Source organism: Lactuca serriola, chromosome 9 (assembly GCF_051521515.1).
Source record: "Lactuca serriola cultivar US96UC23 chromosome 9, Lser_US96UC23_V15, whole genome shotgun sequence".
Classification (NCBI taxonomy): Eukaryota; Viridiplantae; Streptophyta; class Magnoliopsida; order Asterales; family Asteraceae; genus Lactuca; species Lactuca serriola.
The window spans coordinates 124399230-124471318 of NC_136416.1; the positions used below are offsets into that span (position 1 = coordinate 124399230).

At 37.0% G+C, this 72089-nt stretch overlaps 1 protein-coding gene across 3 annotated transcripts; it reads left to right on the forward strand.

The window, feature by feature from the left end:
* The first annotated feature begins 34250 nt into the window (after positions 1-34250).
* LOC145077274 (putative xyloglucan glycosyltransferase 12) lies at positions 34251-41382 on the forward strand. Of its 3 annotated transcripts, none has more exons than XR_013693061.1 (6): positions 34251-35406; positions 35656-35964; positions 36801-37091; positions 37503-37616; positions 37700-38413; positions 41293-41382. XR_013693061.1 is itself a non-coding variant. In XM_079023009.1 (5 exons), the coding sequence occupies exons 1-5, from the start codon at positions 34657-34659 to the stop codon at positions 38330-38332; spliced, it is 2097 nt and encodes a 698-aa protein (XP_078879135.1). In that variant the 5' UTR covers positions 34251-34656; the 3' UTR covers positions 38333-38512. The 3 variants fall into 3 exon arrangements, 1 of the variants encoding a protein (XP_078879135.1); XR_013693060.1 differs by lacking the exon at positions 41293-41382 and adding an exon at positions 38841-39704; XM_079023009.1 differs by lacking the exon at positions 41293-41382 and having other exon boundaries at positions 37700-38512.
* The last annotated feature ends 30707 nt before the right edge of the window (positions 41383-72089 follow it).

A 72089-nucleotide genomic window follows, 5' to 3' on the forward strand; every position in this document is an offset into this window, starting at 1 on the left:
AGTTGCAATCTATAAGCCACTAGACAGATTCAGGCAAGAATCTCGAAGGGCCCAATGTATCGAGGGTTCGGTTTTCCCTGCTTCCCAAAACGAATCACTCCTTTCCAAAGAGAGACTTTTAGTAACACCCTATCTCCGACTTCGAATTCCAAGGGCTATCGTCGTTTATCGGCGTAGCTCTTCTGTCTGTCTCGTGACGATTGTAGTCGTGCTCTGATCTGAATTATCTTCTCGGTCGTCTCGCATATGATTTCCGGTCCCCTTAAGGCGTTGTTTGGAGTTTTCCCTCTCGCTAGCTGGGTGTCTCCTACCTCAGCCCAGCACAACGGTGATCTACACTTGCGCCCGTATAATGCTTCGAAAGGAGCAACTTTGATACTCGAGTGATAATTGTTGTTATACGAGAACTCGATCAAAGGCAAGTGGGTATACCATGATCTTCCAAAGTCTATTACACACGCTCGGAGCATATCTTCCAGTGTTAGAATGGTTCGCTCGCTTTGACCATCTGTTTGTGGGTGGTAGGCAGTGCTCATATCGAGTTGTGTTCCCATAGCTTTCTGAAGCGATTGCCAAAAGCGTGAAGTAAATCTACTATCCCTATCTGAGATGATTGATACTGGTACTCCATGGAGTCTCACGATTTCCTTGATGTAGATTCTTGTCAGGCGCTCCATCTTGTATGCTTCTTTTATAGGCAGGAAATGGGCGGATTTTGTTAGTCTATCAACTATTACCCAGATCGTGTCCAAACCGTCCGGCGACTTGCATAGTTTGGTCACGAAATCCATGGTAATCCTTTCCCATTTCCACTCGGGAATTACTGGCTGATGTAGTAATCCAGAGGGCTTCTGATATTCAACCTTTATTTTAGCACAAGTGAGGCACTCGCTCACGTAACTGGCAATCTCTGCCTTCATATTTGGCCACCAATAATGTTGCTTAACATCCAAGTACATCTTGTCTGAACCCAGATGGATGGAGTATCGCGTCTTGTGAGCCTCGTTCATGACTACCTCTCTGAATCCCCCAAGTTTAGGGACCCATATGCGGTTCATGAAGTAGTATGCTCCATCTTTCTTCACCTCCAAGTTCTTCTCCATTCCACGCAGCGCTTCACTTGTTTTGTTTTCCGTCTTCATGGCATCTAACTGAGTCGTTCTGATTTGCGAGGTCATGTGGGATTGGATGGTTATCGAGAGAGTTTTCACACGACGACTTGAGTATTCCTTCCGACTCAAGGCATCGGCTACTATGTTAGCCTTTCCTGGATGATACTTGATTTCGCACTCGTAGTCGTTTAGCAGTTCGACCCATCTTCGTTGCCTCATGTTTAGCTCCTTTTGATTCAAGATGTAGTGAAGACTCTTGTGGTCAGTGAAGATAGTGCACTTGGTACCGTACAGGTAGTGTCTCCAAATCTTCAGGGCAAAGACCACTGCTCCCAGTTCCAGGTCGTGGGTTGTATAATTCACTTCGTGTGTCTTTAGCTGTCGGGACGCATAAGCTATCACCTTTCCACGCTGCATGAGTACACAACCTAAACCGTGATTTGACACGTCGCAGTAGACTATAAAGTCTTCTGTTCCTTCGGGTAGTGATAGCACCGGCGCACTGCAAAGTGCTTGCTTCAGAGATCGGAACGTGACTTCCTGCTTGTCCGTCCATAAGAAGGGTACACCTTTTTGTGTAAGCGAGGTAAGTAGCTTGGCGGTCTTAGAGAAGTTCTGGATGAATCTTCTATAATAGCCTGTGAGATCCAGAAATTGGCGAATTTTTGTGGGTGTTCTTGGGATTTCCCATCCTTCGATGGCTTTGACCTTAGAAGGATCCTCATGTATTCCTTCCTGACTAATAACATGACCCAAAAAGTTCACGCTTCGGAGCCAAAACTCGCACTTGGAGAGTTTTGCATACAACTTTTCGGTTCGCAGGGTTTCTAGGATTTGTCGAAGATGTTGGTCGTGTTCTCCTTCGCTTCGGGAATATACTAGGATATCATCGATGAAAACGATTATGAAATTATCAAGAAAAGGTCGGCAGATTCGATTCATTAGGTCCATGAATGTGGCAGGAGAATTCGTTAGACCGAAGGGCATTACGACGAATTCATAATGTCCGTAACGAGTTCGGAAGGTGGTTTTTGGAATATCCTCCTCCCGGACCTTGAGTTGGTGGTATCCGGATCGCAGATCTATCTTTGAGAAGTAACTAGCTCCTTGGAGCAAGTCGAATAGGTCGTCGATTCGTGGAAGTGGATATCGGTTTTTGACAATAAGTTTGCTAAGTTCTCTGTAGTCGATACACATCCTGAATGTATCGTCTTTCTTCTTGACAAAGAGAACTGGATCTTCCCAAGGTGAGAAACTGGGTCGAATGAATCCTTTATCCAAAAGCTCACTGAGTTGACTGGACAACTCTTGCATCTCCGCAGGAGTCAATCTGTAGAGCGATTTGGCGATAGGGGTAGCTCCTGGGACAAGGTCAATTCGAAACTCAACTTGTCTTTCTGGGGGTATCCCCGGAAGATCATCAGGAAAGATATCTGGGAATTCACGAGTTACTGGAATGTCTTGAATTTTGACCTCTTTCTTGGATTTGTCTACTATGTGAGCTAGGAACGTCAAGTCCTTCTTTCGTAGGTGCTTCTGCGCCTTAATGCATGAGATAAGACGAAGGTTCGTGCTGGGTTTGTCCCCGTAAACAACTCGGGTTTCATGATTTGGGAGACGAAGGCGAACGGTCTTCTCGTGACACATAATTTCAACATGGTGGGGGCTTAACCAATCCATGCCAATAATCACATCAAAACTCCTAATGGAAACAGGCATTAAGTTTATTTGAAAGACGTGGTGATTTAAGGTTAGGGTACATCCAATATAGATTTCCCCAGTGGATTCTGTCTTCCCATTATCCATTTCCACCGTAAAGGTTTCATTAAGGTTCTGGGTTTGTTGATTTAACAGGTTTTTGAATTTATTGCTCACAAAACTCCGTTCTGCCCCGATATCAAATAGGATGCATGCATAGGTGTGGTTTAGGGGAAACGTACCAGTAACAACAATGGGATCCTGAACTGCTTCTCCCTGACCCATAGCTAGCACCCTTCCTGTTCCTGCGTTCCCAGAGTTGTTGGCGTTGGGGCAATTCTGACGGATATGCCCTGTCTTTCCACATCCGTAGCATGTGGGGCTTGACCCCGCGTTATTGCTGATGTTGGTGGTGTTATTGTTGTTGTTGTTTCGGTTGCTGTTGTTGTTGTTGTTTTCTTGCGGTTGATTCTGGGGAGGATAGGTCCTCCAATACTTTGTAGTGTGACCCTTCCGATTGCAGCTGGTGCAATGCATTTCCCTACATTCGCCGTTGTGGTGGTAGTTGCACTTGTTGCACTTTGGGAGATTCCCAGAATACTACCTAGGAGCACTTGGATTAGCTGAGGCTGGAGCATGTGGTGTGAAGGGTACTTGAGTGGTTGCAGCATTGACCGCCACCGTTTGTTGCCTCTTTGCTGATTCCGAGCCTTGTCGCCCTTTCCTCTTATTGTTCTTCCCTTTCTTATTGTCATTCTCTTTCTTGCCCTCTATTTCCGCTGGCTTCTCTCCCTTTTTGTTGTTGTGGTCGTACAACTTCTTGGCCAATCTCTTAGCACTGTCGAACGTTTCAGGTTTTGCAGCGATCACATTTCCTTGAATTGGGGAGGTCATTCCCCAGATGTATCATTCGATTTTCTTTCCTTCAGACGAAATCATGCGAGGGCACAATAATGACAGCTCGCTAAACTTTGATATGTATGCGTCTATATCAGAGTTTCGGACGGTGAGATCCCACAGCTCTTGCTCCATCTTCTGAATTTCACCGCGAGGGCAGTACTCAGCCATCCGCATTTCCTTCAGCTCCGTCCATGGCATCGAGTTGGCTACAGGGAGAGTCATGGCCTCTATATGCCCATTCCACTAGGTGAGAGCCTGGTCGACAAAGGTGCACGCGGCAAACTTCACTTTCAATTCCTTGGGGCATTCGCATATTTCGAACACTGATTCCACCTTCTCTATCCACCTTTTCAGGGCTATGACACCACCTGTGCCATTAAAGGTCTGCCATTTGGCATTGGTGAAATCCTTGTAGGAGCATGTTTTGGTTGGTCCTTGATTTATCCCGTTGTTTGAACTTCCGGCCCCTTGTCCGTTGACTCCTCCATTGTTCCGTTGGTGAATTTGTGCCATAGCTGCGGTGACCGCAGCAGACACAGCTGCTTGGAATGCAGCTGATTCAACCTCTAGAGGGGTTGGTCTAGGGTTACCGCGAGTTGGTCATCGAGGCATCTTTCTGTCATGGAACAGAAAGATGTTGAGTGTTTGTGCTTTTATGAGATTGTGATCCTATAAACTAGGTGTGTGGCGCGAACTTAAGTAATTTCACAATTTAGCATACAATCATGGATATATAACACATAGCAGATTACAACATCACAGTGGAACACATAAAACCTTTCATTACTATTATCCGCATTTTTCGATACATGAAAATTTTGCTCGAAAGAGAAATACATAAGTGGTGCAGATTCGGCAGCATAACAGCTCTATGAGTAGTGTAATCACTTAAACATAGAGTCGGGGGTACATAGCATAGATCCTAGTGACATAGTACTAAAGACGGGTATGACTAGTCCTAGTCGTGGTGAGTTCTATATAGCAGGTAGTAGAGCAGGTCCTATTAGTAAGGATGACGATGACGCTCAATCATCGAGGTGACGCACCAGAAGTTCAGCCAATTCATCCGCCTCTTGGGTGATTACCTCTACTTTTCGCTCGGCTCGCGCAGCCCTTGCCTTGGCCATGATGAGTTGAAGCTTCAGGATGATAACTGCCTCCTCGAGAGCGCGTAAGTAGTCTGTGTCCACCCCTTGAAACTGTAACGACCGAAAAATTCCAACCAATTTAAACTTTTCAAAAATAACCCGATTTCATTAATTTATTACAAAAAGGTTTTCAATACAATTTATTTAGAGTATTCCCAGAATCACATCACAACATAAACATGAGGAGCGGTACGATCACGCCTTCGCCTTGCCACGGTCTCCTGAAGAACCTGAAAAACATTAAACCACAACTGTAAGCCCGAAAGCTTAGTGAGATATCTCCAAAATACCAACCACATATACCATAGACGCATATCATGTCATATCATATCCGATCACAGAACAGCCATGCATTTCGGGTCTACTGTGTGACTGGTCCGCCGCACCGGCCAACAGTCCACCTGGTCCACCCTCCGAGTCTAGCCATATACATCGAGTCTGCAGTGTGATTGGTCCGCCCGCACCGGGCCTTCAATCCACCTGGTCCACTCTCTGAGTCTACAGTATGACTGGTCCGCCCGCACCGGGCCTTCAGTCGGCCTGGTCCACTCTCCGAGCCTCGGCACGTCTGGTCCGCCCTCTTGGGGCCTATAGCCTATCCGGACCGCTCGCTGGGCCTTCGGGACAACCGGTTTGCCCTGGGTATCTTGGCCTACAGCATAAAGCAGGACCCGCCTCAACCCAACTCCAGTCCAATCAACCATGTGCACATAAACATACAATCATATAACAATTCACAGTCAATAAGCCAATCAAACAGATCACATAACATATCATCATCCTAACCAGGATACCGACCTAACTGGTCACTAGCATAGCATCACCCTACATATCAAGATACCGACCTTAACCAGGTCTCTAACATACACCATCCTAACTACCAGGATGAAAACATATCAAAGCAATAACATAACAACAATACCCGGATCTCAATCCGATAAAGGGTCGACCTTGGTGCCTTAGACCCTGTTAATATAGTGAGGATAACTCACCTCACACTGCCGAAACTCTGAACTGAAGAAGCAGATTCTCGAATCACCGACTCACCGAAAATCCCGAACTAGCCAACATAGCACAAATAAACATTAGGCCAAGCACAATACTCTTCTAAGGGTAAATTGACCATTTTACCCCTAACTCAATCCGACCCAACACTAGGTAAGCTCCCAAGCCCACCAATGGCCCAAAGTCCAGAAGTCCAAAACAAAGCCCATTATTGGCCCAATTTACTAAATTGGGCCCACCTCACCAAACAGGCCTAAACTCATGATCCTTAACAACCAATGGGCCCAAAATACTCTAACCATAATATCCAATCACGGCCCAAAATCTAGCAGCCCAAATAACAGCCCAATCCCTAAGGCCCAAAATGAAAAGCCCAATAGAGGGAGTACGCTGGGCGTACCCTCCTTGGTACACTGGGCGTCCCTGCTGATTCGCAACAGGGGATCGGGGCACTGACTCGTTACGCGGGGCGTACTCGCATGTTACGCGGGGCGTAACTTCGCTACTCATTAAGTCCCCATAACTTCTTAATGACTTAAGCTCTTAAGCCCAAACTTCAGATCCCTAGGCCAAACATGCCTAAGATTCATAAAGTCTCAAACTTTATCACTTGGGACGTCCATAAAGCTCTTAATCCAAGGTCTTAATCCGTTAAGACCCACATATCTCACACAAGGAACAACCACAGCCCTTGGGACCTTTTTTTCTCACTCAAGACCTCTCCAAAGGTCTGAAAGGACAGATAATCTTGACCAACTCAAAACATGCATCAAAATGAGGGCTTTTGGGACAAGAATGGTGTCAAAGCTTCACAACACATAGATCTACACAATATGAATGTCAAGCAAGAAGCTTTATACCTCAAATAGGCTCCAAAGGATGATGTCTTCCCAGATCTATAAGCTCCATCCGTTTCTCTCCTTCCTTGACAACTTCTCCTTTCTTCCTTTATGCTCTCCTTTGCTAATCCAAGCTTTCCAAGACCAAACACACCCAAACAAGGAGGTGGGACGGCTATCTTAGGGTTTCTGAGGTTAAGGGAGAGATTATGGAGGCTAGGGTATGCACCAACATGTTCCTTATATAGTGGCTAACCCTAAATTTAGGGTTTTAGAACTCTGAGAGTACGTTGGGCGTACCTCTAGTACGCTGGGCTTACTCAACCTTGCACCCGCGTCACTTACTCCATTACGTTGGGCGTAATCCCAGCTTACGCTGGGCTTACTCGGCGAGTCCCCAAACTTCATACTTGGCCCTCATTATTCCACTTTTCCCACAAGAAGATCAAAATACCACTTCTCTTAAATCCCGGGGACTCACAATTAGGTACTCTTAGGAACGGGGCGTTACAGAAACATGCAGAAATTTGACGGGACCTACAACTGGTGAGGTTTACTACATGCCTCCTCTACGCCCTTTTCCTCGTTTGGCTCCTGGTCCAATTCATCATAATCGAAATCAACTATCACGTATTCGTCCTGTTCCTCTTCAGGTTCAATGTCATGTGCCCTTTTTTGATCTACCTTTGGCTCATCCTTGATCCTCCCGTGTGCTACTAGGACTTGATGAAACTAAAGGCCCTGGTGTTCTCCTTCCATGTCGACTGAGAAGAGGCATGCGAATAAATATCGTTACTCCTATGACGCTTCTATTATTGTATAGATTAAGTTGTTGTTCTCTTTTTGGTGCTAAAGGGTAGGCTTTTAGGTTCCCTAGCCATCACGATTTCCTCGAGACATGTGGTAGTTGTACCTTGGAGGAATGTAGTTGATCAGGCTACATCCACTCCTTGATACGACTATGAACAGTCCTGGCTTAACCGAGATGCTAGCATTATCTTGTTTCGTTCGGTTTTATGTTCTGTTTCCTAATTCAGACAAGCATAGATGTTTTATAGTTGTGTTTTTATTTGTTTTGTTTTGTTTAGAGCTGGGTTAGTCCCCTTTTTGGTTTATAGCTGCATATCAATGTGTGGTTAGATATGCTAGTTCACTATAAACCAAGCTCTGATACCAACCTGTCACACCCTCGAACCAGACGGCGGAAACATCCGAGGGCTCGCGTGACTTTAATTGAGTACCATCACAATGAATATACATGAATCATAACATAAACGTCACCATGCATCAATATATTACAACTGGAATTGTTCACATCAAGTACATTGTTTTAACATTACACATTCATAACATAAAAAGTTTGAGTGTTTTTAACAACATAACATCTAACATTACTTCATAATACTCTTCCTCTTACCTGTTACCTGAGAATACAAGTTATTTTGGAAAAACGTCAACATATGAAATGTTGGTGAGTTCATAAGAAATGTTGTGATAAAATGGTTTGTGCAGTTTTGTAAAAACCCAGAAAATCCGATATTTTCTGAAAAGACTTTTGTTTATCAAAGCGTGAGATTCATAAGTTGATGCATGAATGATTTCAAATATATATATATATATATATATATATATATATATATGAAGGGTATTTTATATCATAGTTATTAAGTTTCGTACGAGTAGTATTGAATTCCCCGGAAAACCCGATGTTTTCCGATGTTGAAATGTATTCGTGATTACTTATTTTTGTATTGTCTTAACGAATGAATATTGAATTAATCAATATTGTATATCGTCCTAATTTTATCTACTTTGATTTCTCGTAAGCCTTAACAAATGAAGAGAAGGGGAGTATTATGTCCCGTTACTATCGTAAGTTCGTTAGGCTGTCGTGGATGCGAAAGACACGATGGTCCAACTCGCATTCGATTACTGTGACCTTACTAGCTTTTCTAGCGGGACACTTTGGCCCACCAGCACACAAAGCTATTCAAAGTCCTTTTATAAAATATTGGGTCATTGAAGGCCCAATAACATATAAGTGTTATCCCTTTGGGCCCAAAGATCATGTTGGTGGGTTTGCAAGGCCCAACAAGCATAATTTGAAACTCATAAGTTTGTAGATTTACTCATTGTAGTCATCACATATCTATTGAAGTGTTTTGATTTAACGTTTGTTGTCTTGTATTGATTCGAGACCGAATCAATTTGTTTATAACGATATTTGGTATTGAAGGTGTATTTGTTTTTCGTTTTGTCGCTAGCCGGATATCTTGTATTTTGTCTTAATGAATTAATTTGTTTAGAAGTATGACTTTGACCCTTTTCACTACCTTTCTTTTATAAAAATAACACTTTTAATCCTTTATATAAAACAATTTCATTTTTAGTCCTTAAAAACGTTTTCTTGATACTTTTGTATCATAAACTTGTTGAAAAGATATTTTTAACCCAAATTATATTTAGTAAACAGTTTTAGCCCTTCCATAATGGTATTTCTCGGTTAGAACCCCAAATTTCACAATTTTTACAGTTTTGGCCCAAAATACAAAAAGTTTACATTTTTTATCCTTTTTGGAGTTTAAAAGCATTTTTGACCTTAGAAATAGTTTTATTTCACTTCATGTCCCCTGTTTTACAGAATATTACAATTCAGCCCCTTAAAAACTTCCATTTTTGCAATTTTGGGCTTGTTGGGCCGAAAAGCCCATATTTAGCCCAATAACTCAAATTTTTGCATTTTAAGTCCTTTGAAAATTCTAATATTCAGAAAAAGGATTATAAAAACTGTTTCGACTCTTTTGACCCTCAAGAAACCGTGACTTGGCAGTTTTTACCCCAAGTTTTGTATTTTTAACATTTTAAGTCCTAAAATGGGTTTTATGTTAAAGTACGTTCCTCATAACCTTATAAGCTATTTTTCTTAACTAGTTTAGTGTATAAGAACTTAGTTTTTGTTTGTTTCCTTTCTCATGTCATAGATCTCGAATAACACCCCTTTTTGTTACATATTTATCACAAAAACACATAACATCACACACATACATGCATAAAATCACACATAGCATACACATACACATAGATCTACACATTTTCTTGTATTCTCCCCCATAAAACATATGAAAACCGAAAATAGAGGGGTATGAAGCTCACCTTGAGTTGTGTTTTCGGTTTTGAAGAGAGAAAAGAAGAAGATTTCGATCCTAGCAAGGCCTCTTGGTAGATCTCGAGTTTTGTGACTTCTAAGGTGCAAGATCACAAGATTGAGTGGATTTAGAAGAGATTTTTGGATGAAATGAAGTAACTAGATCATGGACTAGTGATCAACTTACCTTAGATGATGAATTACTTGATGAAAACTTCTTGAAACACAAGCAAATTTCGAGATTTTGAAAGAAGAAGAATGGATGATTCTTGAGTGTTTTAGAGAGAGTTTTGTGAGGTGTGTGTGTTAATTCTCTTGCTCTCGGTCAAAGATAAAATAGAGAGAGAAGGGAGAGTTTTGAAGTAACCATGCATGGGAACATGGGAAGTCTGCTCTGTTACCCCATGAACAATTATGAGGTTGCATCAAAAGTCAACTTCTCTTCTCGGGTTTGGGCTTGGGCCGAGAATGAAGAGGGAAAAGAAAAGATTTTGGGTTTTTTGCCCTTAAGCCCATATTATAGCTAAGTTAGATGATGCTTGGCCCAAATAAATCAAAGTATAATTTTTATGACCTAATAGGGCTAAATTAATTTGGTTGTGACCCATTAAGGCCCAAAATATTATGTTTCATGTATATGGGTCCATTTAGGGCCCATTAGAGAGTTCTAGATTCAAGATGGATAATTTGGAAGTTTATTAGTCCATTAGGCCCAATAAGGAATCCTAGTCCAAAATGAATTTAAATTAGGATTTCAAAGGTTTCCAATTCTTTGTTGACCATTTGTAGGGCTAGAATGTAGTATTTGATGGAGTTTTGTTGTCATAGAATGAGCATCATGCATGCTTTCATGTTATTGATTTATAATTGTTACAAGTGTTGTAGTTACAAGGCACCAAAATTCCTAGTTGTGACATCATCCCCCAGTTAGAGGGAATTTCGTCCCGAAATTCTTTTGAAAGCTAGATTTTATAATGCAAGAATAGATGAGGGTACTTCTACTTCATTTGATCTTCGCATTCCCATGTAAATTCTGGTCCGCGTCTTACGTTCCATCGAACTTTCACGATCGGAATGCAGCTCTGCTTGGTACGCTTTACCTTTCGGTCCATGATTTCAACCGGCTCTTTGATGAACAGAAGGTTCTCATTGATCTCGATTTCCTCTAATGGAATGACGAGAGTCTCGTCAGATAAGCACTTTTTCAAGTTGGAGATGTGGAACACAGGGTGTACACTGCTGAGCTCAGCGGGTAGTTGCAATCTATAAGCCACTAGACAGATTCAGGCAAGAATCTCGAAGGGCCCAATGTATCGAGGGTTCGGTTTTCCCTGCTTCCCAAAACGAATCACTCCTTTCCAAAGAGAGACTTTTAGTAACACCCTATCTCCGACTTCGAATTCCAAGGGCTATCGTCGTTTATCGGCGTAGCTCTTCTGTCTGTCTCGTGACGATTGTAGTCGTGCTCTGATCTGAATTATCTTCTCGGTCGTCTCGCATATGATTTCCGGTCCCCTTAAGGCGTTGTTTGGAGTTTTCCCTCTCGCTAGCTGGGTGTCTCCTACCTCAGCCCAGCACAACGGTGATCTACACTTGCGCCCGTATAATGCTTCGAAAGGAGCAACTTTGATACTCGAGTGATAATTGTTGTTATACGAGAACTCGATCAAAGGCAAGTGGGTATACCATGATCTTCCAAAGTCTATTACACACGCTCGGAGCATATCTTCCAGTGTTAGAATGGTTCGCTCGCTTTGACCATCTGTTTGTGGGTGGTAGGCAGTGCTCATATCGAGTTGTGTTCCCATAGCTTTCTGAAGCGATTGCCAAAAGCGTGAAGTAAATCTACTATCCCTATCTGAGATGATTGATACTGGTACTCCATGGAGTCTCACGATTTCCTTGATGTAGATTCTTGTCAGGCGCTCCATCTTGTATGCTTCTTTTATAGGCAGGAAATGGGCGGATTTTGTTAGTCTATCAACTATTACCCAGATCGTGTCCAAACCATCCGGCGACTTGCGTAGTTTGGTCACGAAATCCATGGTAATCCTTTCCCATTTCCACTCGGGAATTACTGGCTGATGTAGTAATCCAGAGGGCTTCTGATATTCAACCTTTATTTTAGCACAAGTGAGGCACTCGCTCACGTAACTGGCAATCTCTGCCTTCATATTTGGCCACCAATAATGTTGCTTAACATCCAAGTACATCTTGTCTGAACCCAGATGGATGGAGTATCGCGTCTTGTGAGCCTCGTTCATGACTACCTCTCTGAATCCCCCAAGTTTAGGGACCCATATGCGGTTCATGAAGTAGTATGCTCCATCTTTCTTCACCTCCAAGTTCTTCTCCATTCCACGCAGCGCTTCACTTGTTTTGTTTTCCGTCTTCATGGCATCTAACTGAGTCGTTCTGATTTGCGAGGTCATGTGGGATTGGATGGTTATCGAGAGAGTTTTCACACGACGACTTGAGTATTCCTTCCGACTCAAGGCATCGGCTACTATGTTAGCCTTTCCTGGATGATACTTGATTTCGCACTCGTAGTCGTTTAGCAGTTCGACCCATCTTCGTTGCCTCATGTTTAGCTCCTTTTGATTCAAGATGTAGTGAAGACTCTTGTGGTCAGTGAAGATAGTGCACTTGGTACCGTACAGGTAGTGTCTCCAAATCTTCAGGGCAAAGACCACTGCTCCCAGTTCCAGGTCGTGGGTTGTATAATTCACTTCGTGTGTCTTTAGCTGTCGGGACGCATAAGCTATCACCTTTCCACGCTGCATGAGTACACAACCTAAACCGTGATTTGACACGTCGCAGTAGACTATAAAGTCTTCTGTTCCTTCGGGTAGTGATAGCACCGGCGCACTGCAAAGTGCTTGCTTCAGAGATCGGAACGTGACTTCCTGCTTGTCCGTCCATAAGAAGGGTACACCTTTTTGTGTAAGCGAGGTAAGTAGCTTGGCGGTCTTAGAGAAGTTCTGGATGAATCTTCTATAATAGCCTGTGAGATCCAGAAATTGGCGAATTTTTGTGGGTGTTCTTGGGATTTCCCATCCTTCGATGGCTTTGACCTTAGAAGGATCCTCATGTATTCCTTCCTGACTAATAACATGACCCAAAAAGTTCACGCTTCGGAGCCAAAACTCGCACTTGGAGAGTTTTGCATACAACTTTTCGGTTCGCAGGGTTTCTAGGATTTGTCGAAGATGTTGGTCGTGTTCTCCTTCGCTTCGGGAATATACTAGGATATCATCGATGAAAACGATTATGAAATTATCAAGAAAAGGTCGGCAGATTCGATTCATTAGGTCCATGAATGTGGCAGGAGAATTCGTTAGACCGAAGGGCATTACGACGAATTCATAATGTCCGTAACGAGTTCGGAAGGTGGTTTTTGGAATATCCTCCTCCCGGACCTTGAGTTGGTGGTATCCGGATCGCAGATCTATCTTTGAGAAGTAACTAGCTCCTTGGAGCAAGTCGAATAGGTCGTCGATTCGTGGAAGTGGATATCGGTTTTTGACAATAAGTTTGCTAAGTTCTCTGTAGTCGATACACATCCTGAATGTATCGTCTTTCTTCTTGACAAAGAGAACTGGATCTTCCCAAGGTGAGAAACTGGGTCGAATGAATCCTTTATCCAAAAGCTCACTGAGTTGACTGGACAACTCTTGCATCTCCGCAGGAGTCAATCTGTAGAGCGATTTGGCGATAGGGGTAGCTCCTGGGACAAGGTCAATTCGAAACTCAACTTGTCTTTCTGGGGGTATCCCCGGAAGATCATCAGGAAAGATATCTGGGAATTCACGAGTTACTGGAATGTCTTGAATTTTGACCTCTTTCTTGGATTTGTCTACTATGTGAGCTAGGAACGTCAAGTCCTTCTTTCGTAGGTGCTTCTGCGCCTTAATGCATGAGATAAGACGAAGGTTCGTGCTGGGTTTGTCCCCGTAAACAACTCGGGTTTCATGATTTGGGAGACGAAGGCGAACGGTCTTCTCGTGACACATAATTTCAACATGGTGGGGGCTTAACCAATCCATGCCAATAATCACATCAAAACTCCTAATGGAAACAGGCATTAAGTTTATTTGAAAGACGTGGTGATTTAAGGTTAGGGTACATCCAATATAGATTTCCCCAGTGGATTCTGTCTTCCCATTATCCATTTCCACCGTAAAGGTTTCATTAAGGTTCTGGGTTTGTTGATTTAACAGGTTTTTGAATTTACAGTGTAGCTTAGGTAAGTCGGGTGTCGATCACAGGAAACGGTGGTGAATTAATTTAAAATATTTGATTATAGGTTACAGGTCACACGAAAAGAATAAAGAAGTAATTTAATAAATCTCAAACTAACAATTAATTAACAACTCTCGATCAACTAACAGGAAAGCAAATCTCTTCAGGTACTTTGGTTTAGATAGATTACATCTTAAAACATAGACAATTGCATACACAAATTCATTTATTCATGTTCACCGATTCCTAAAATGATTAGATTCGCGTTCACTATAACTAATCCTTTAGCAAACAAGTCAATTCAAACAGTGATCAGTTGATTAAACTAACATGCTTCCTAGTGTTCAGCTCGTATTAAGCAAGACTTGTAAATATAGTTAATCAAATTGGTCGTTCAATTAACCTCTTGTTGATAGTCATCTAACAAGGCTCACACATTAACTTACTTATTCTCAAGTTAATCCTAGTTTCACATTCGTTATTCCTAGACTTATAATCTCGATGGTCATCAAAATCATAATAGACAAGCAATCAAGCAAATGTTCATACAACTCAATTTACTTAACAATTAACAGCAAATAATTATCATTAACACGTAAGGATATTTTAACAAGCTTGGCAAGATAAATTAAACATAAACAAACAATTCAATATAGCAATTAGTCTAATAATCAAAGTTTCATTCAATCAAAAACGCAAAGTAAAAGGTTTTTACACCCAAATCAGAAACTAAACACATAATAGTAACACAATGGAATGCTAAACATGGTCACGTTAACAACCCATATGATTACCGACATGTATCCGCTCTCCAACCCTTCCGATCTCTGCTCCTGTTAGCTTAACGGCCTTCCGGCCGCCTTCTAGACCCTCAAAACGGCTTAACAGAAGTTTAATATCGACTAAATTAGGTTGGAAGTCGAATCCCCCCTTCTGGTCAGCTGATAATCGAATTTTATAACCCTTGTAACCGACTTACGTACGATGGGCGTAATGAAGATTTATACGCGATTGGAGTTATCCGATGCCAGCCATTACGCGGGGCGTAACCTTGTATTACGCTGGGTGTAATTTGAATTTGATCATTACGCTTGGTGTACAAGTTCATTACACGGGGGGTAATCGGCTCTCCAGCACTTTTCCTTTCTTTTAGCTTCTAAGCCCGATTTCCGCTTCAGTCTTTTCCTTCGTGCTTTATCGTCAACGAATAGCTGTAAATCATAATTCAAAGCATTATGAGTACTTTTTAGTTCTAAAAGAGAATAATAAAGACCAAAATATTAAGATATAATGTATAAAAATATATATAAAAATACACATATCAAAATACCCCACACTTAGCCTTTGCTTGCCCCCAAGCAAATTTACTTGTATTTTACCAATATCGTACTAAACAATCCATTTAAAACTCAACCATTATGCCAAGACCGCAACGCATGCATTTGTGTCTAAAATTTTTCTAAAGTACCCCCCATACTTTAAATACTCACAATCTTCATAAACACTTGCCCACTTTTTCCGAACAATGTTCATTTTATGCAACCCTCCGAATCCATCCGCAGAAAACCTCCTTATCCTCAAGGTATTTTTAGTTGAGCAACCTAAGCATACATAATCTAGAATTACAATTTATGATACCACTATGGAGCTCTTTTGGAATTCTTCACTTCCTTGATAATTTGATCTTTGATTTCTTTGAATTCACCACCTTATTTGATTTGATTTCTTGGTATCTTCAACTTTTTGAACTCTTGGAATTTTGATCTTTTGATCTTCACTTTATTTGCTCCAAAATTCTTCAAACTTTTTTTTGTAATTCTCTCTCTTTTTTTACATGTACCTCATTTTTTTCACTCAAGACCTACATGCTTAAGCAGAGGCACTCAACCTCAACCTTTATTGGTTAATGATAACAATTTTCCTGGATACATTTCACGTTTAGGCTGCTAAACATATTGCATCCCTCAAACCAAGCGGGGTTATGTTTTTGTTCCATGATTTCACTAAAATAAGGGAGGCCACAAATGCACTATAACGTATATTGGCTCAACTAAACATGTGAGTTCTCATCGGATTATCTCATACAATACTAGCAAAATTTAAATTATTAGTAGATTTTTCTAAATTAAACTATAATTTCAAGTTTTTAAATTTTTAAATTTCCTAAATCTAGCAATTTCATTTTTCTTTTAATTTTTAATTTACTTTTACCGACCCCCTACCTCACACTTATTTCATACAATGCCCTCATTGTATGCTAAAACGAATTAAGAACATAAAAAGGGAGAAAAAGGAACAGACTCCCCTGGGTAGTTGTGGCGAGATCGAATGGGGCTGCTACAAGTTGCTTCAAATATTGCTGAAAGACTGAAAACTGGAACTGCTGCTTCAGAATTTGCCGAAAAATAAAATCAAGACTGCCAACTTCAAAAAATGTGGTGCACAAGATTGCAAACAAATGCAATGTGTAATAACCATGACGTGGGAAGGTGTCGACCATGTTGTTTCGTCAAGAATGACATCCTCTTCTCGCGATGAAAAATCCCCCTCAACATAGGAAAGTGTCAACCATGTCATGGCAGCCGGGATGATACTTCTTCCTCGCGTCGAAATAAAACTCTATGGTGTGGGAACAGATCATCCATATCATAAGAGTCAAAATATCGTAAAAATGCCAATCTTCTAAACAATTGCTCACGAAATCAATATGCACCCCACACTTATGACAGATTGTGGGTCTTGAGTATAATCTTCGAACTCTCACACGGCTTTCTCTAGCAACAGTCGGACCTAGCTGCTGAACTTACTGCCAGCTTTCTAAGAGCGAAAATTATGCAGAGATCTAAACAACCAAAGAGCATCAACATAGAAATCAAACGGTGCAGCAGTCTGTATGTAGTAGACCGAATCATCCTCCCCCGTGCAGTAGATGGCGTATATACTCCCCCTGTAATCTCGGCCCAAAAAGTGTTCTCGTTATAGTCATCTGGCCGGTCCGTGAGACAATCAGCAAGGAATGCTGGGAAGTGCACACTCCTCATCTCATCTGCTGTGTATATACCCACTCGAGTCGCAAGCTCTATGACACTGCACTCCCGGCTCACACCCCCCAGTCTGAAGGCAAAAGTTGTCCTATCATCGGGTGCCTTCCTAGGATCATAGGAAACTGTAGCGTAAAACTCCAGCAAAAATTCCCGATAAACAGGCTCCTGGATCCTGAACAATCGTGCCCATCCCTGACATACGAACAAATCCACTCCACTCGCGTCCGAGTGCGTGTATTGCAAAAAATCCTGGATCAGTGCAGCAAGTCCAGTCCGGGTCGTCAATTCCCAGTCAAATGAGGGTGCTATGTCGATCTCCTTGGTGAGAAGTAGACTCAGATTGGTGGCATATCGTGCCTGGGTTGCATCGTTCAGAGTTTGCGGAAATTGTAAGAAACGGTGATCGGTCACATCCTCGGGTGGGTTGGTCCTCTGAGTTCTTCGGGCCATAATCTGCATAAATAGACACCAACACAAAACCAAACAACATATAACAACATTAACAATTTTTTAAACCAAAATAATGGTCTTGGACTTGGTCTGTACGCTGGGCGTACATCCAGCATACGTTGGGCGTACGTCCAGGTTTCACGAAGCTGTCCCTCAGCTTATTCTAAAATAATACCCATGACAAAACTTTTAAGCTTATGCAGGTAGTTTAGTAAACACTCCAGGGTCAAACACATGGGGGCATACATGTTTAGCAAATGGGACCATATCAAATATACAACCTCGCGGTCCAAGACAGTAAAAAAAAAACAGGACCACTCTATATCTTATGGATCAAGCCCCTGTTTGTTCCTTGTCTATTCCAGCTTAGCAAACATTTAACAAGGAACTTCATAGGGCAGTCAAGAATCAAAGTCAATTGGGGTTACGCTTGGCGTCCGTCCCCGAGTGCAAATCGATGGGTCTATCACGGGGTTAAGGATAAATTAAGTCCTAGTGTTCAGTTTATTGATAGAAATCGGTCCATTCAAGCCCTAATCAAAACATACATTTGTGAAATCGGCCCTAATTCAAGAATTGTATAAACCCTAGATTTCGAACAAAGGCAATATGCAGCCAATTTCATCGATTGAAACACAAATCCAAGCCATTGAGTAACCGAATAACATACCTGTGTGTCGAATTTTACAAGAAAAGAAGCACAATCGAAAATCTTTGGTAGAACTTGGCCGTCACAGTTCGTGTGTGCGAAGGAAGGGAGTCCAAAGGGAATTTGAAAAAAATAACAAAAAAGTCAAGGGTAAAATGATAAAACCTGGTCGCCGATTTACGCTGGGTGTAACGCGAAGTTATGCTGGGCGTAACCCCAACTCCGTGAAAAGTCCATACGCGATCAATGGTTTATTACGCTTGGCGTAATTAAACTTACGTTGGGCGTAATGAAGTATTTCTTTTTCTTTAATTGAAATTCCTTTGTTTTAACTAATTAATTTAGGGACTTATTATTAATTATTTTTCTTTTTAATTGCTTCAGCAACTGATGACTTCCCGATGAGTGACATAAAAAATTGAGACGTCATAATCACTTATCTTTGTCGAGATCAAACAACAACGGTTGATCAAAAACCTTTGCATGCAAGAATTGGTTTGCGAATACAACCACTTTCGGGACCCGTTAGAATATTTCCTTTGTTTTCTTTGCACTTTTAACTAAAAGCGGAACAAGAAGTGACCTAACTAGTCAAGAACAGCAAGAGCTCGGTCTTCCACTTAACCACCACAATACGCCTTGCTATACTACGCCTCATGGATTGAGTTGGAAAAATCAACAAAGTAGTAGACCAACCAGGTCAAGAATTCCCTAATCGCTTGCATTCCCGAAACCCATGCAAAAAGTAAAGTCAAGCAATGTGTACAATCCCAAATTTCTGCAATTAACAACAAGAACCTTCCCGACAAGTGAAATGATATCAACGAAAATCAAACTAAAAATAAAAACAAATATAAAACAAATAACGAATAATCAAATAAACTAAATTAATGACAAGTCGTTCCCCGGCAACGGCGCAAAAAACTTGATGTGCACGAAAATACCCACTAATTTTAATATTTATAACCTAACAAACTTAGACTAACTATGCACTTATAGGCAGTGTACCTAGTCAGATTACAGTATAGCTTAGGTAAGTCGGGTGTCGATCACAGGGAACGGTGGTGAATTAATTTAAAATATTTGATTATAGGTTACAGGTCACACAAAAAGAATAAAGAAGTAATTTAATAAATCTCAAACTAACAATTAATTAACAACTCTCGATCAACTAACAGGAAAGCAAATCTCTTCAGGTACTTTGGTTTAGATAAATTACACCTTAAAAACATAGACAATTGCATACACAAATTCATTTATTCATGTTTACCGATTCCTAAAATGATTAGATTCGCGTTCACTATAACTAATCCTTTAGCAAACAAGTCAATTCAAACAGTGATCAGTTGATTAAACTAACATGCTTCCTAGTGTTCAGCTCGTATCAAGCAAGACTTGTAAATATAGTTAATCAAATTGGTCGTTCAATTAACCTCTTGTTGATAGTCATCTAACAAGGCTCACACATTAACTTATTTATTCTCAAGTTAATCCTAGTTTCACATTCGTTATTCCTAGACTTATAATCTCGATGGTCATCAAAATCATAAGAGACAAGCAATCAAGCAGATGTTCATACAACTCAATTTACTTAACAATTAACAGCAAATAATTATCATTAACACGTAAGGATCTTTTAACAAGCTTGGCAAGATAAATTAAACATAAACAAACAATTCAATATAGCAATTAGTCTAATAATCAAAGTTTCATTCAATCAAAAACGCAAAGTAAAAGGTTTTTACACCCAAATCAGAAACTAAACACATAATAGTAACACAATGGAATGCTAAACATGGTCACGTTAACAACCCATATGATTACTGACATGTATCCGCTCTCCAACCCTTCTGATCTCCGCTCCCGTTAGCTTAACGGCCTTCCGGCCGCCTTTTAGACCCTCAAAACGGCCTAACAGAAGTTTAATATCGGCTAAATTAGGTTGGAAGTCGAATCCCCCCTTCTGGTTAGCTGATAATCGACTTTTATAACCCTTGTAACCGACTTACGTACGCTGGGCGTAAGTCCGATTACGCTGGGCGTAATGAAGATTTATATGCGATTGGAGTTATCCGATGCCAGCCATTACGCGGGGCGTAACCTTGTATTACGTTGGGCGTAATTTGAATTTGGTCATTACGCTTGGCGTACAAGTTCATTACGCGGGGCGTAATCGGCTCTCCAACATTTTTCCTTTCTTTTAGCTTCTAAGCCCGATTTCCGCTTCAGTCTTTTCTTTCGTGCTTTATCGTCAACGAATAGCTGCAAATCATAATTCAAAGCATTATGAGTACTTTTTAGTTCTAAAAGAGAATAATAAAGGCCAAAATATTAAGATATAATGTATAAAAATATATATAAAAATACACATATCAAAGAGCGAGGATGCGAACCGTTTTGGAATGCGATTGGTTGTGATGCATTGCGACTGGTTCCGAAATGTCAGAACACGTCGTAACTACTTGTGACTAGTTGCGATCCTCGGAGTCAATGCGAACAATGTCGAAATGTGGTTATATGAGAACTTCGGAACACTATTTGCGATTTTTGGAATTCTAAGGGTTTTTTGGGAGGAGCTTGCATGGCTTTTGATGTCGGCTAGAACTGGAAGATTCTAGAGACGCTTTTAAGTTATTTTTAACCTTTATCTAATAGTTTTTGTTTTATTAGTTTCCTTTTATCTATTAGTTTCCTTTTATTTTGTAATCGTTGCTAGGATATAAATAGCCCCCAATGTCGAACATTTTGATTATTGTTGAATGAATTGAATTTTAAAGAACTTTGTTCTGTTGAGTTGCGTACTTGCTCCATTTTTCAATTCTAGGATGTGTATTCTAGGTTGATTCGAATTCAAATCATTAGGTTTTGATTTGTCTTCACCAATATTCAATCTATATGTCTATATTGTTTTAACATCTATCTTTTCTTGTTTTCTTGTCGAAGAAGTTATCATTTTTAATCATTTTCTTGTCGTTATTCATATGCGGTATCAGAGCCCAGTTATGATCGACCAGTTCGTTTGATTTCATTCGCTGTCAATTTTTTTTGAATTCGATCAGTTTAAAAGAAATTGCCAAGTTTTTGTTAGAGCCTAAATTCTTGTTGAGTCTGTTGGAGTTCATTCGTCGTCAAGATCTGCTATTTTGGTGGTATTCGATTTGTTGCTGTGATTTTTGTATTTGATTTTTCTGCCAGATTTTGTTGTTGGTGTTGTTAAAATTGCATCAGGAGCAATGAATTTTGAAGATCCAATGTAACGCCCCGATTCTCAGGTATGGTTTATATAAGATTTGTTGGGTAAGCTCTACTCGACGAGTTGGTTGACCTACTCGTCGAGTAGCAGCGGGATGGGGTTGCAGGTTAAGTGACCTACTTGACGAGTCCATGTGGGGACTCGGCGAGTAGGAGCTGGCAGTGGAAACCCTAAAGCTCGGGGTTTGCACCTCTATTTAAAGGAGCCTTAGCCTCCTTTGGCCCTTTTATAGTCTTTGAGAGCCTCCTCAAACCCTAAAGCGTGTGTGTGTGTCCCATTGTGTGTTTGAAGCCTTGGAAGAGGATTTTGGTGGGAAAGAGCTTGGGAAGCAAGTGGTTTGAAGCAAGGAGCTTGGGGAAAATCCGGATCTACTCCAGTTGTCATCTCTTGGGAAGGTATCAAGTTGTTATCCTCCTTTCTATTTCGTTCTAGACCTCCTTGGTTGGAGATTAGGGTTCTTGGTTGGGTTATAAAGTCATTTCCTAGAGTATGGGCCAAGATCTGAAGTTGTAACTTCAGATCTGAACTCTCTATGAATTGAAGGACCATAAAGTTCTTAGCTTTGGCAAGTTTGAGTCCCTCCCTAAGTGTAAAACCCCCATTTCAAGCTTAGTTTGGGCTTTTTGAGTCATTAGAGCCTTGTATGCACGTAAAGTTTGCAACTTTACATGACAAGCAAGCCTAAGGAGGTTGGATCTGCATTTTGGGGCCTTGCCATGGCTTAAAAGTTGTCTACATGATAAAATGACTTAATGGACTCGGCGAGTCGCAAGGTTGACTCGGCGAGTCACTTGAAGATGGTCGGGGACTTAACGAGTTGGATGAACTACTCGGCGAGTCCGATGAAGATTGCCATAAGACACGACGAGTTGAAGAACAGCTCAGCGAGTCGGATGAGTTTTCCCTAGATTATGTATGCATGTGTATCTGTCGAGTTGCAAGGAGGGAACTCGATGTGTGACCTTAAGTTTGATCGAGGATCAAAGGAACTCGACGAGTCACTCCGATGACTCGGCGAGTTGGAATGTACTTCAGGGAACTCGGCGAGTAGCCAAGGGTACTCGACGAGTTAAGGTCAACATGGACTGTTGATCTTGATTGAGGACTTTGACTTCGACCAACGGTTGACTAGTGGTTTATGGAGTACCTTGTAAGGTTAAGGACTTATGAGTATGATGTACTATGATGATAGGTGGTGGAACCTGTGTCAAGTGATCCGAGAATTTGGAGTTTACCTTTCGTGTCGACATCTGCGAGGTGAGTTATCCTCACTACATCGATAGGGTCTACGGCACCAAGGTCGGCCCTTTAGTTGTTATTGTTATAGTATGATGCATGTGGTTATGATTTGTTAGTTTGGAATCGAGGTAGATAGTATGTTATGCTTTTATGATCCGTAGGGATTGGTGTGTTAGTGACCTGATAGGTCGGTACTCTAGTTACAGGAGAATTCTATAATGATGACCAGTGAGATAGATATGCTTGATGTTTATATATGCCAGTATATGATAGCTATGCGCATATGGTTATTTGTTTGTTGGTTGGGTTGAGGCGGTCCTGCTTTGTGCTGAAGGCCGATATACCCTATGAGCGGTCTGGGGAGACTGTAGGCCCACGTGGCGGACCAGTCATGCCGAAGGCTCGGGATAGATTCAGACAGACTGTAGGCCCAGTAGGGCGGTCTAGTCAGGCCGATGGCCCAATATGCATGACGATAGATTGATTATTACTGATATGATATTGCATGTGTGGTATTGGTATTTTGGGGGTAGCTTACTAAGCCCTCGGGCTTACAATTTTCAGTTTATTGTTTTAGGTACTTCAGGAGTCCATGGAAAGGCGAATGCATGACCGTACCGCTCCTCATCCTTATGTTATGATTTTTGGGACGCTCTGATGGAAAATGATTTGAAAACATTTTGTAAACAATGCTATGTTTTTTTTATTCATGATTGAAAAAGTTTAAATTTGGCGTAAAATTTATGGTTGTTACATCCAAATTTATAAATGCCTTGCAAGAAGCTATGTGTAAATTGCAAGAAGAATAAATGTGGCATGCTAGGCGTGGACCGTTAAGGATTATTGAAGATTGCAAGATAAACGAATTTCCAAAGTTCAATGGTGGAGTCGATCCATAAAGTTATTTGGAGTGGGAGAGAAAGATCGATCGAATTTTTTAGTACAAAGAATTAGATGATGAGAAGTGTTGTAAGTATTCAATATTGAATTTGAGTGGAGGAGCATCGCTTTGGCATGAACGTTTGAAGACCATAAGAGCTCATTGAGTAAAAGAAAAGTTTACTTTGTGGGTGCCTTTGAAGCAGAAACTTCGGAAGGGATATGTGCCAGTTCATCATTTGATGACCACTTATAGGAGGATAAGAAATTTGAAGAAAGGGAAGTTCAAGGTGGGGGAAACATCAATGAGTTTGAGAAGTTATCATTTTTGGGAGACATTGAGGAGCTGGAAGAACAAAAGATGGCTCGTTTTCTTCGTGGGCTGAATTATAACATCTCGGGTACGGTGGAACTTTACCCTTTCTCTGATTTTGATACACTTTGTGGCCTTTGTTTGAAGTTTTAATCCTAGAAAAAAAAAGGTTATGAAGCGAATTCTAGTTTGGAAGTTGCGAACAACAAGACTGATGCCTCTACTTTTATGGATGTGAATGGTTCTTCGGTTGTTGGTGCGAAAGGTTCATCTTCAGTTCTTAAAACAACTATTCCAGCCAAAGAGACGAAGGAGGTCATTTTGTCAAAAGTTTGATGTTTCAAATGTCAAGGTTTTGGACATTACCAGAATGTTTTTCCAAATAGAAGGGTGGTAACGTTGAGAGATGTTGAAGTTCGTGATGAGTTACTTGTGGAAGAAGAAAGAGTTAATAATACTTTTGTAACTGAAGAAGCATGTGAAGGCAAAGAAGAGGAAAAGTACGTAGCTCCAAAGTGTGATATGGTTTTGTTTCTTAGATCATTACAAACACATGTGGTGTAAGTTGATTGCGATCAAAGAGACCAATTGTTTCATATAAAGTGTAGTGTAAAGGATAAGATGTGTAGTTAAATTATTGATGGTGAGAGTTGTACGAACGTTGCTTCTACTGGGATGGTTGCGAAGTTGGGTTTAGTTACTATTGATCATCCTAAGCCATATGCACTTCATTGGCAAGATGATCGGGACAAAGTGAAAGTAACAAAACAGGTCCGGGATGGTATAGCCATGGGATCATATGAAGATGAAGTTTTGTGTGATGTGATTCTAATGGATTCTTGTCATATTCTTTTGGGACGTCCATGGCAGTTTGATAAAGGAAGAATATGAGTTGAAACATAATTGGTAAGAAAATTGTGTTATCGCCTATGTCTTCCACTAAAGTGAGTTCAATGCTTAACAAGCAGTCCAAGAAGTCAAACCTCACCATGGTGGTTAACAATTGGGAAGTTAAACAGGTGTTTGAGCAAGAAGATACAATGGCTAAGGAGGAATCAAAAGGAGATTATGAAAGTAGAGAACTTGGAAGATGATGAGACAAAGAACGAAACAGAGTCTTTGAAAGTTGATTCTCAACAATTGCTTAAGATGAATACTCAATCTAATGTTCGTTCGATGCCAAAAGATGTTGAAGAATTGTTAAGTCCAACTACGGTTTTGAAGAATGATCATGACCTGAGTAAATCTGTTAATTCTTTGCTTGATGTTAATGATGTTGAATTTGGTGTTAAAAATAATTTGGACTTGGAGAAAAAAAAATTGTTGATTTGTCCGAAAGTGCGATTGGGGTTATTGATGATTGCATGGAATTGAGGACAATTCCTTTTAAATGGTAGGGGAATGATGCATTGATGCTGATGCAAAAGGCGATTTGAGTGAACAAGGTGTTGGATGTGAAAAGGCTAATGAATGTGAGAAGAGTGTTGGATGCGAAAGTGGAGTCGGATGCGAAAAGGGATCACGTTGCGATTGGATGCGACTAGATGTGATTGATTGCAAGCCATCGCAGTCTAGATTGTTTATCATATCTATCTTTTCTTATTTTATTGTCGAAAAAGTTATCCTTTTAATCGTTTTCTTGTCGTTATTTTTATTTTCCGCTGCGTTCTTAAAATCAAAAAACCCAAAAAGAAATCAATCACCCCGTATTCATATCTGAATGTCTCCCTTTTATCTATCTAACAACACCTGGGGTGTTTTATATGTTTTTCAAGAATCAAGAAAAACCCATGAAAGGTGGGTGTACAAGTGAGGGGAGTTTGTGAGTTCGATATTGTTGAAGACAATTGAAAAAATGTTAAAACAACTCTGAACGTGTCAAACTCAAACAAAAACTCAATCGTTAATATATATATATATATATATATATATATATATATATATATATATATATATATATACTTTATAATACATATATAATTGTGGGTCCCATAATTTTTAAGACTAAAGTCTTAAAAATAAGGAGCTTAAATATTAGCCTTAAGATCAAATTTCAATGGTATAAGATAATCCAAATGAATGAAAATCAACCAATAAAAAATAGTCTTTTGTAGTATAAAATAAGACACACATCAACAACTTTTGCTGAAAAACCCTAGAACTTCAAACATCTTCCGTGCCTCAAGAGAATCAGCCACCACCACTGCACCCTCATCTATTTGAAAATAAACCCTAATGTTGTCCCTCTCATCTTCTTCTTTCACTTCCATTGCCGCTACTATTGGCCACAACAACCGACATCACCTCTGTCATCGTTCTCCGATATCAAAAACCCACACATGTAGCTGTAACTAACCATTCATCTAAAACTCTGAGTACCAAAGGGCTTTTAGCCCAGCGGTACCCGGTGTTGCCCTCTCTCATTGAGGTTGAGGGTTCAAGTCTCGTCGTGGACATAGGTGGATTTAAGGTGCAGTTTAGGAGTATGTTAGATTTGCCGTTTCAAAAAAAAAAAAAAAAAAAAAAAAAAAAAAAAAAAAACTCCGAGTAACAACTATTCATCGTTGTTTAACATTGCTACCATTGTTTGTATTTCACCGGCGTACATCTCTCTCATTCTTTCTTTTTCTAAGAAAACAACAAATCTATAACGCCGGCACACCTCTCTCTTTTTAAGTCATTTATTTATCGGTACACCACCGTTGACATCACATGCACACATAGAACATATTTTGTAAGATGCATACGATCTGCGTGTATATATGAATACGTTTTAAATATATGTTTGTTAAGGTTTCAAATTTGGTTATAAAAACTCTTACACTCTGATATATTTTGTTGGTGTATTTTTAAGTAGTTGTTAATGTGTTTATTGTGGTGTGAGGTTAAAAGCTTCATACATGTTCAACAATAATTCAAATGAAACTACAAGCTTTCTTCCTTTTAAATTAAAAAATATATATTGTATAAAAAAACATGTCAGTATATGGTGTTTAAGAGAATAAATTTGTTAAACACGACGATGTATAATGTGTTAATATTCAAAATATAATCATATTTATTCGTAGATATAATTGTTACACTATGAATGATATATTTAAAACTTATAATTCGAAATCGAAATTGTAAGAATATGTAATCAAGTGTGAGGCCTACCTACTCTGCATTTTCCAATTTTCCAACACACACTGACATCAATTTTTCATCATCTATTTAAATTTAAAGTTTAATTGTTCACATACGTCTTCTATCCCTTACAAAACGCTTCAAATCTTGCAAAAAGATTGTTGGTGGTCCACGTCATTTAATTTATATATATATATATATATATATATATATATATATATATATATATATATATATATACTAGTTTATAACATGTGGGAATCACGGTTATAAAATTAATCAAACTTTTATAATAAAAACTCAAAATTATTAATAAGTTATTTTAAATAAATTATCAATTTAAGAGATATTTTTATTAGTTATGTGAATTATAATCATTGATTCAAATAAATATATAAAATTAATTTTTAATATACATTAGATATTTTTTATTTGTGAATTAATGAAAACAATAATTTAAAATTTAAAATTTAAAAATCACATTAATGAGGAGGTCTAATAAATTTAAAATGGAAAACTAATAGATTGACAAGTGGCAACACATTAATTAAAATGTCTAATATGATGACACCTGGTAATAGAGCTACTCTTTTATTAGTATAAGGATATATATATATATATATATATATATATATATATATATATATAGAGAGAGAGAGAGAGAGAGAAAGAGAGAGAGAGAGAGAGAGAGAGAGAAAGAGAGAGAGAGGTGGGTTCAATTGAGAAAATAAAAAAGATTGAGAATGGGAGAATCATTCTCAGTCACTCATTTTATTCAAGCATAAAAAGACACGGTGGCAAACTTGTAAATATGAGAACAACCTTCAATCTCAAATACGTATTTGTAGTTCAAACTCATTCATCGTTCATCATCCAAATTTCTTCAATTAAACCATCATCAACATCATCCAGTGCTAATCAATCATCGATCTTCGTCAATAATCAACACGATTCAACAGTTAACAACAAAAATTCGTTTTTGGTTCTTTTAATTCAACCTTCAATTGTGCTTGAATACGATCAGATCTTCAACATCTATGATTCATTATACTTCCAGCGTTATTAGATCAACATCATCGATAATCAACAAAAATCCACTTCATATCATTCATTCGATGATCGATTCTAAGCTATCAATTGCGCGCTATAGCGACGCTATAGCGTTTTGCGGAGGTCAAGAACCGCTATTTCCAGTTTAGCGTTTTCATTTCGCGGTACCGCTATTAGCGGCGCTATTTACCGCTATTTCAATAACCGTTATAGCGGCGCTACGGGCGCTATTCCATTTTTGTTCACATTTTTGGTCATTTGGTTATTTTTTTCAAAGAAAAACTAGTCTTAATGATTTCACTACACTTTCATTTTAAAAAGCCCGAACAAATAACATAATTAAAAGCATTCAAAGCAACTACGTCTATCGACAACTCTTTTACTCATCTATTTTTGTACTCACGCCAACTTGAGTTGCCATGGTCACACTCCATTAATGCTTTTTGTAAATCGACCCACGCCTACGAGGCCACGACTTGGGATTTAATTCCTTAAATCAACCACGGCCTACTAATACGATATTGAATCCATGCAATCCAATTAAACTCGATTTGACACTTTTACACTACCTAGTTTCCATATTAATATAATAGAATATTATGTTAAGTTTTTATATGACTTTTTAGGTTTGATGATATCAATTCTATATAGACTTATAGTATTAATACTCAAATATATAAATTCTATATAAATATAATATAAAATTATAAATTATATGTAATATTAAAAAACCGCTATATCACCGCGATAACCGCGATCTCAAATAGCGGCATGTGACCGCTATTGAAATTTTGACCGCGATAACTGCATAGGATCGATTATCAAATAAAACTTGAAAACTAAGGTTAGAAAAATATCAAATCGTTTTTTTTTTTTGAAAAATTTCATATAATTCTCTATCAATCTACTCTTTTGTAAGATTTAAATGGTCAAAATATCATGTTTTTAACATTTTTATAAAAAGTTAAATTGTATGCACTCCAACTGTTTGATGAAATGCATGAACTAAATTACCACGTTATATTCATATATGAATATGTTTTCTCAGTATATGATTATTAAAATAAAAAAACAAATATGCAAGTCTGTATGTTATTCATATGTGAATAACATATAAAAATTATATATATTTGTGAAAATACCTTGTAATATTCATATGTGAATATACTGTGTAATATATTCATAAGTGAATATATCATCTAATATTCACAAATGAATATACTATGTAATATTCACATGTGATATACCATGTAATACTATGTAATATTCAGATATGAAAATATTATCTAATATTCATAAGTGAATATACCATCTAATATTCACAAGTAAATATACTATGTAATATTCATAAGTGAATGCATCGTCTAATATTTAAATATGAATATACTATGTTTATTATATGCTATATTCATATATGAATGATACTTAAATTGTAAAAAAAAAAAAAAATTAATCATAGTTTTTATTCATAACTGAATAACGAATGTACTGTAGTAAAAACCTGATTCATTTTTATTCACTTATGAATAACGATAACTGAAAATATGAAAAAAAATAAATTTTTTATTTTATCTTAAAACTATATCAATATGGATGTCTATTTGTAGAGAATAAAAAATCATGAATTTTGGTATATTTAAAATCATTTTTTGATAAAAATAGCTTATAAAAATTAAAAAAAAAACGAAAAAAACTATGTTTTTGTATATATTAAGGTAATGATTAGCATAGTTTAAGGAAATATGTTATATTGGAAAACACATGTGCATTCGTTTCCCATTTCCGCCGGTACGTTGAAGGATTTTGCGGCAAATAAATGATTGGCTGAGAATGATTCGCTCATTCTCAACTTTTTTTTTTCTCAATTGAACTCTCCCCTATGTGTGTGTGTATATATATATATATATATATATATATATATATATATATATATATATATTAAAGTGAGGTTAAAAGGACAATAGAGTTGAAACCTTTAAAGTAAACCCTTTAAAAATAATATGAAAAAAATATTATTTAATTCAACTAAAGACATGTGATCGTTATTAGATTTAATAAAACTTAGTATATTAGCGATAATATTAAGGTCGAGACTTTACAAAAAAAAAATAAAATAGTTAGCTATTTTCGTATTAGTAGAAACAATAAGTAGCTATTAGTACAAAAGGTATAATAAAAAATTAGATAACATAACTTTTAATAAGATATCAGTTTTAAGATGATGCTAAAACAAACTTTTAAAAGCAAGTTAAGAGATAAATTCGTCGTCAAGAATTTATAATGCTAAGCATCATTTAATAAATGTTGATAATGTTTTTTTAAAACTACAGACGTGTATCATCAAAAAAAATAATTCAAATAAAAGTTGGTTAAAACAAATCAACATAATTTCTTTTAAAAGTTTAAAATAACAATTACAAACAGAATATAATCAATAGGTAATGTTGTTAGTATATTATGTTCAATTCGATAAAATATGACATTTCAAGAAAAAGATATATAATAAAATAAAATATTTTTCACACCAGAATTTAAAACGATGAATTATATATATATATATATATATATATATATATATATATATATATATATATATATATTCTTTTAAACAGTGGAGTTAATGATTAACCGTTACTATCACACTGTATTAATTGTATTTTACATATACAATTAATATACTCTTCACTACTTAATTCTTACAAAGTTTCACACTGTATTTATTATATCACCATCTTTTTATAATAAAATTAATATTATAATATTCAAAAAATTCATAATAATTATTTGTTATATAAAAGGATTATTTTGTAAATGAACCTTTGTTAGTTGTTAATGATTTGATAATTCGATTTTTGTTTAGTATTATGAAAAATAGCTAAAATAGACAGTGGAACTATCTTACTTAATTCTACGATGGTATTATGTGATATTTTATATTTTGTGATAGAAATTCTCAATCTGGTTCATTGGTATATTAGAATTAGTCAAAGAGTATATTAGATTTACGCTAAGATCAGTACATTGTTATGTTATTCCATAATTTGGTGTAAAAAATAACGTATTTTCATATTTAACTAAAAACTGCATACATTTAAAATAAAATAGCAACATATTTTTATTTTAATCCAAGAATAACATTCATCGAAAGGAAACTATACATCAAAAAGAAACAATTTGACGAACATAAAAATGAAACTAATTTTCTGTTGAAACTAATTTCCGTAAAGAAACAAATCGACGCCGCTGCATCGCGCGGGTACACCATTAGTGTGCGTGTGTGTGTGTGTGTGTATATATATATATATATATATATATATATATATATATATATATAAGGAATGAGTTCTATCGAAAACAAATAACTAGGGCAACATCTACCGGAACCAATAATCAAATGACACGTGTTCATTTCTTTCTTCACAAGTAATGTATTGTGGAAGTGATGTGTTGTCATGTATTCATTGGTTCAAATATGTGTTGCCCTAATCATTCATTTTCCATATAACTCTTCCCTATATATATATATATATATATATATATATATATATATATATATATATATATATATATATATATATATATTATACTAATAAAAGAGTTGTTATTTTGTCATATGTCACCATATTAGATCTCTTAATTAATGTGTTGCCACTTATCAATCTATTAGTTTTCCATTGAAAATTTATTAGACCTCCTCATTGATGTGATGCTATTTGTCAATAAATTTATTCTCTATTTTAAATTTTATATTATTGTTTTCATTAATTCACAAATAAAAAATGTCTAATATATAATAAAAATTAATTTTACATATTTTTTTGAATTAACCATTATAATTTTACATAACTAATAAAAATATGAGTAAATTACACGAATGGTCCCTATGGTTTGAGGTAATTTGCGCGCTTCGTCCCTAACTTATTTTTTTAACTCGGAAAGTCCCTACTGTTTGTTTTTGTTGCACGCTTGGTCCCTACTGTTTGTTTTTGTTACGCGCTTGGTCCTTACTGTTTGTTTTTGTTATGCGATTGGTCCCTCTCTTACCTAAAAAGAATATTATTTAAATAGGAAAAAATTATGGGATAAGTAAGGTACGGTGAGGGGGGTTGGGGTTGGGGTGTGTTTATTTAAAAATTTTAAAAAATCAAGGGCAAAATAGTTTTTTTAGGTAAGAGAAGGACCAAGCGTGATACAAAAACAAATAGTAGGGACCTTCCGAGTTAAAAAAATAAGTTATGGACTAAACGCGCAAATTACCCTAAACCATAGGGACCATTCGTGTAATTTACTCTAAAAATATCTCTTAATTAGTAATTTATTTAAAATAAATGATTAATAATTTTGATTTTTTTTACTACAAAAGTCGAATTAATTTTATAATTGTGGTTGGTTATAAACTATATATATATATGGGAAAAGTGAATATACCCTTAAGGGTATATAAGCTTAGGTACCCAAACACGTTATAATACGTCATTTTGTTTGATATATTCATTATAATGTTCTTAAACTTCAACCCCTAACTTGATTTACTTTCAAGATTTTCCAATTTTCACTATTATCTTTCTCCTACATCATATCTTTTTACCGAACACCTACTAATCTATATATATTGTAGTTGAAAATGAAAAATATGTAAGAGGAAGATAAATGTGTAATTTATAAAAATCATGAAAGTAAATCAAGTTAGAAGTTAAATTATAAGATCATTAGACAATTAGAATGTATTATATAATACAAAACGACGTAATATAGTGAGTTTGGGTATCTAAGCTTATATACCCTTAAGGGTATATTCACTTTTCCCTATATATATATATATATATATATATATATATATATATATATATATATATATATATATATATATATATATATATATATATATATAACCATGCGAAGTTATTGATTTACTGATTTTCAATTTGCATTTGAGTGGATCGGTTTTAATTTTACTTGGTTGATCTTCTTTTTAGTTTTGTGTTTTTAGGTTTAATATGAATTTATAAACCTTAATCTCCCACGGTATCTATTGATTTGTTTTTATTTTTATTTTGCATCTGTTTCACCTTCTTTTCGTCATCGACTTTCAATCTCGTATCTGGTTCATCTTCTTTTCGATTTCCGATTGACATTAATGATTTACTGATGTGCACTTTGCATTTGGGTGAAATGATTTTTGATTTTGCATCTACCTTGTCTTCTTTTTGGTTTCATGTTTTCAAGCTTATCATGGATTTGTGAAAGGGATTGGGTAGGTGGATTGGTGCTTTATGTTTTATGATTTATGATTCGTAGATCTTTAGTCTCAAGTTTGGTTATAAGATTAACGATTAAGACTAGAGGAGTCATCAATTTCTTCTTTTTGTTGTGTTGTGTGTGTGTGTTTGAGAGAGAAAAAGAGAAGCTGTAAACAAGAAATAAACGAAGAAGAAAACATGAGGTAAGAGTGAGTTTTAATTTTCTTTTATTTTTAAAATCTCTTTATTTTAATAAAAGAATTGCCTTATTTTAATAAAAGAATAGTTTTAATCTCCTTTTGACATATGTCATCCTATTAGGCCTCTTAATTAATACATATTTTATTCTTGTTTTTGCGAAGTGACATCCTATTAAACCTCCTAATTAATACATGCCATTTGTCAACGTATTGATTTTCAATTTCAAATTTCAAATTTCAAATTTCTCACTTTAATTAAATTAAGTAAATAATATTCAAATAAAATTTAAAATAAAATTAATAAAAATTATAAGATGATATAATTTCATATATTTATTCAAATTAATGATTATAATTTTATATAACTAAAAAATTTCTTTTAATTAATAATTTATTTAAAATAACTGAATAATAATTTTGAGTTTTCACATGAAAGTTTAATTAATTTGGTCATCATGGTTCCCACTGATTATATACTAGTTCAAAATAAACAAAGAAAAAGGTAAATAAAATTAAAATGGGTAACGAAGTAATTTCATATAGATCACGGATCGAAACAAATTGAAACCATAAAGGACCTTATAATAGCGACCAAAATTAAATTAAGGACTACATTTGATATTAAAAAGAATTATATGGGCCATTTATGAAAATTTGTCTTTAATAAAAAGTTGTGGCATAGGATTTGGAAGCGCGTGTGTTTGTGTTTCGTCGTTCCGTTCATATTCGTCTTCATCCATCCTGCCCAAAATTTTCTTGTTCTTGTTCTATTCTGTTTTCGAAATGTTGTGGGTAAATTCTTCTTTTCCAAAAAATCAAAGAACAAGACAATGGAGTTGCATCCATATAATCCGTTTCTTTTGGAATGAAAGCCCCATATTTTCCGAGTCTTCATCTTTTTTACGGCAATGATCGTAACCACAACCACCATTGTCGATCAAGGTTTATATTTAGAGTGAGCGATTGCAAAGTGGTGTAGCGGTATCTTGTAAATTGAATAAAAAAAAAAGATAAAATTACGAAGAAGAAACCCACACTACGGCCTAAAACCTAAATCTTCAAACAATGTGCCCGTTGCCATCTGCGGCCTAAAACCTAAAAGACCAACAATTTTTTCTTCAAAAATGGCACCGAATTGGTTGATGAAAAAAGCCCACCGGGTGACTCCGGTGGTGGTGAAAATGGAAAACCCAAACAACTGGTCAATGGTGGAGCTGAAAGTTCCATCGAAGGAAGATTTCCTAAACGACGCCGTTTTGTCCAACAAAAGACGTGCCCACAACAAAAACGCCAGGCAGCTGACATGGGTGCTACTCCTCAAAGCCCATCGTGCCGCCGGCTGCATTACCTCTATCGCCTCCACCACATTCTCCCTTACTTACGCCGTTCGCCGCCGTGTAACATCCGGTCGGACAGATACAGAAAACGACACCGGAATCCCCGTTAGAACATCCACACGTTTTTATACTTGCATTAAGGCGTGTCTTTTGTTATCTGTTTTATTACTAGCGTTCGAGATAGCTGCTTATTATAAAGGGTGGCAGTTTGGACCTCCAGATCTCCATTTACAGTATTTATATACATTGACAAATCCATTTGCATTTAAGGGTTTTTTCGATTCGATTTATTCAAAATGGGTTTTGATACGTGTCGAATTTCTAGCTCCACCACTACAGATTTTGGCAAATTCTTGTGTCTATATGTTTCTGGTTCAGAGTTTGGATAGATTGGTGCTCTGTTTTGGTTGTTTCTTGATTCGGGTCATGAAGATGAAACCTGTCGCTAAACAAACCCTAACAGATCTTGAATCTGGTGAGGGTGATGGGTTTTTCCCGATGGTTCTTGTCCAGATCCCCATGTGTAATGAAAAAGAGGTAACTTTCCTTGTGAAAAAAAGAATAGAAGCTATTTATAACATTTGACCCAAACCTTAAACAATTTCATTACACATATGGTACTTTACTTTTGTTTGTGTAACTTAGTTGTAAGCTACAACACTAATGTAAAAAGGAAATGAAAATGTGATGCTACAATGCAATACACAAACAATTGCAAGTATGTCATTATTTCTTTCGTTAGATCTTGATAACGTATCTTTTGTAAATTGATGAACATATGTTTAGGTGTATCAACAATCAATTGGAGCTGTTTGTAATTTAAATTGGCCAAAATCCAAGATCTTAATTCAAGTTTTGGATGATTCGGATGATCCAACAGCCCAATTGTTGATCAAAGATGAGGTTCATAAATGGAAAAGAGATGGTGCAAATATTGTTTATAGGCACAGAGTGATTAGAGATGGATATAAAGCCGGCAATCTTAAATCTGCTATGAATTGTAGTTATGCTAGAGATTATGAATTTGTTGCCATCTTTGATGCCGATTTCCAACCCTCCCCTGATTTTCTAACAAGAACAGTTTCTCATTTTAAGGTAATAGATTATGTTCATGTGTTTTAAAGTATTTATAATGGGTTAAATGCAAGAAATAGTAACATACTTTCATCGCTTTGTTTTTCTTATTATTATATTTCCATTTGTTTCTATTATGGCAGTGTACTTTGAAAAATCAAACCTAATTATAGCAATGTCATCTAGGGCTAAATGCAAGAAATAAGGACACACTTCATTTGTTTTTTTATTATACCATCATACTTTCAAATCTTTCTTTCAGGGCATTGTACATTTAGTTTTTTTTTTTTTTCACTTAAGTCATTGTATTTTCAAAATCTATGTAATTATAACACTGCACTTTTCTTTTATTTTATTTTTCTTATTAGTAATTTGTACTTTTAAAAATCTACTAAGAGTTATAGCAGTAAATATGATTTTTTATTTGGATAGCTTAGCTGTTATTGGGTAGATTTTTTAAAGTGCAACGTTATTATAAGAAAAAAAAAAGTAGGGTTCAATAACAAACAAATAAAAGAAAGCATTGCTATTTATTACATGCAACCCACGTCATCCAAATATGAAAAAAACAACACATTGTACAAAGTTTTTAAAGTATAATATCCTAACAAGAAAAATATTGCAAGTATGATGCTATAATGGGGTATGACTTTTGAAGTACAATATCTTAATTAGAAAAAAGAAATTGGGATTACATTATACTATGCATTAATAAGAAAAAAAAAAAACGGAAAGTACAATGATGGAACAAAAAGAAGTTAAAGTAGGATGCTATAACACAAAAATAAATGAAAATCAACTACTATTTCTTGGCTTTAACTTTGTAATTATTTAAATATTTTGATTAAAATTTTTAGGATAATGAGGAATTGGGATTGGTACAAGCTCGTTGGTCGTTTGTGAACAAGGATGAGAATCTACTAACAAGGTTACAATATATAAATTTAACATTCCATTTTGAAGTTGAGCAACAAGTAAATGGATTTTTCTTGAACTTTTTTGGGTTTAATGGGACGGCGGGTGTGTGGCGGATTAAGGCGTTGGAGGATTCCGGTGGGTGGTTGGAGAGGACCACCGTTGAGGATATGGACATCGCCGTTAGAGCTCATCTTCATGGATGGAAAATGATATTTCTCAATGATGTCCAGGTATAATATGCTTTCTTTGAACAAGTTTGACTTTGAAGGTCAAACTTGCATCAGCCAAATTATGCAATTTATCAAACTTTTATGTTTCATCACCAATATCTTTCTTTCCGTGGTACTTGTTATATTTTTCCATAATGCTTATTTATTCTCCTTTAGGTAGCAACCATATTTCTTACATGTTATACTCTGTTTGTTTGACATGCAATTGATCAGATGTTAGTGGGACAAAATTTGCAGTTTTTTGGTCCTACCTGAAAAGACTGAATACCCTCTTCATATTCTTCATTGAAAATAACCATATATATATATATATATATATATATATATATATATATATATATATATATATATATATATATATATATATATATATATATATTTTAAAAGTTATATTAGTTGATTTTTTTTCAGTGCCAATGTGAGTTACCCGAATCATATGAAGCATACAGGAAGCAACAGCATAGATGGCATTCTGGACCTATGCAGTTATTTAGGCTTTGCTTACCAGATATCATAAAATCAAAGGTATCTATCTATCTATTTTTTTTTTAGTGTAACCTTCAAAATGAAAATGGTGAATGATTGAATTTCAATCTGGTGTTATGCAGATTAGCATTTGGAAGAAAACAAACCTAATATTTCTCTTCTTCCTCTTAAGAAAACTCATTCTCCCCTTTTACTCTTTCACTCTCTTCTGCATCGTTCTCCCAATGACGATGTTCATACCTGAAGCCACCCTTCCATCATTAATCATCTGTTATGTCCCCGTCACCATGTCTTTTCTCAACATCCTCCCCGCCCCCAAATCCTTCCCCTTCATCGTCCCTTACCTCCTCTTCGAAAACACGATGTCTGTAACCAAATTCAACGCCATGATTTCTGGTCTTTTCCAACTCGGAAGCGCCTACGAATGGGTCGTCACCAAGAAATCCGGCCGATCGTCGGAGGGAGATCTGATTTCGTTAATCGAGAAAGATCGGAAAGTAAACCCTAGAGGAGGTATTTCCGAACCGGATCTGGAGGAGTTGCAGAAGAAGATGAAAGAGGAAGAGATGAAGGCGTACAGAAAGAGGAAACATAATAGGGTTTATACCAAGGAGTTGATGCTGGCGTTTCTTCTCCTGACGGCGGCAGCTCGGAGTCTCTTGGCGGCTCAGGGAATCCATTTTTACTTCTTGCTTTTTCAAGGGATCGCGTTTTTTCTTGTTGGCCTTGATTTGATTGGCGAACAGGTCGAGTGAACGTTTTCTGGTCACAAGTTTTTTGGTTGAAGATTAGGGAGGATAAGTTGATGTTCATACGTAGGAGTGTATATTATTCAGGTACTTCTGATCATAATTGTATGGTTTCTATAAAATAACAAGGGTATAAAATAATAAAGGGAAATGTCAAAGTCCAACCAACTATGGTTTTGTTTTAAATGGTCTCTTATGTTTTTTTCTTGCATTTAAAGGGCATAAAATTCATATTAACCTTTTTATTAAGGACCCAAAATCTGTTTTAACCAGTTACTATGTCAAATCAGATGTCACGTATATAAAATTTAAGACACATTCACGTTTAATGCCAAATAACCATTCAATCGTCCCCATCCTAAGTTCTTCTTTATCTGTGATTTTTTTTTCTTTTCCTCTGAATCACAACTTATCTATTCAATACATCGATTTCTCCATCTCTTTGATTCAAGAAATATTTGTGCTATATCACATTCTCATCTGATTACATCATATGGATTTATTCACGATTTAGATGTTCTTCAATACATGTATGTGGAATTCAAACTCCACCAACAACCATCTCCTACTACCAGATCCCAACATCGTACGCCTACCACCGATCATCAGCATCGTTCACCAACATGGGATTTGAAAAATGATTTAAAGCACAACACGGTAACTCATACAAGAGGAGTGATGCACACAAGAGAAGAGGTCGAAGGGAAGAGGTATAAGAACTATCGGTTGCAGATTTGAAGCAACGAACATAGATCAGATGCCTGTTCAACATCACGATATGTCGTCTTCAAACCCAATATTTTTCCAAATTTCCAGATTTAGGTTGTGACGGAGCTGAGCAAATTCAAGGGTTCTAGGAAGAGTCGTCGTCTTTAAACATCGTGAAATTGATGGGTTACATTTCAAGCAAAATTGAAGAGGTTAACTCAATCTTCTCTATCAATTTTAGGGCTTCTAAAATGTCTTCTTCACATATCAATTTGAGAACCCTGCAAACTACAGAGCTCGACTCATTATGAAGGAACTAGATGAGACAAGATGTAACATCCCGGAATATCAGAAGTAGAGTTGAAGGGCTAAAAGTGTAAGTGTGAAGGTGGACTCGGCGAGTTGGTGCTGAGTGGAGAAAACCCTAATTCCAGGGGTTGAGCCTATATAAAGAACATAACACTTCTTCCCCAGCCTCTTTATCATCCCTTTGAGTTCCAGAAACCCTAAATTCATGTGAGCTTTCCTTGGTGAGAGATTAGAGCTTTGGAGGGGGTAATCTTGGAAGGAATTTGAAGAGCAGGAAGATTGGAGCAAGGGGCTTTGCAGAGAATTGGTTCATTCATCAGTGGGAGCCTTCATTTGAGGTAATAATCTTCTGTTTGAGCTTTTGTGCATCTAGATCTATCTTTTGTGGAGATTTTGGGGCATAAATGACGTCCACCTCAAGTTTGGTGTAAGATCTGAGGTTGCTACCTTAGATCTAGGTTGTTAATGATCCAGAAAGCCATAAAGTCTATGCTCAAGAGTTGTTGGTGGAGTTCTTTTTTCCTAAACCCTAGCCCTAGAGTGTAAAATGTTTAGATCTCTTTGGATCCACGTAAAGTTTGCCACTTTACGTGATGGATGGCTTGTAGAAGGGTAGATCTATGGTTTAGAGCTTCTGCATGGCTTGGAAAGCCTCTGTATGGTTTCAGATCTAGGGGTACTCGGCGAGTCACAAGGGTGTACTCGGCGAGTTGCTTGAAGATAGGCTAGAACTCGACGAGTTGGAAGAACAACTCGGCGAGTTGGTTGCAGATAGCCTTGGACTCGGCGAGTCTGTTCTTGGACTCGGCGAGTCTGGTCGTGAGGTCCTAACCTTTCTTCTGGTTGAGCTGTGAATCGGTGAGTCAAGGGATGACTCGGTGAGTCGAGTGTGAAAGGACTCAGAGTTGTTGGACTCGGCGAGTCTCGGGGTGACTCGGCGAGTTGAGTCGCGGATTGGGGAAGTTATGTGCATGGGGACTCGGCGAGTCATCGGGTTGACTCGGTGAGTAGAGTCAGTCAGGGGTTGACTTTGACTTTGATCAAGGGTTGACCAGTTGATTTCCAGGGGAATTTTGGTAATTGTTGGCTTTTGTTTTAAGTTCAGTGTTTTGGTGTTGGCCAGTGTTGGAGATCGTATCAGTGGTCGGAGCAGCTTGGGTTTATCTATTCAGTCGGCAGTTGCGAGGTGAGTTATCCTTACTATATTGACAGGGTCTACGGCACCAAGGTCGACCCTTTATCGGATTGGGATCCATGTATCGTTGTTATGTTATTGCTTTGTTGTGTTGCATCCTGGTAGTTAGGATGGTGTATGTTAGAGACCTGGTTAAGGTCGGAATCCTGGTGTATAGGATGATGCTATGCTAGTGACCGGTTAGGTCGGTATCCTGTTTAGGATGATGTTATGCTATGTGATCTGCTAGATCGGTTTGATTGGATGCGAATTGTTATATGTTTGAATGTTTATGTGCTTATGGTTGTTGGACTGAGGTTGGGTTGAGGCGGGTCCTGCTTTGTGTTGTAGGCCAACATATCCAAGGCGGACCGGTTATCCCGAAGGCCCAGCGAGCGGTCCGGATAGGCTGTGGGCCCCAAGAGGGCGGACCAGACGTGCCGAGGCTCGGAGAGTGGACCAGGCCGACTGAAGGCCCAATGCGGGCGGACCAGTCATACTGTAGACTCAGGGAGTGGACCAGGTGGATTGAAGGCCCGGTGCGGGCGGACCAATCACACTGTAGACTCGATGTATGTGGTTAGACTCCGAGGGTGGACCAGGTGGACTGAAGGCCGGTGTGGCGGACCAGTCACCCAGTAGACCCGAAGTACATGGTTGTTTTGTGTTCTATTATGATATGGCATGTTATGCATCTATGGTATATGTGGTTGGTATTTTGGGGATATATCACTAAGCTTTTGGGCTTACAGTTGTGGTTTAATGTTTTTTTCAGGTTCTTCAGGAGACCGTGACAAGGTAAAGGCGTGATCGTACCGCTCCTGATGATTATGTTTTGTGATGTGATTCTGGGAAGACTCTGAATAATTGTATTGAAAACATTTTTGTAATAACTTTATGAAATCGGTTTGTTTTGAAAAGTTTAAAATTGGTTGGAATTTTATGGTCGTTACACAACAGACAAATTACATGCTTGTTACAACTAGGGGTGTTCAAAAATATCCGCATCCTAAATATCCGATCCAAAAATCCGAAAATCCGATCCGAAATTTCGGATATCCGAATTTTCGGATATCCGAATTTCGGATATCCGATTTTTCGGATTCGGATACGGATAGTGAATTTATAAAGTTTCGGATATTTCGGATATCCGATATCCGAAAAAAATAAATTTTCTTTATTTTTTAATATTTTAAAATGAGAAATTAGAAACATGACATGCTTAATGGACTAATGTTCCCCATCATTTTCAATTTTTTCGTGACCATTCTTTCCAAACTTTTATTGCAAACATTTCCATTTACAATCGTTATATATTTGTTTGTTATAATCCTGGTTCGTTGGCTTATAATAAAAAACTATTAAGTAAGTGCTACATATATTTATTTGTTGCTATCGATATCCATCTATGTCGCAAGATTTAACATAGTTGCTATTATTAATTTTAAGAGTTGCGGTGATTTTACAGATCCGATGTTCAGATGTGGATATTTATTTAAAATTAATGAAATTCGGATATCCGGTTTAATATCCGAATCCGTATCCGAAATTTCGGATACGGATTCGGATATCAAAAATCAACTATCCGAATTTTCGGATATCCGAAATTCGGATATCCGAATTTTCGGATATCCGGTTTTGAACACCCCTAGTTACAACTGTAGGGACAGGTGGCACTATAGCCGGTGTTAGGGATGAAAGTGTGACAACCCGAAATTTCCATTCTGAACAAACCATATCAAGACAATAGAGCATAGAACAGTTTCAGTGAAATTGCAGACTTCGAGTATAAGTTTGGCAGTTTTTCAGGATTTACACTTAAGGAGATATCAGGAGAGTGGTTGCACTAGGGTTTCGTGCAACACTGTTATTCCAACACTCTGTAATATTAGAAATCATTTCAGGAGTAAAAATATTTTCTGCCAAAAATATCTCAGGACTATAAATAGAATTCTGAACCAAATTCATTCATTATTCGCAATTCCAAGTAGAGAAAAGCAATTTTCTCTCTCACGGATCTTCGGCTTTTTATCCCAAATCGTGAGTACCTCTCTCTAGTATTGTTATATAGCTTTAAATGTGTTCATAACATAGATTACATAGCTAAATCACTAGATTTAGGAGTTTACTCCCCAAGGTGTTCTTGGGCGGTAAACTCCTGAAAACAATGCCTAGCCCTTCCCCCGCGATATACTACTGCCTTAGGCTTGTTTATAAGTGTATATGGGACATGAAAACACCAAAGAAACACATATGTATGGGAGTTCACGGCCCAAGAGGATCTTGGACCGTGAACTCCAAAATCATGCACAAAAGGGTGCTTTTAAGGCACCTAAAGCATTGGACATTTACTAGGAATTGTTCCCACTTAAACCAAGGACCAAAACACATCAAAATCACCTTCCAAAGTGAGTTTACGGCCAAGACATGGTTCTTGGGCCGTAAACATGAAAGAAGGGCACCAAAGTGTGCCTAATGCCTTCATATGCTTTAGGTAAAAGTCTAGAACCTATCCTACATATGCAAAAGACTTGAAAGCAACAAAAACACCATTCCAAGGGAGTTTACAGCCGTAAACTCCAAAGGAAATGGCCTTGGGGCCGTAAACTCCTCTAAGGAGTGTTTCTAGGCCTTAAACCCTTCCAAGAATTTAACCACCAAGTTGGAATAATTCTAGGAATCATTTGGAACTTCAAAACACACAATACCCCCATGGTTGGGAGTTTACGGCCGTAAACTCAAGAGTTTACAACCGTAAACTCCATGTGTGATGTTATATGGAGAGTAAACTCATATATGGGGTCCTTTGGAACCCTAAACACAAGTACCTTGTCCCACAATAGCTTAGATGCAATCCTTAGGGCTTAAAACAATTATATAAAGTGTTTATTATGTCTAGGATGTCTTAACTTTATCAATTAGTGATTTAAGACTAATTGAATGCATATATCTGTGATTATATGTTCATTAGGATCGTAGTGTGTGTACAAGTCCTCGCTTGACACCTAGCCATCCTATACCGTTCAGTTCATCCAAATCACCAACTACAGGTGAGTTCATACCCCTTAATCAATGTTTTAAATGATTTTAAATGTTTTAATGGGGGGGGGGGAATACAAGTAGAAAACAGTATGTTATTAAATCAGTCTTATGTATTTTATAACTGTGTTTTCACTCAGTAGATTTCACATATTTCAAAAGGTGACACATGAAGTGGTTTTCTATCTTAAAATACCTTGATAACAAAAGTATTAGTTTTGAAACGTTTATTAAAATGACATCAAGTCATTCTTAATTATTGGTCAAAACTCCTAGATATCTTGTAAAACCATTATTTTACTTTCTTGAATCAAACTTTACTTAGGCGCATATGTTCATTTATATGTTAGAGATTATAGTTTTCATCCTTCGTCAGTTTCCCACACCCTGGTGTATCGAGGGTGCATAAATCTACTTGAGCAATCACTTACTTTCCAGTTAATTATCATAGGGATAGTTAGAAGAAACAAAACATTATTACTACTACAAGGAATCACACAAGAGTCAGTTCATTCATGAGTCTATACCAATACCTTACATGATACATGAGTACACGTACTTAGGATTACATGATACATGAATATGTTTACATATACTTACCTGTTACATGAACACACTTATATGAATACCATACAGGAACACTTCTACATAGGTGCAGTATCCTGTATTTACTTACTTTGGATACTTGTACTTAGAACTACGAGGATGATTTCTTAGTACCTTCTGTGTAAATCTTCCTGCATATCCCTAGTACCTCGGGATATCTAGACAGGACCCTATCCCTAGTACCTCGGGATACCTAGATGGGCCCCTATCCCTAGTACCTCGGGATATATGGACGGGACTAACCATTCTGGAACCCATCTGTTAGCAACAGTGGGTGATGAACATCTACGGATGCCTACGGTTATTACTTATACTAGGAGTACCTTTACGGGACTAACCCTTCCTCCAACCTGCTGCTGCTACAGAGGACAATTGGACCATCTTCGGAGGTTCATTAGGTTATTTATTTCGCTTACCGCGATGTATTGATTAGCACTAGTACCTCCGGCTAACACTTACATGATTATACTTTTTCCTGTTTACTTTATTTTGTGATACTTTCACATAAACAAGGAGTTAGACTAAGTACTCTAGTACTAGTCAATAGAAAGGAAAAGCTATCATATTACTTACAAAGCATTCGGGTCTTGGTAGAAGACTACTTAGTCATAACAAAACATTCGGGTCTTGGTAGAAGACTACTTAGTCATAACAGAACATTCGGGTCTTGGTAGAAGACTACTTAGTCATAACAGAACATTCGGGTCTTGGTAGAAGGCTACTTAGTCATAACAGAACATTAGGGTCTTGGTAGAAGACTATCATATCATTTTCCTATTTTACTTTATTTTGTGGGATATTCACATAAACGATGAGTTAGACTAAGTACTCTTAGTACTAGTCGATAGAAAGGAAAAACTATCATTTTACTTACAGAACATTAGGGTCTTGGTAGAAGACTATCATATCATTTTCCTATTTTACTTTATTTTGTGATATATTCACATAAACGATGAGTTAGACTAAGTACTCTTAGTACTAGTCAATAGAAAGGAAAACCTATCATTTTACTTTGTCATAACAAAACATTCAGGTCTTGGTAGAAGACCACATTTCATACTTATATCAACTGTTCTATTTAAGGATTTATACGACATTCTTAACAATATTCCAAAACAGGACAATATCACATCAATACTTATGAATTCATCAGCTTTAAAGCTGATACTCGCTTTCAAAATAACTTGTATTCTCAGGTCATCAGTTAGACAGGTGCGATGGCCATGTTACCGGAGAAGATGGAGCACAGACAAGACTCGCCTTATTTTGATTATTCATTTTATTGTCGTACATTATGAAAGAACACACATGTATTAAAACTCTACTTATAATGCAATGGATGATTTTGTTGCTTGTTTATTATATTACACTGTTGTGATACTGTACATGACGTCCTCCACCCCTGAACGTTTCCGCCGTTCGTGGTTTTGGGGTGTGACAGATTGGTATTAGAGCATTGTTTATAGTGAATATAGTATATCAACCCATAAAAGATATACTAACTATAAATACATCGGGATTAAAACACTCTGTCTAAGAGTTATACCTTTAAATAATAAAATATTTAACAAAGTATACGTGCCTGCATTCATACTAAAATCAGTGTCACAACGAAAAGAACAAAAGTATTACGATTGTTGAATATCACAAGTAAGCCTGGGGATATATGGTCAGTCTTGGGAATGGCATAGCCTGATCAACTATGCTGGTCCGAGGAGTGATTAGCATATGCCCAAGAATGGTTGCGATATGGCAACAAGTCTAAAAACTTACCAACACAACCATAAAGAAATACCATAGGGGTATTTGGTCTTACTGTAATTATCTTAGTCAATTCGTCTATATAGCTATTTCTTATATCCCCAAATTCTCGCGTAGATAACATGGCTGGATTCCATCCCCACGACAACCTGTTCGTTCCGAACGCGGTCATTGCTGGATGGTTTGGAGAAGAACTAGTTAATGATCATCCAATCCCTCTGAATGATCACCATGTTGAAGACCTTTCAGACGATGCCATCTCCGAACCCGAGGTTGAGAACCTACCCCAAGCAGCTCCCGTTCCGATTCCTAACCCTCGTCCGGCTTTTCATGGCCCATCGCCTGAGTGGGTGGAATGTTTGGAAACATGGAGCCAAGGACAAGATCAACCCATGCCATTTAATGGTGACCGAAACTTCTATTACCTGAGCAATGGGGGCTCAGCAGATAGAAGCATGCCAATTCTGATCCGAAGTGTTGCCCGAAACGAAATTCAGGGCAGGACAGCTCTACGACGAATCGCAGAAGTTGATACAAATGGAGGAATGCATATGCTTCGCACCAGTCGCCTTGAACATGCTCGTGAGAGGTCTGAGAGAGACCATGAAACCCTGCTGCAAGCACTAGCTGAATCACAAGCCGAAGTCATGGAGCTTCGGGTACGCCAGAGAGTGTACGAAAGACACCTACTTGAGGTGGAACGCCAACTGGCTGAACTGAGAGTTCACCAGAGGAATGACCGTCACTAGTAGTAGATGCATTACGTTATATTCCTTGTTAGAAAGGAATCGTCTTTCTATCTATGCCCGATGTGGCATTTTCTATAAAACTATCTTGTACTGTAAGTACTTTAGTTAGGTCTTTATGCTTTCAAGAACTATCTTCTCTGGATATGATGTAAGACCTTTTTACAAGGTCATTTTCCCGAACTTGTACATCATGAATATCAAAGATATTGACAGTCGGCTAACTTCTGTGTCGTTCTTTATTCGAATACTCTTATCATACTTTCATTGAGACTATTTGAAACATGCTCTAGTCAAGTCATTGGACTATAACCATTTAACTCCGAAGACATGTCCAAGTCTTTGGTAATGGTTGGATCATGTTATCCGCCAACCAACGATACCTCGGCTAGAACGACAAACATCTTGAGACCATTGCATGAACTTACTTCCGATCTTTGCTAGGACTGCATCATAGGGATGTAGGTCAAACCTTCGTGAACATACTTCCATTCCATACTAGGACTGCATCATAGGGATGTAGGTCGAACCTTAGAGAACATACTTCTATTCTTTACATGAGCAATCAAACTACGTTTAGATTCAACCATTTTCGCTCACAAATTCATTTTCTTTCGGTGTAACAGAATCATGATTCCCAAGAAAAAAGATCAGCCCATCAACCAAACACCAACTCTTCAGATTGATGCAGCTACCTTTCAAGCTGCAGTCTCGGCTGCCGTGTCAGCTGTTATGACCCACCTGAATGCTAACAACGCAAGTGTTAGCAGGATCGCTATCAATCATTCCAATCCAAGTAACAACCCAGCCCCGCAACGACCAACAAACTACCACGGTACCCCAAGTGCCGAGGCCAAGAGTAACAGCCGGAAGTTTTGGGCCAAAAGGAAGAACAAATCGCTTCGAGGGGCGAATAAGAACACAGCTACGACATCTGCACCTCCTACTACCATTCCTTCTGGTGTCCCAATTGCCCCTACACCCGCCAGACAATATGCCGGAAACCTACCGAAATGCTATGAGTGTAGCTTTCATCATCTGGGCGGTTGCCGACCGTTACACTGTTATAAGTGCAACAGGAATGGACATACTGCCAGTTACTGCAGGATCCAGATCCAACACATTTCTTCAACCACCAATGTCCAAACCTCTCAGATATGCCTTCTATGTGGCGTCATGGGACACTTAAAAAGGGACTGTCTATCGGAGAAGGACAATGGCAAATCCGGAGGAGTTTGACCTCAAAATGCAAAGAGGCAGTTAAGGACCCTAATATAGTATAGGTTCCCTCCAAATCGTCAGTATTTAGTATGTTCAAAAACACGTTTAAAACTAGTGCAACCAGAGTCTTATCTTTTGCGGGATTCCGTCCGTTTAGGGATGCTCGTGCTGCGTATACTTGTCTTTTGTAGTATACCTTATTCGCAGCAATAGTCTTGCAGCAAATCTAAAGTACTATAACTCTAACCATGGTTGCACGGTTTTTTTTGTCTGTAAATGTTTTATGCTCAAATCTAATGTCTTTAAGTTTCTGTATGATTCCGACATTATCATATGACTCGATTCAATTCGATCCTCGCAATACCAGCTTCATAAGTACATCTCTTTCTCTGTAAACGTCTTTTAGCGAAGCCGTCATATCAGAACACCGAAGCACTCATACAAGGAGTACCTTATAGTTCTTTTCCTTTCCGTAGGAATCCCCACAGTATTACTCGTGCAGTACGTCAAGTTCAATTCCTGGATTCATACGGTTGATCTATCACTGAAGAAGGTATACAAGAGAGTGATATATAATCAATGTTCTACAGGTTTAGAATTGATGATTCCACTTTAACTTCTTTTCCCTCGATGGGATGTGAGATTAAGGAAGGATCAGTTATTCGACTACCTTTTCAGTCTTAATTATATACGACTCGTATACACGAAATTGTGATCATTGAATCACGTATGAATTCTAATATGAACTTCAGGACGGAGACTGTCCAGGAGTACGAGAAATTGCATTGGCATAGGAACCAACTTAGGACCCAGTATGACTCTTATAACCAGATCGCCTTCAGTCTAAACACCTACGGAAGATATAAGAACAGTCTGGACAACACAACGAACTACTCAACAATAGAATTAGAAGACCAGGCTTCTCACCCTTGAGAGCTCCGGTCTTATTCTTACCAGAAGTCGATGGAGTGCATCATATGTACCTCGACGACCGGAGACTTCATTTAGATTTCCTTTAGAAATCGTTATCTCTGCCTTGTTTAGAAGAGTTGATTGAGCAAACACAGGGAAAGTGTTACTTTCAGAAATGGACCCGAGAATTGAATATCACCCGTTCGAGTGTAGGGAAGGGTGTCCTAAAGACTACCCTCCGAACTCGATACGGACACTTCGAGTCCGTAGCGATACCCCTCAGATAGGACCAATACGCCCATAGTATTCATGAGCTGAATAAGTAGAGTACGCCTTTCTTACTGGGATCAGTTCGTCATTTCTCCATGTAATGACTTACCTATCTACCCTCGTAGTAAGAAAGAACCCATAGAAACATTACCCTCGGAGACACTTTCCGCAAAGTTCTCTGAACAAGATTTTTGGAATTTAGAGTCAAATTTCCTGAGACACACTTTTAGTGTTGTAGAAATTCTTGAGTACTCTGTCAAATTATCCAAAACCGTTGGGAATTTGTCGACACCATAGTCACCGACGGAAAATTCGCCAAATTCTAGGAACCCTTTCGACATTGACCCAGCAAGGGATGGCCCTTGACTGGGAAGTAAGCGAGAGAAAGAGCATATGGAATTCCAAGTGAGAGACCAAATTCTTTAGGAAACCTCACTCTGGGAACGGCTTAATACGCTTCGTAAAGCGTGGAAAGCTAAAATCCAATATAGTTAGGACCTCTGAGATTCTTACCAGAATCGGTCCTGCGTTTCACAAACTAGACCTACTCCGCGAACTCAGTAACGTACATTTTCCCCTTCGCGTCTCGAACTTGAAACAGTATCCTTCCATTAGGACTTTCGTAATCCCTCTCGACGAGATCGAGATTTACGAGATCCTTGCCTTCGTATTAGAATCGTAGTGACCCTCGACCAAGTGGCCAAGCGGACGAAGCAACGCCGTCGCTCATTAGTGAAGGTTCGTTGGAATACCAACTGAGAACCCGATTTCACTTAGGAATACGAGAACCAATCGATTAGGAAGTTCACATAACGACTCGATCATTCGTACATACTTCCTTGCCTAAATTCTAATTTCGGGATGAAATTCCCTTTAACAGGGGGATGATGTGACAACCCAAAATTTCCATTCTGAACAAACCATATCAAGACAATAGAGTATAGAACAGTTTCAGTGAAATTGCAGACTTCGAGTATAAGTTTGGCAGTTTTTCAGGATTTACACTTAAGGAGATATCAGGAGAGTGGTCGCACTAGGGTTTCGTGCAACACTGTTATTCCAACACTCTGTAATATTAGAAATCATTTCAGGAGTAAAAATATTTTCTGCCAAAAATATCTCAGGACTATAAATAGAATTCTGAACCAAATTCATTCATTATTCACAATTCCAAGTAGAGAAAAGCAATTTTCTCTCTCACGGATCTTTGGCTTTTTATCCCAAATCGTGAGTACCTCTCTCTAGTATTGTTATATAGCTTTAAATGTGTTCATAACATAGATTACATAGCTAAATCACTAGATTTAGGAGTTTACTCCCCAAGGTGTTCTTGGGCGGTAAACTCCCGAAAACAATGCCTAGCCCTTCCCCCGCGATATACTACTGCCTTAGGCTTGTTTATAAGTGTATATGGGACATGAAAACACCAAAGAAACACATATGTATGGGAGTTCACGGCCCAAGAGGATCTTGGACCGTGAACTCCAAAATCATGCACAAAAGGGTGCTTTTAAGGCACCTAAAGCATTGGACATTTACTAGGAATTGTTCCCACTTAAACCAAGGACCAAAACACATCAAAATCACCTTCCAAAGTGAGTTTACGGCCAAGACATGGTTCTTGGGCCGTAAACATGAAAGAAGGGCACCAAAGTGTGCCTAATGCCTTCATATGCTTTAGGTAAAAGTCTAGAACCTATCCTACATATGCAAAAGACTTGAAAGCAACAAAAACACCATTCCAAGGGAGTTTACGGCCGTAAAATCCAAAGGAAATGGCCTTGGGGCCGTAAACTCCTCTAAGGAGTGTTTCTAGGCCTTAAACCCTTCCAAGAATTTAACCACCAAGTTGGAATAATTCTAGGAATCATTTGGAACTTCAAAACACACAATACCCCCATGGTTGGGAGTTTACGGCCGTAAACTCAAGAGTTTACAACCGTAAACTCCATGTGTGATGTTATATGGAGAGTAAACTCATATATGGGGTCCTTTGGAACCCTAAACACAAGTACCTTGTCCCACAATAGCTTAGATGCAATCCTTAGGGCTTAAAACAATTATATAAAGTGTTTATTATGTCTAGGATGTCTTAACTTTATCAATTAGTGATTTAAGACTAATTGAATGCATATATCTGTGATTATATGTTCATTAGGATCGTAGTGTGTGTACAAGTCCTCGCTTGACACCTAGCCATCCTATACCGTTCAGTTCATCCAAATCACCAACTACAGGTGAGTTCATACCCCTTAATCAATGTTTTAAATGATTTTAAATGTTTTAATGGGGGGGGGGGGGAATACAAGTAGAAAACAATATGTTATTAAATCAGTCTTATGTATTTTATAACTATGTTTTCACTCAGTAGATTTCACATATTTCAAAAGGTGACACATGAAGTGGTTTTCTATCTTAAAATACCTTGATAACAAAAGTATTAGTTTTGAAATGTTTATTAAAATGACATCAAGTCATTCTTAATTATTGGTCAAAACTCCTAGATATCTTGTAAAACCATTATTTTACTTTCTTGAATCAAACTTTACTTAGGCGCATATGTTCATTTATATGTTAGAGATTATAGTTTTCATCCTTCGTCAGTTTCCCACACCCTGGTGTATCGAGGGTGCATAAATCTACTTGAGCAATCACTTACTTTCCAGTTAATTATCATAGAGATAGTTAGAAGAAACAAAACATTATTACTACTACAAGGAATCACACAAGAGTCAGTTCATTCATGAGTCTATACCAATACCTTACATGATACATGAGTACACGTACTTAGGATTACATGATACATGAATATGTTTACATATACTTACCTGTTACATGAACACACTTATATGAATACCATACAGGAACACTTCTACATAGGTGCATTATCCTGTATTTACTTACTTTGGATACTTGTACTTAGAACTACGAGGATGATTTCTTAGTACCTTCTGTGTAAATCTTCCTGCATATCCATAGTACCTCGGGATATCTAGACAGGACCCTATCCCTAGTACCTCGGGATACCTAGATGGGCCCCTATCCCTAGTACCTCGGGATATATGGACGGGACTAACCATTCCGGAACCCATCTGTTAGCAACAGTGGGTGATGAACATCTACGGATGCCTACGGTTATTACTTATACTAGGAGTACCTTTACGGGACTAACCCTTCCTCCAACCTGCTGCTGCTACAGAGGACAATTGGACCATCTTCGGAGGTTCATTAGGTTATTTATTTCGCTTACCGCGATGTATTGATTAGCACTAGTACCTCCGGCTAACACTTACATGATTATACTTTTTCCTGTTTACTTTATTTTGTGATACTTTCACATAAACAAGGAGTTAGACTAAGTACTCTAGTACTAGTCAATAGAAAGGAAAAGCTATCATATTACTTACAAAACATTCGGGTCTTGGTAGAAGACTACTTAGTCATAACAAAACATTCGGGTCTTGGTAGAAGACTACTTAGTCATAACAGAACATTCGGGTCTTGGTAGAAGACTACTTAGTCATAACAGAACATTCGGGTCTTGGTAGAAGGCTACTTAGTCATAACAGAACATTAGGGTCTTGGTAGAAGACTATCATATCATTTTCCTATTTTACTTTATTTTGTGGGATATTCACATAAACGATGAGTTAGACTAAGTACTCTTAGTACTAGTCGATAGAAAGGAAAAACTATCATTTTACTTACAGAACATTAGGGTCTTGGTAGAAGACTATCATATCATTTTCCTATTTTACTTTATTTTGTGATATATTCACATAAACGATGAGTTAGACTAAGTACTCTTAGTACTAGTCAATAGAAAGGAAAACCTATCATTTTACTTTGTCATAACAAAACATTCGGGTCTTGGTAGAAGACCACATTTCATACTTATATCAACTGTTCTATTTAAGGATTTATACGAAATTCTTAACAACATTCCAAAACAGGACAATATCACATCAATACTTATGAATTCACCAGCTTTAAAGCTGATACTCGCTTTCAAAATAACTTGTATTCTCAGGTCATCAGTTAGACAGGTGCGATGGCCATGTTACCGGAGAAGATGGAGCACAGACAAGACCCGCCTTATTTTGATTATTCATTTTATTGTCGTACATTATGAAAGAACACACATGTATTAAAACTCTACTTATAATGCAATGGATGATGTTGTTGCTTGTTTATTATATTACACTGTTGTGATACTGTACATGACGTCCTCCACCCCTGAACGTTTCCGCCGTTCGTGGTTTTGGGGTGTGACAGAAAGTGGGTCCAAACCCGGACCCGGAAAACCCGGAACCGGTTAACGGGATTTTGTAGAACCGGAAACCGGACCGGTATATAGGAACCGGTTCCGGTTCGGTTTCGGGTACTGTACCGGGTAAAGTGGGTCTAGAATCGGAAAACCCGGAAATATCAAAGTGGGTAGGTTGGAACCAGATAAACTAGGTATAGAACCGGAAAAACCGGAATTTTTTGGTAATTACTTACTACTTAGTGGGTTGAATTTTGAAAATTTTCATATTGATATCCCGACTTTGGGGGACTATAACTCATTGAATAAGAAACCAAAATTAAAATAATTATAGTCTAAAATTATGTACAAACTCTAAAATATACTCTGGAAAAAACCGCATGTCAATCCAACTTTAAACAAATGAGAATGCATGTGTTAACATTTTCACATAATACAAATTACAAAAACAAATAGCTGAAAAGTTGAAAATTTTCAGTTTTGATATCTCGACTTCGGAGGACTGTAAATCATTGAATATTAAACCAAAAATAACAAAATTATAGTCTAAACTCATGTACAAACTATAAAATACAAGTTGGAAAAAACCACATTTCAATCCGTCTTCAAACAAATTAGATATTCATGTTTTAAAACTTTCACCGAATACAAAAAAACTAAAAACTCCAGCTTTGATATCTCAACTTTGGGGGAGTGTAAGTCAATGAATATAAAACTAAAAATGACAAATTTATAGTCTAAAATCATGAACAAACTCTAAACTATATGTTGGAAAAAACCACATGTCAATCCGACTTCAAACGAATTAGATATGCATGTTTTAAAACTATCACCGAATACAAAAAACTAAAAAACTAAAAACTTCCAGCTTTGATATCTCGACTGTGGGGGAGTGTAAGTCAATGAATATAAAACTAAAAATGGCAAATTTATAGTCTAAAATCATGTACAAACTCTAAACTACATGTTGGAAAAAAACACATTTCAATCCGACTTCTAACGAATTAGAGATGCATGTTTTAAAATTTTCACCGAATACAAAAAAACTAAAAAACTAAAAACTTCCAGCTTTGATATCTTGACTGTTGGGGAGTGTAAGTCAATGAATATGAAACTAAAAATGACAAATTTATAGTCTAAAATCATGTACAAACTCTAAACTATATATTGGAAAAAACCGTATGTCAATTGGAGTTGGAACGAATGAGATATGCATCTTTTAAATGTTTCACAAAAACCGGTTCCGACCCTAAAAGTGGTTCCGGTGCCAAACATTGGTTTCGGTTTTTAGACCCGATTTACCCGAACCCGATGGACCAAAACCCGGATTACCCAGAACCCGGATAAAGCCTATTTTTAAAACCGGAATCGGAACCGGTTCTATATATTCTGGTTCTAACAGTTCCGGTTTTGGTCCGGTTCCGGTTTCGGTCCGATTTTTCAGTTCTAAATCTCATCCCTAGCCGGGGTTTCTTGATTTTTAAAGGAAATGATGCAGGGATAAAGTGTTATCTTCTAGATCCTCTTGCTTCTGGCTTGTTTAACAAAGTGACAAGATTAGTGATGTACACAAGAGAAGAGGGTAAAGGGAAGAGGTTAAAGAACCCATTTGATACAGTCAATGAAGGAATAAGGATTAATAGATTGACTGAGAATTTCAAAATGGCTTAAGTTGATGGAGAGTTCTAATATTTTTGTTCCTTTTATTCGATTCCTTCTAAGGAATGATGAACAATTTATTAGAAGTTCTTCAATAATGAAATGTGTTGGTCATATGTTGTATGTTGCTGGTGGTGGTACTGTTCGTGATGCTGAGAGTACCCACTACTGTTGGTGTCACTGTGACTTTTATTTAGTTTGAAACACAACCTTCACATACATAATCAGATAGCTACAATAGTTGTTAAAAGTCAATGAACACGTAGGCGAAATAAGAGAGTATATGGCATAATTAGACCATATGTGGAACATAAACCGGATAAAAAAGGTTAAAGTGCCCAAATTGGCCGGTAATAATCAAGTTCATGCCCTTATAATGCAAAAAATTTAGATGAGGGACCTTTTAAACCAAATCATGTTAGTTTATAGGGTTATAGTGACATTTACCCAAATAATAATCCCTTTAAATTAAGATGAATTATACAGTGATTTTTACAGGAAAACCTAGGTTGCATTTAAGTACGGAAAAACAGTTTTTATTTTTCGTTTTTCATTTTCGGTTTTTGATTTTAGTTTTCATTTTTCATTGGAAAATTTAGAAAACGCGTTTAGTTAAAACTTATTCATTTACATATAATTTTGCATTTAGCCCTAACATTTATGTATGAGTTTACATTTAGTCCCAACATTTTTTTCCCAATTTACCATTATTTTTAGAAACATTTTCATTTTAGTCATTGGCTAGTCACAACTTATCACATCATCGGCCCATAGCGGAAACATCGAGTCGTGACAGGGTATGTTGATGATCTAAATCACAAAGCATAAAAACGAACAACATAATTCTTTTATTCATACACAACAAATTCGTTGGCTTTTAGATGATAATAACTATCTAATTCTATACTTTTTATCCTTCCTTGTGATGATCTACTATTTTTTCAGTTCCCTAAGAATACATGTGTTTTGAAAACAGTCAATATAATGTTGGTGAGTTCACAGGTTTTATAGCTTTAAAAGTATTCTTTGATATACGATCTTTATTTATGAATATATAGACTCGGGAAATCGACTTTTTAAGGTTATTAACGTTTCAGTTTGTTTACATATGGATAACTATTTTTTATTTTTGTATACATCTAGGTAACAGACTTTTTAGAAGTGTTAACATATGACCATTATAACCGGTAGGTTACATCCGGTCATAATGCTCATATATGAACACATCCAAAAATTTTGTTACCTAGATGTGTATAAAAAAAATAGTTACCTAGATTTGAACAAACCAAAAAGTTAATTACACTGATAAATCAATTTCTTATCTTTTTTATTTTACCTTCTAATAACTTAAATGGTAAATATTTTTGAAACCACACCATTTTAATAAATATCTTTTTAAAATACACTACTTTGAAAAAAAAAATAAAAAAAAAAACCCTTGATTTGGCATGGAAAAAAAAATACATCATCGTTTTATAGAATTTTATTGTTTAAGATATTAAATATAAAATTTTAAATTTATTAAAGACAAAGTATATTTTGTTAATAGAGTTTCAGGTTTTGATTTGCATTTCAAGTTACGGTTTTCAGTTAATATCGTTCTCCAAATTTTCTTTCTGGTATCAATTTTCTTTTTCTGCAATGATTGTGATACATTGAGTTGTGGTAGCAGCAAATTCGATGAAGAGACAATGGGTTGTGGTGTTGGTTCGCTAGAGTTGAAGGGCCAAAAAAAGAAAGGATTATGAAGACGTCGATGTCACTAAATATGGAAAAAATAGAAATTGCGGAGGATGAGAGATGAGATGTTGACTGGTGACTGGTGGGACCCAGATTGAATTTCCCAAATATGGTTTCAGGTTTAGGGTAAAGAGATACAAATATGTGGATTATATTAATTTTTTTTAAATATATAAAAATAAATACATAAATAAGAAAATTAATTAAAAAAGAAATTAATAAGGGCACAGTAGTCTTTTTAGGTAAGACAGAGACCAAACACACAACAAAAATAAACAGTAAGGATCACCTGAGTTACAAAAAAGTAAGTTAGAGACTAAACATGTAAATTACCCCAAACCATAGGGACCATTCGTGTAATTTACTCTTACATTTTCGTTTTAGGTAACTTTTTTTGTACACATCTAAGTAATAAACTTATTGAAAGTGTTCACTTATGACCATTATGATCAGGTGTAACATGCTATAGCCGATCATCATGACCATATGTGTACAAAAAAAGGCTACACAGATGTGAACAAACAGAAAATTTAATTACCTTAATAAGTCAATTTCCCTATAGACTTTCGAAACTTTTCTAACACTATAAGTTTGTAGGAGTATTTCCTTTTACTGTATTTAATTCATAACTTATTATATTTTCCTTTAATATTTGATTTGCTTTTTCAATATTTCAAAAAAAGAATTGATTTATACACTCGGATTAGTTTCGAGTAGTTATTACATAAGATACTTAGGAAAGTATCTATCTTTATATTTGAACAAATACTTTATATCTTATTTTCCTAGGATAAATTGTTTTCCCAGAGTTATCCTATAACTTTTTTTTATAGATTTTTATATCTTTTTCATACTTTGACTACTTTCAAGGCGTTTCCCTTTAGGTAGTTTAATTAATTAAGGTTGGCGATCAATGTTACATTGAGTTCTTATAATCGAGCTATATGACTTGAAATTTCCACGTTACGCTGCTTCATCAGACATTGCAAGACTATAAAGTTATGTTTGTCGGGGTTGTAGCTAGCAACCGCAGGTGGAAGTGTCAATCTCGTATATATTTATACATACCTTTAATGCTCGCTTAAGATTAACGATTATAGGTCCGGGTAGCTGAATATTAATTAGCTAAAGGATGAATAATACCTCTCATTTAACAACTTGCTTTGATTAACCTTTATAATATGATTATTTATCCTTATTATTATTTCCTTTAGTTTTTCCTTTAATAAGATTTTTTACACACAAACGCACACACACACACACACACACACACACATATATATATATATATATATATATATATATATATATATATATATATATTGAAAGAGACCAAGGCCTCGGCAAAAACTATATTAAAAGAAGACAAATTGCAAAAATGGTCCTTATGGTATGTATTTTTTTGGGGTTTTAGTCCAAACCCCAACTTTTTTGGCTTCGTAGTCCTTTTAAGCTAGTTTCATTGCGTTTTTGGTCCCTCTGAATAGTGAAATGAATGTAGTACCCTTGGGTTATTTATTTTTCATTTATTTCATTTTTTTAAAATCTAAATACTTATTTATTTAACTAATTAAAAAATAAAAGAGTCTCTCTCTCTCTCCCTCTTTCTCTCTCTTGAAACTCAAAAAACATACACTTAAACATCTCTCTCTACCGCTGTTCATCATCATCCTCGTTTACCCGATAAATCAAAGGGTGTGTTTACCCCTTCTTCCTTTTGTTTTAAAACCTGCAAACCGATCAGATCCATTTTCAACACAACAGAAATTAAGATTGGATTGAGAACCCATTCAGAGAAAACCATCCTTTGTTTACGACATATTTATTCATCGATTCAATCTCATCGAAGCAACATAAATCAACCAACACAAATCCATAACAATTTTCGCCGGTTGACCATTGATAATGAAGCAACCGTGTCAACTGAAGATGACTTTGTTCAATCATCTTTCAAAAAACATATCCCAAAGAACATTAATTTAGAATTTCAGATAAAACATGATAAAAGCTAGAAATAGATGAAAGTAAGAACCCTAAAATCATCAATGAATTTATTCCCACATATTCCCATCTTGCAATCGGTTTGTATCACTTCACATATATCTTGAATCACCATCACAAAAGTAACCCATTATCGCCAGAAAGAACCCATCACAACTAGCCACTTCTGTCATTGGAATTTGAATGATTGGGTCAATGATTGAGTCAGATTGACATCTAGATCTAGGAAAGAACACAACACCCAGAGCGATGATTGCTTTAACCTGGTCTGTCCGGAAAAGGAAAAGACATGAACAGACCCTAGTCGTGTGAAACCTTTGACGTAAGGTTGAATCAGGCTCGGGACTCCAGGGACCACTCCAGAGGGTGGCAGCTTCGAGATACAGGGTGAGAGAGAAGTCTGAAGGTGTGCAGAACTGGAATGACATTGCCTTCTATTTATAGTCGACTTCTGGAGGTGTACGCCATGCGTGAACATCGTGGCTCCATCCGGAAGTTTCCACATGTCACTCCCCCACTCGACCACTTCACTCACAATCTACTCGAATTCGGTGTCAGGTGCGCAGCGTATGGAGACGCGCACCTGATGCGTACAGAAATATTTTGTAAAAATCATAACTTCATGCAAACTCCGATCTAAGCCCTATCTATATCTATGTGTTGATCTCAATGGGTACTACAACTCTCCTTTAGGTTGTTTTAGCTAGTTTTGACTTTCATTTTCGTGCCTAACGGGGTTAAAAATAAATGATTTTTATAAAAACCATATCTCTCTCATACGGATCCCGTTTTCGTCAAACTTTTTCCTAAATTTAATATCTCGAGGAGTACTACGAAACTCCTTTTTGCACTTTTTAGTCAAAACTCAACCAACTCTAGGTACCGTTTTGTCGTAATTAGCTTTAATTACGCAATTGATTTCTATTTTTATAAAATCTATAACTCTTTCCTTTGGAGTCGGATTTTTACGAATCTTATATCTTCGAGATCACGTTACCGAATAGTATCAAAGTACGTTAACCAGCTTAGAAAACGTTACAACTTTTCGGGTGCTAATTTTTTAGCCTAATGGACGTTTTATCAAATAAATGTAACAACACATTTGATTCTTGTGACATTCCCAAAATCACGGCCAGAAAAGACCGGTTTCATTTATGATTTTAAAATAATTTCAGAGTAAATCCATTGATTTAAAACAGTTGCGGAATTTGTTCCCAAAACAAAATACGATAAAATAAAGTTTATCAAAGCATTTCATCAAGAGATGCATTTTCATTATATAACAATATTCGCGATGTCATGTTCCGATAAACAAACCAAAAGCATAAACAACAAAAGATAGACCATACAACAGTTACATATAACAACTGGTCTAATATCAAAAGATCTTGATAAGTCATCCAACTTATGCTCTCGCGCCACTACCTGTAATACAACAAAACTGAGTGGGTTAGGCTTGGGAGCCTGGTGTGCATATAGGGTTTTCAACCTGCAATAAATAACTTTATTTAATTTCACCAACCAACAATAACCCGATTACCCATTCCCGTTATCCTCACTTTATGTCCTAAAACAACATCTATCTCAAGGGACCGAATCTAGGATTTTCATTGGGACGGACATTACTGCAAAGGGGTTTCCTCAACAGTAGATGTCCTAAAGGCAACCATGAGGGGGATAGAGTACACCGGTGAACACATCGTTCACAACACCTACAGGTTATGAGCCTGCTAGCATTCCACAGGACTGTTTAGAAAGAGTTTGTGGTCGTTATCCATACTCCGCTGAATAACTAGATCAACAACAACAACATCGAGGCCTCTCATCTATTTATCACAGATCAACTATCTACCCATGTTCTACCCAACATATTAGTAGATAAAAATATATATTTTTATACATAGTTTAAAACCTGTATAGCATTCTCATTCAATACATATTCCAATCAACAGATGAGACACATACACATAACACATATTTCATAGAGAATAAATCATATCAATGAGATAGAAGAAAGTGAATATACATTCACACATATAACAACAAAATATACACATAACACGTATTTTGTATAAAATACTTCATAATTATGCGTTAGAAGAAGGTAACTACACACTCACATGATCAGAAGATGATTGGACAACACTACGGCTTGTAGAAGTAGTATTCTTTGGTAGATCTTCAAAAAAATTGGCTTCTCGCGGGCAGAGCTTCGGCTCGGAAACTCTTTTGTTCGCGGGATCTTCGAGCTTCGGGACTTGCTTCGGGTCTCGGGATGATATCGGGGCTTCAGGGGTACTTCTTTGCATGTAAATCGAGGTAATATGAGTGAGAGGAGAGAATTTGAGCAACCAAACTCGACTGACCCTTCAAATCTATTTATAGGGCAAAATTTGCCTTTGCCATGTCGTGGTACGGTTTACCACGTCATGGTGGCTGGGTCATCACTGCATGCGTCATTGCAAGTGGGTCTGACAGACTCCAGAGCTCCTGCCACGTCGTGGTGGCTAACAGTTTTAGGGTTTCGCGCCTCGAACTTCAGAAATTCATAACTTTGGCATACGAACTCCGTTTTTGACATTCTTTATATCGACGCGTAGGCGAGAATACGCTCTACAACTCTCATTTAGACTCCGTTGGCTAATTTTGACTTTATTTTTAATATATTATAAATATATTACTTTTATATTATTTTTAGTAGGCCAGGACAGGAAAACTCCGTTATAAATTCATAACTTTTTCATCTGACGTCCATTTTCGCCTATCTTTTTATCGTTTCAGTATTATTAATGAGATCTTCGATTCTCATTTAGATTGTTTTGGCTAAAAATCACTCGATCTCAAATCGAGGATTCGAGTTGCATATTGCTAAGTCGAAACATCGGAAAAATCATAACTTCCTGATACGAAGTCAGATTTGGGCATTCTTTTCATGCCCGCTCTTGGTTTAACGAACTCTACGAATTTCGTTTTGATTACTAGGTCTAAATATCACTCTATCTTAATTTCGTATTTTACTTCATTCAGCGTCGTACCGGTTCTGTCGCGAAACTTCGACAGGTCATAACTTCTTCGTTATAACTCGGATTTCGACATTCTTTATATATTCGGAAATCTCGTTTCAACTACTACAACATTATCCATAGATATCGGCTTTATCTAACATTTCGTTTTGACGCTTATATTTATTCTTAATTAAATTAAGACACACAATTAAGCACAAAACACATAATACTCAAATAATACACTTATATTGTTTCAAAACGGGTTACAAAGGTTAACCTAGACTATTATATCAACATTAATGACAAGCCCAGAAACATAGACATTACAATTCTCTCCACCTTAGAATGATTCCGTCCCCGGAATCACACATCAACAAACAAATGCAGCTAGCGACTCATCATGTCACTCTCCGTCTCCCAGGTGAGATTTGGCCCATTCGTGTGTTTCCATCGGACAAACACTAACTCGACCATCTTGTGTTACAACTTCTTAGTCTTTCGGTCAACGATCGCCTCTGGTTCTTCAATCAACCTTTTGTTCTCATCGATTCTCAACTCCGAAAGTGGAATCATGTTGGGAACTTCTCCTGTGAATTTCCTCAAGTAGCACACATGAAAAGTGTTATGAATTCCATTCAGTTCTTTGGGTAATTCGAGCTTGTAAGCATGGTTCCCAATCCTCTGAATAACTTTAAACGGTCCAATAAACCTTGGACTTAATTTTCCCCTTACCAAATCTTATAAGTCCCTTCCACGGCGAGACATTAAGCAAACCCGAATCTCCAACTTCAAAAGTCATCGGTCTTCGCTTGTTGTCAGCATAGCTCTTTTGACAATCCTGAGCTGCTAACATTCTCTCCCTAATTATTTTCAACTTTTCAGCAGTTTGATGGACTATCTTCGGTCCCATAAACTGCTTTTCCCCAGCCTCAAGCCAACAAGACGGCGTACGACACTTTTGTCCGTACAAAGCTTGGTAAGGTGCCATTTTAATGCTCGAGTGGAAACTATTATTGTAGGAAAATTCTACCAAAGGTAAATGTTCATCCCAATTACCTTGGAATTCCAGGGTACATGCTCTCAGCATATCTTCAAAATTTGTATCATTCGTTCGCTCTGACCATCAGTCTGTGGATGGTAAGCTGCATTTAAACACAACTTGGTACCCAATTCCTCTTGTAGACTTTTCCAAAATCGTGAGGTGAAACGGTTGTCACGATCTGACACAATCGTTAATGAAACACCGTGAAGCCTCACAATTTCCTTCACGTAAGAATTCACAAGCTTATCCATAGACCATTTTGTTGGATTAATGTCTAAGTCCATAACTATAATTGGTAAGACTTGACCCGACCCGACATGGTCCATTTGGGTTGCATGGCATCATGCATTTGGATGGACTATAATGAGAGAAATAACACTTAAGGTTTATTAATATATTATAAGTTCTAATATATTAATAAGGTTATTTAATTAGTATTGATCAAGAATTAATCTAGAATTAATTAAGTGATCAAAAGAAGAATAATTAAATATATGGGTTGATTGTGTAAATCATCCATACTTGTATAGTGGGATAATGCTCCATGGATTATCAAGTTGGGCTAAAACCCATAAGATGCTCCATGGTGTATTTGAACCCATGGATCCAAGGAAAATGGAAAGTCATGACAATTAGGGTTTACACTAATTGTAACACTATATAAAGATCATACTCTTGGAAAAATCGGCCACTAAGAAAAGAAGAGAAAGGGCTAGCCGATTTTAGAAGTGTGGTGTTTCTCTGTAAGTCTTCCAAGTGCATATGATGTTGTGTGAGCCATTTGAGGTGTCACACTTGGGGCACTAGGCACTCAAGCTTCTTGAGAACATTCTACATCAAAGAGGTATGTATTCTATCTTATTATATTCATTGTTTTGTATGCTAGATTAGGATAATACCTTGGATGTTCATATTTGCATGTATAATAGAGAAAACATAGATCCAAGGTATTTAGGGTTGCATGAACACTTAGGAGTGTTAGAATGCTCAAAACCCAACAGTGGTATCAGAGCCTAGGTTTGTTTTCTTGTTATACTTGCAAAAGTAGCTGAAAAATCGAGTTTTGATGCTGTCTGCCCAGCAGACTCGCCGAGTCCAAGGCAAAATGCATCCAACTCGCCGAGTTGGTTCATGCACTCGACGAGTAGGAGCCCCAGACAACATATTTTCGAGTTTTTGGCTAGAAATGGACTAGGAACATTACCCTAAGATGTTTTTGGACTTATAAACTTGTTTTTGATGTGGTAATGTTCATGCTAATCCAATTTCTAAGATAATTGTCGTAATTTCAAGATTTGTATTAGTTTGTATGTTCATGCTAATTTCTTGAAGATTGATGATTTGAATTATCTTGTTCTTAGATTAATAGAAAAGTTGTGTGAAATAGTTGATTTCAATCCATTTTAATCTAAGATTTGATTCCAAAGTGTGTTTTTGTAACTTGTCCTCAAGTTATATGAAAAGTCACATTTAAGAATCATAAAACTCATAATAGTTGGCAAAGGTTACAAAATGAAGAGTCTAGTTCTAATTAAATGGTTTTATGACTCCATAACTTGTCCTCAAGTTATGGAGGTTCAAGAGTCTCTTCATTAAATAATAAATAAAAATAAAGTGTAACCTTAATTAGTTCCATAAGTTACAAAATAAAGAAAAGTTACCTTCTTTAATAGTTTAAAGTCTTCCATAACTTGTCCTCAAGTTATGGAACTTGAAGAGTTTTTAATTAAAACTACTTTAAACACATAAGTTATGGAATTAATTAGTTTTGAATAGTTTCAAAACTTGCCCTCAAGTTTTGGAATTTGAAAAGTTTCACTTATGAATACTTCAATTCCAAGTTAAGCCCTTAGAATTTTAAAGAGTTAAAATTCAACCCTTATACTTTATAATATTATAAGTTAATAATATTTATATATATATATGTATAAGAGTAAAAGTCAGTCTTACCGTTAGTAGGCCTCATTCACGAAGCCGGTCTATAAGGGGGGGTATAAGGTTACTGCCTATAAAATGGCAGTTTAATGGGTGTCCACTCTCACCCACCGCTTCCTTGACTGGTGGAGGGTCGTTAGCCGAACGGGTAGGACAAAGACTATAATTTCTCCCTTCATTAAAAGTATTAATGATAAATACTAAGTAACTAAACACTTATAATTCCCAATCTTAGTTACTTAGGAAAAATGTGAATAAGGTGCTAACCCATGAAATTACACTTTGTACTTTGCTTAAGTCAGTTGGTGGAGTGTGTGTGGTTTACCGGCACACTGACTTGACTTAACAAGGCAGGCAAAGGGTTTTCTTAAAGTTTATCATAGGCTGGTGGAGCGTGTGTGGTTTACCGGCACATCGGTTGGGTGATAAACATTTAAGAGTACCAAGTAATTTGCATGGTTACTTCACACCTTGTTTTGTGATCCTTGGAATCCCAGTCACAAAACCTGAAGGGCACACTCGAGATTGAAACATGCCATTGAAAGTTCAATGAATCTCAAAGATCTAGGAGTTTCAAATCCAATTAAAAACCTAATAAATTATTTCGTTTTCCTGGTGGAAATTGGTAAATGGTCATTTACGTACCTTCAAATATTTTATAGATTGGATTACGGCATCCCTCTTCCGAGTTATAAAATAGTTTGTAGGGTCCTAGCCTTAATATTTCATATTGGGTGTTATATTTAGGACTTTTATCAACTCAACTTGAATATCTCCCAAAAGATGTCTAAGTTCAGACATTTATGATCTTCCCAAATCTCTTGGAACTTCACTTCCTCCACCTCCTCCAATTATTCTCCCTAACCCACAAGTTCTAGGTCACTCAAGCCCTATTGGCAATGCAAGGTCTAGGTGTGATCACATCTTAGAGATGAAGTCACATATTGACAAGCCGGGAGAGTTGGGTGTCAAAGTCTTGAGAAAGTTGGTGGTTCGATCACTTTCTAAGTCACATAGTGAGTTCCTTTGGGACTCCTATGAAACAGGCTATGACAAGACCCTTAATAATCTTATCTATTTGCTTGGTACTGCTGAATCAGCAATGATTTGGAAGGCTAGTAAAGCAAATGTGATTAGGAGATCAACTTTCCAAAACTTTATGGACAGGGACAATAGTGACACAGGAAATCCAGAAAAGCATTATCTTCCCAATGGAAAGGGATTGACCATAGTCAACTTGGTTGACAAAATGGTAAAGAGAAAGGCTAAGTCTGAGATAGTCCCATGTACTATTACCTAAGGGTCCATATGTTTCTATTGCCAAAGGAAGGGGCTTTGGTTACGAAGCTACCAAACTTACCTAAGGATGGTAAAGTCAATGAGTTTGACTTTATTTCAGGTAAAGTCCATTGTCTAACTCTATTAAGTTCCTATTTGGAGATTCTTATTACATGATTTGACTGGGTCACATCTTGGTGTTTTAAGAATCATAGAAAAGTAAAGAAACTTAAAGAAAGAATATGTTGAATCTGATCGCGTAGATGGATTTCTATCGCATATTTTGAAGATTGGATTCTTGAGCTACTTCTTAGGAGTTATGATAAATTTCTTAGGAATAGATAACAACAAGTTTTCATATACATTTGCATTGTAAGGATTAGTTTTTCCACAAAGTTTTAAAAATAAAAGAAAAGTTTTTAATTTTATTTATTTTAACTATCCTTACAATGGCATTTGTGAAAGAAATTGTTGATTATATGATTCCATTGATGGCAATAATGGAAAATGGTTTTGATTCTTTCATTTGTGGTATTGTCTAAATTTACCAAATAAAGAAAATTTCTCATCACCCAAGTTTCAATTGGACCAGAAACTTGGAATCATGCAAGTTGTATAGTATGATGAATGAGAACTTTCAAGCATTGGAAAATTAAGACTAATTACTTAAAGGACTAAGGGATCGAGTACACATTCTTGTGCACTGATCAAGCCCACCACAAATAATCGATAAGACTATTCGTCATGATTTACTAAAGTTTAGTAAATATGGTTATACTTATAAGTCTAAGTGTAATTCTGATACATTGAAAAATTTCGATGTATGGCAGAGCGAATAACAAGAATCAAATTATGCTGAAAGATAAAAGTTTCTCAATCTGAAAAGATGGGAGAGTCCTTTAGTATCATGTTATATGATCATCTTAATGATTAAGAGACCTTATCACAATTCATCCTCTAAGTGCATTCGGATAACTAAGAAGAGGAGTTATGAATTGTTGAAGTGGTTAAATCAAAAAAGATGAGTCATACTTCGTTCCAAAACAATTCTTAGAGTCATACTCCAAGATTTTAACTTGAGTGACATACCTTAAAGAAGCTTTATTAATACTAGTCAAATGTAAGAGTAAGAGGTTATCTACTCTTGTACATTTGAAATTGGTAATTTGTGATGTTTTGGATAAAACAAAGACCAACTTAGACCAATTGTGTGAAGTGTTTGTCTTGATAAAGAATTTGCACTATCCCTTGAATATTTGACAAGAGAGTCTTATATGTTAAGAGGACAGCGGGAGTTTTAAAGGTCTTGAAAGTCTCAAGAACTAATCAAGAATAAAACCTAAGATTCTACACTTGCACACGACTTGAGGTTTATAACCTATCGTGTTGACATTTCTATGCCCATTCCAGTTAAAGTTGGCTTTGCATATGAGTTCTTAGAGTCCTCAATTGGTTGCATAGCTACTTGGAAGCTATGACAGGCCCTTGTGCTGCCAAATGGCAAGAACTTAAGATTGCACAAGTACAGTCCATATGTGTTTGGATTTGTCATTATCTGTGTCTTGTGACTAAGGTTTTGACAAATTTCATATGGGTAGGAACACATACACCATAAAAATCTAAGTGTCATAAGGTTTCTCTCCGATTCATGAAAATGATGGTGAGGAAACACTTCCACTAAGTAGATTTGTAAGTAGATAGTAATCTTTGCATTCTCAAAGTTGTTAGTAGGCACACTAACATGGACTTATGAGAAATAGCAAAGGTCAAAACAATTAAGACTATGATTACAAAATCCCTTTTCATAGTTCTGAAATTGTTTATACACACCTGTGAGCTATCTAAGATAAGGTGTATGATTTTGATAAAGTCTTATCAAAGCAATCTAGTATCAGAAATCTAAACTTTGGTAAAAAAGTCAATAGCTGATTTCTGAGTACATGTCAAAGCTAGTGGGAGCATAGGTGTTATGCTAATAATCATCATGTTAGTGGGAGCATGATAATTATGATAATTATTGCAAGTTAGCAATGTTAATTATAGAAAACAAAAGTTTTAATTCGTGAGGTTGTAGGGGTTTAAAAGTTGTTTTGCTATAATTAAGGGAGAGGAAATTATACTTAATTTCAATTATGAAAAGCTTAGATTGAGTTTATAATCATTCTAAAGAGCTTATATTGAGATTTTAATCACCTTTAGTCAAGAATATATATATGAATTTCATGTTGGATTGGTTCAACTTAAGAAAATTCTATATATTGCATTCTCAAAATTTGATTATGATTACGACATCCCTTTTCATAGTAAAATTTTGAGAATATGGCAAACAAAAATTATTATGGCAAAAGACTAGTTTAGAACCATGTCTTTATGTGAAACATCATGAATCGTGTCTCATTTAATTTGGGTACAAGATCGATTACTTGTGCTATAATATTTATTCTTTCTGAATTTTCCAAATGCCTTGGGACATTAAGGAGGAAAATGTCTAGAATTGGATATGACTAAAGTGATTAAGCAATTGTCGAGGAAAATCTAAGGTTTACCAAAGATTGGTTGCTCAAGGACAGTTGGAAGTATAGTGTGAATTTTGGAAGGGCCATATTGACATAGTCTGAAAAGAGGCAACTTTTGTTCAGAAGCAGTAGTCAAAATGGGAAATAGAGTTGTCTCTATAGATAGAAGCAGTCTGTGTAAGATTAGAAAGAACTTAGTGCATGAAGCATGTTCAAAGCAATGCATGCTTTGAACATAAGGCTTTATGTCCATGGAGTAGGTCTTCATTGGAATACCCTGTAATGGTTGTTGACAAGTCTTTGTGACTTTGTACACATTCATTGCAAGAGGGTAGTGCATTTAAGTTTAAAGCCTAACAAAGATTTCGATAAACATAGAGTGCATACTTGGTCAATTGGTTTATTTCACAAAGCAAGGATCATAGATAAACATAGAGTGCATACTTGGTGTATGGCAAAGCTATTGTTTAGGAAAACATAGTGTACATGCTTGGAGCATGGGATACCTAGTGTTTTAATTCAAGTATAAAGTTGATAAAACTGAAACAATGAATAATGAGAAATCAGTATGGTGATAAATAGAAGTGGTCTATTTATATTCATAGGGTTTGATACCATATTTGATTCATATATTCTTGTGTTTCACTTTGCATTTTTTGACTTCCATAATAACTAGGTTATTCTTCTGGAATGACTAAGTTATTTAAACCATCCACAGTCAGTCATATGTTGGAAGTAGATATGAATCAAGACTGTCATGGGTTGGCTTGTAGAGGTCCAAGTTGGTGGACAAAGTTGTGCTACAACGCTCATGAATGCTCATAAGTTCTGAGTATTGGATTCAAACCGCGCTCATTTGAATCACTTCATGGATTTTATCACAAGTGATCATGAGATGATAATATCTTATATTCTTCAAACCTAGAGATATGAGTTGTTACTATGAGTTGGTTATACATTGATTGCACAAAACCACATTGGTAACTCGATGTTATAAAACGTGTCGTTGTGTATAATTCAACAAGTAGCAGAACAAGCCATATGAGTCGAAGTTTATCCATTCCTTTTACCTTCGGGATAAAAGCGATATCTGTGGGCCCCTCGATGATTTAGCGATGACACGTGTGAGTACTTGGCCAAGCCAGGACTGATTTGATTTGTTCAATCAGTCAGTCATCATAAATCGGAAATCGGGAAACAACAGATGGACAGAGAGAATGATTTACAATCCATGTCTCAGTCCATATGATATCTAGAATGGAGGAATATATGATCCCTTATCTAATGGACAAGTCATTGACAAAGGTCAGAGATCATCGGCAAGGTCAGAGTTCGACGGAAGCTTTTGAGAGCTACGATTGCCAGTTGGTTCTTGAAGTCATACGCTTTAATAGTTTTAGACTTATCCAGGTGGGAGACTATTGGATTAATGTCTAAGTCCATAACTATAATTGGTAAGACTTGACCCGACCCGACATGGTCCATTTGGGTTGCATGGCATCATGCATTTGGATAGACTATAATGAGAGAAATAACACTTAAGGTTTGTTAATATATTATAAGTTATAATATATTAATAAGATTATTTAATTAGTATTGATCAAGAATTAATCTAGAATTAATTAAGTGATCAAAAGAAGACTAATTAAATATATGGGTTGATTGTGTAAATCATCCATACTTGTATAGTGGGATAATGCTCCATGGATTATCAAGTTGGGCTAAAACCCATAAGATGCTCCATGGTGTATTTGAACCCATGGATCCAAGGAAAATGGAAAGTCATGACAATTAGGGTTTACACTAATTGTAACACTATATAAAGATCATACTCTTGGAAAAATCGGCCACTAAGAAAAGAAGAGAAAGGGCTAGCCGATTTTAGAAGTGTGGTGTTTCTCTGTAAGTCTTCCAAGTGCATATGATGTTGTGTGAGCCATTTGAGGTGTCACACTTGGGGCACTAGGCACTCAAGCTTCTTGAGAACATTCTACATCAAAGAGGTATGTATTCTATCTTATTATATTCATTGTTTTGTATGCTAGATTAGGATAATACCTTGGATGTTCATATTTGCATGTATAATAGAGAAAACATAGATCCAAGGTATTTAGGGTTGCATGTACACTTAGGAGTGTTAGAATGCTCAAAAACCAACACATTTCTCCTTGGCTGCTATGAAATGCGCACTCTTAGTGAATCGATCAATGACCACCCAAATCATGTCGTGACCATTCTTTGTTCTGGGTAGTTTAGTGACAAAATCCATAGCAATGTCTTCCCATTTACCCATAGGCACAAGTAAGGGTTCTAAACTCCCATATGGTTTCTGATGTTGTGTCTTGTATCTCGCACAAGTCACACACTCGACCACATACTTTGCAACATCAACCTTCATCGTCGACCACCAGTAGTAGGGTTTCAGGTCCCTATACATTTTAGTGCTACCGGGATGAATCGAGTACATGGTTTTGTGAGCTTCTTCCATCAGAAGATCTATGACTTTTCATGTCTTAGGTATCCAAATCCGATCTTGGAACACCTTCAGTCCATGACTGTTTATACCGAACATCAACGTTTTGCCCAAACGTTCTTCCTTTCGGTCATTCTTCTCAGAAGCTTCCTCTTGAGCTTTCTTTATACTTTCCACAATGGTCGAGACAGCTTCAATTCTCAACGCTCTTGGCCTCTTCCTTTCAAGATTGACTTTCCGACTGAGAGCATTAGCAACAACATTTGCTTTACCGGGGTGGTAAAGTATCTCACAGTCATAGTCTTTAAGTAATTCTAGCCAGCGTCGTTGCCTCATATTTAATTCTTTCTGATTAAAGAGATATTGGAGACTCTTAAGATCAGTGAAAAGTTTGCACTTCGTGCCATAGAGGTAATGCTTCCATATTTTCAGAGCGAAAACTACCGGTTCCAACTCCAAATCATGAGTCGGGTAGTTCTTTTCATGCTCTTTCAGCTGTCGAGACGCATATGCGATCACCTTTTCCCTTTGGTTCAAAACACAACCCAACCCAACACCTGACGCATCGCTATAAATAACAAAGTCTTCAACTCCATCGGGTAGAGAAAGTATTGGTGCCTCGCATAGTTTCTTCTTTAACTTCTCGAATGCTTCTTTATGCTTATCACTCCAAGCATAAGTAGCTCCTTTGTAGGTCAAAGCTGTCAATGGAGTAGCGATCAAAGAAAAGCCTTGGATAAACCTTCGATAATATCCATCTAATCCCAAAAAGCTTCGGATCTCCGTGGGACTTTTCGGTTGTTCCCACTTCATTACTGCTTCAATCTTTGCTGGATCAACCATTATCCCTTCTTGGTTGACCACGTGACCCAAGAATTGGACTTCTCGAATCCGAAAATCACATTTGGAGAACTTAGCATACAACTTCTCCTTCTTCAAGACTTCTAACACTTCTCGCAAGTGTCTGCCATGCTCCTCTTGGCTTTTCGAATAAATCAGAATGTCATCTATGAACACTATCATAGATTTATCTAGGAACGGATTACAAACCCTATTCATTAAATAAATGAATGCTGCTGGAGCATTGGTTAGTCCAAACGT

Excerpts from the sequence above, each read along its gene's own strand:
- LOC145077274 (XM_079023009.1), top strand. The coding sequence starts at position 34,657 with ATGGCACCGAATTGGTTGATGAAAAAAGCCCACCGGGTGACTCCGGTG. Across the intron at positions 37,092-37,502 it reads TATTTCTCAATGATGTCCAG|TGCCAATGTGAGTTACCCGA; the intron begins GTATAATATGCT and ends ATTTTTTTTCAG. Across the intron at positions 37,617-37,699 it reads CAGATATCATAAAATCAAAG|ATTAGCATTTGGAAGAAAAC; the intron begins GTATCTATCTAT and ends GGTGTTATGCAG.